Here is a 72,089-nt window from a genome sequence, read left to right as displayed (position 1 = left end):
TCTTCAACAAAATCATAGAAGAAAACTTCCCTGACCTACAGAAAGAGATGCCCATAAACATTACAAGAAGCCTACAGAACTCCAAAAAGATTAAACCAGAGATTTAAATAGAAACTCCTCCCATCACATAATAGTCAAAACACCAAATGCACAAAACAAAGAGAGAGTATTAAAAGCAGTAAGGGAAAAAGGTCAAGTAACATACAAAGGCAGACCTATCAGAATCACACCAAACTTCTCACCAGAGACTATGAAAGCCAGAAAATCCTGGACAGATATCATAAGATGTCGTAAGAGAAGACAAATGCCAGCCCAGGTTACTGTATCCAGAAAAACTCTCAATTAACATAGATGGAGAAACCAAGATATTCTGTGACAGAACCAAATTTACACAATATCTCTCAACAAATCCAGGCCTAAAAAGGATAATAAATGGTAAAGCCCAACACAAGGAGGCAAGCTACACCATAGTAAAAGCAGGAAAATAATGGTTTTGCAGCAAAACAAAGAGAAGACAAGTACAGAAATGTAATGTCAAATCTAAATACAAATATATCAGGAAGCAACTATCACTATTCCTTAATATCTCTCAACATCAATGGACTCAATTCTCCAATAAAAAGACACAGAGTGACGAACTGAATATGCAATGAGGACCCAGCATTTTGCTGCCTACAGGAAACACACCTCAGAGACAAAGACAGCTACTACATCAGAGTGAAAGGCTGGAAAACAATTTTCCAAGCAAATGGTCTGAAGAAGCAAGTGGGAGTAGCCATTCTAATATCGAATAAAATCGACGTTCAACCAAAAGTTATCAAAAATGATAAGGAAGGACACTTCATATTCATCAAAGGAAAAATCCACCAAGATGAACTCTCAATCCTACATAACTATGCTCCAAATATAAGGGCACCTACATACATGAAAGAAACCTTAGTAAAGCTCAAAGCACACATTGCACCTCTCACAATAAGAGTAGGAGATTTCAACACCCCACTCTCATCAATGGATAGATCATAGAAACCGAAATTAAACAGAGCCATAAACAGACTAACAGAAGTCATCAACCAAATGGACTTAACAGATATTTATAGAACATTCTATCCTAAAACAAAAGGATATACCTTCTTCTCACCACCTCATGGTACGCTCTCCAAAATTGACCATAGAATTGGTCATAAAACAGGCCTCGTCAGATACAGAAAGATAGAAAAAATCCGATGCATCCTATCCTACCAGCACCGGCTAAAGCTGGACTTCAATAACAATAAGGAAAGAATGCCTACATGTACATGGAAGTGGAACAATGCTCTACTCAATGATAATCTGGTCAGGGAAGAAATAAAGAAAGTAATTAAGGACTTCTTAGAATTTAATGAAAATGAAGGTACAACATACCAAAACTTATGGGAAACAATGAAAGCTGTGCTAAGAAGACAACCCATAATTCTGAGTGCCTGCAGAAAGAAACAGGAGAGAGCATATGTCAGCAGCTTGACAACACACCTAAAAGCTCTAGAACAAAAAGAAGCAAATACACCCAGGAGGAGTAGAAGGCAGGAAATTATCAAGCTCAGAGCTGAAATCAACCATGTAGAAAGAAAAAGGACTATACAATGAAATAATAGAACCAAAAGTTTGTTTTTTGAGAAAATCAACAAGATAGATAAACCCTTAGCCAGACTAAGCAGAGGACACAGAGAGTGTCCAAATTAATAAAATCGGAAATGAAATGTGAGACATAACTACCAAATCAGAGGAAATTCAAAAAAAACCATCAGATCCTTCCACAAAATCATATATTCAACAAAACTTGAAAATCTGCAGGAAATGGACAATTTCATAGACCAATACCAGGTACCAAAGTTAAATCAGGAACAAATAAACCATTTAAACAATCCAATAACTCCTAAAGAAATAGAAGCAGTCATTAAAGGTCTCCCAACCAAAAAGAGTCCAGGTCCAGATGGGTTCAGTGCAGAATTCTATCAGACCTTCATAGAAGACCAATAGTATCAAAATTATTCCACAGAATTGAAACAGATGCAGTGCTACTGAATTCTTTCTATGAAGCCACAATTACTCTTATACCTAAACCACACAAAGACCTAACAAAGAAAAGAGAACTTCAGACCAATTTCCCTTATGAATATCGATTGAAAAATACTCAATAAAATTCTGGCAAATCGAGTCGAAGAGCACATCAAAATAATCATTCACCATGATCAAGTAAGCTTCATCCCAGACATGCAGGGATGTTTTAATATATGGAAAACCGTCAACGTGATCCATTATATAAACAAACTGAAAGAACAAAACCACATTATCATTTTATTAGATGCTGAGAAAGCATTTGACAAAATTCAACACCCCTTCATGATAAAAGTCCTGGAAAGAATAGGAATTCAAGGCCCATACCTAAACATAGTAAAATCCTTATACAGCAAACCAGTAGGTAACATTAAACTAAATGGAGAGAAACTTGAAGCAATCCCACTAAAATCAGGGACTAGACAAGGCTGTCTACCCTTTACCTACTTATTCAATATAGTTCTTGAAGTTCTAGCCAGAGGAATCAGAGAAGAAAAGGAGATCAAGGGGATACAGATTGGAAAAGAAGAAGTCAAAATATTACTATTTGCAGATGTTATGATAGTATATTTAAGTGATCCCAAAAGTTCCACCAGAGAACTAATAAACCGGATAAGTAACTTCAGCAAAGTGGCTGGGTATAAAATTAACTCAAATAAATCAGTAGCCTTCTTCTACACAAAGGAGAAACAAGCCGAGAAAGAAATTAGGGAAACGACACCTTTCATAATAGTCCCAAATAATATAAAATACCTCGGTGTGACTTTAACCAAGCAATCAAAATATCTGTACAATAAGAACCTCAAGCCTCTGAAGAAAGAAATTGAAGAAGACCTCAGAAGATGGAAAGATCTCCCATGCTCATGGATTGGTGGGATTAATATAGTAAAAATGGCCATTTTACTAAAAGCGCTCTACAGATTCAATGCAATTCCCATCAAAATACCAATCCAATTCTTCAAAGAGTTAGACAGAACAATTTGCAAATTCATCTGGAATAACAAAAAACCCAGGATTTCCTCAACAATAAAAGGACTTCTGGGGAAATCACTATCCCTGAACTCAGCATTATTGCAGAGCAATTGTGATAAAAATCTGCATGGTATTGGTACAGAGACAGACAGATAGACCAATGGAATAGAATTGAAGACCCAGAAATGAACCCACACACCTATGGTCACTTGATTTTTGACAAAGGAGCCAAAACCATTCAAAGATAGCCTTTTCAGCAAATGTTGCTGGTTCAACTGGAGGTCAGCATGTAGAAGAATGCAGATTGATCCATGCTTATCACCCTGTAAAAAGCTCAAGTCCAAGTGGATCAAGGACCTCCATGTCAAACCAGATACACTCAAACTAATAGATGAAAAAGTGGGGAATCATCTCGAACACATGGGCACTGGATAAAATTTCCTGAACAAAACACCAATGGCTTATGCTCTAAGATCAAGAATCTACAAATGGGATCTCATAAAACTGCACAGCTTTTGTAAGGCAAAGGACACTGTGGTTAGGACAAAACGGCAACCAACAGATGGGAAAAGATCTTTACCAATCCTACAAGTGATAGAGGGCTTTTATTTAAAATATACAAAGAACTCAAGAAGTTAGACCTCAGGGAGACAAATAACCCTATTAAAAAAGGGGTTCAGAGGTAAACAAAGAATTCACAACTGAGGAATGAAGAATGGCTGAGAAACACCTAAAGAAATGTTCAACCTCTTTAGTCATAAGGGAAATGCAAATCAAAACAACCCTGAGATTTCACCTCACACCATTGAGATTGGCTAAGATCAAAAACACAGGTGACAGCAGATTCTGGCGAGGATGTGGAGAAAGAGGAACACTCCTCCATTGTTGGTGGGAATTGCAGAATGGTACAACCATTCTGGAAATCAGTCTGGAGGTACCTCAGAATATTGGACATTGAACTACCTGTGGACCCAGCTATACATCTCTTGGGCATATACCCAAAAGGTGCCCCAACATATAACAAAGACACATGCTCCACTATGTTCATAGCAGCCTTTTTTATAATAGCCAGAAGGTGGAAAGAACCCAGATGCCCTTCAACAGAGGAATGGATACAGAAAATGTGGTACATCTACACAATGGAACATTACTCAGCTATCAAAAACAACGACTTTATGAAATTCATAGGCAAATGGTTGGAACTGGAAAATATCATCCCTATTGAGGTAACCCTATCACATAAAAACAAACATGGTATGCACTCATTGATAAGTGGCTATTAGCCCAAATGCTTGAATTACCCTAGAGGCATAGAACACCCGAAAATCAAGAAGGATGACCAAAATGCGAATGCTTCACTCCTTCTTTAAAAGCGGAACAAGAATACCCTTGGTAGGGAATAGGAAGGCAAAGTTTAGAACAGTGGCAGAAGGAACACCCATTCAGAGCCTGCCCCACATGTGGCCCATACATATACAGCCACCAAACTAGATAAGATGGATGAAGCAAAGAAGTGCAGGCCAACAGGAACCAGATGTAGATCTCACCTGAGAGACACAGCCAGAATATTTCAAATACATAGACGAATGCCAGTAGCAAACCACTGAACTGAGAAATGGACCCCCGTTGAAGGAATCAGAGAAAGGACTGAAAGAGCTTGTAGGGGCTTGAGACCCCATATGAACAACAACGCCAACCAACTGGAGCTTCCCGGGACTAAGCCATTACCCAAAGACTGTACATGGACTGACCCTGGGCTCCAACCTCATAGGTAGCAATGAATAGCCTAGTAAGAGCACCAGTGAATGGGGAAGTCCTTGGTCCTGCCAAGACTGAATCCCCACTGAATGTGATTGTTGGGGGGAGCGTTGCAATGGGGTTATGATGAGGAGGGGAAGCCCATGTAGAAGGGGAGTGGGAGGGATTAGGGGGATGTTCGCCGGGAAACCGGGAAGGTTAATAACAATCGAAATGTGAATAAGAAATACTCAAGTTAGAAATATAAAAAATAAAATAAAAAGAGAAATAAAAAATAAAATAAAAAATAAATATGGTCTTCACTAGTTCTGTCCACTCACCTGTGAAGTTCATGATTTCATTTGTCTTTTGTTGGTTCAAGAAATAGCTATAAAAGTCCTGTTTTTGTTTAGTATTAATAACATGCATACCTTTTAGTACTGAGAAGTAGGCCTTCAATAATAACTTAGGAATCTCATGTCTGTGGACGATGTATTCCCCCTCCCAATAGGACTTATTTGCCTTTTTCTATTCATGTAGTGTTGGGGATTGTGAGATTTGTCCTTTTTGCTTTGTGATACCCATTAATGATGTCATTGTGAATGTCATCTTTTAGGCAGCCATATTGTTGAAATTTCATATATCATTTCAACACAGGGAAATAAAGCCTTAGATACTGAGACAGAGAGACAGTTGTCTAGGCATGCCTTTCTCACAGTGAACTTGAGCTCAGGTCCTAGCACAAGTATCAGACACTCAGGAGCCACATCAAACTCCAGGGCCAGGGATGAAATACTTCTGGCCTCTGAATACATGTACATTCATGCAATTTCCCCTTACATACACCCACAAACTGACACACACACATACACAAGCACACACCCTTACTACATGTAATAATATAATAATAAGGCATAGATTCATAATGTGGAAGAAATAAAAAGTCATGGTTTTTAAGCATTCATTGTCCTAAGAAATTTCATGTATTATGTATAACTTCTGCTCAGAAACTTTCATTTTAGAGCAGATAGCTTTCAGGTATTCAGTACAAACACAGGACATGTGGTTACATGATGAACATAAAAAGCATCTGGAAGTAGAGGAGCAACATTTCCAATCATCTCACTCAGATTAATGTGAGGGAAAACACTGTTGTTTGCTTGTGTCCATATGAGCACTCCTTTCCTTCACAGATTCCTGCACATTGACACCTCACATTTTGGGGACATATGGAACACTTAAAGAACAAACATTTGTTTTCCATCTGATGTATGGTATTGTCTAAACAGTGACTGACATAGCATGTTACCTAACTTTGATACTAATAAATTATTTTTAAAAATTCCTCCATGGTTCCTGTATAGTATATAGCAATTTCCTCTGACATTGTCCTCTGAGCTAGGAACCAAATGTTCAAATTTTTCCCACATAACATTTTAATAGATTCTCTTGGAGTTTTCCGTGATCAACTCCTACCATAATCCCTTTTTAGTCCTTCCATTTTTTCTCTTCCCTGTGATTCACCCTCCCCAAAACAAGCAGGTCTACTGATGTTATCGATATCCTCACTGGAGGATGATCAAATACTCAGTGACCTGACTGTCTAAATAGGACTGTGTCCTTCCCTTTCCAGACCTCTACCAGAAGCCATAAATTGAACAGAGCCACTTCTCATTAGTTCCATCACCATCACACTTTTAACAATTATCTTCTGTAGATTCTTGCCTAGTCTACTATATCTTACAGGTTTTATTTAATTTATTTTACTTTAAAAATTCATTTTACATCATCATCACAAGTCCTCTCCTTCCTCTCTTCTCAGTCCCACCCTTACAAAAATGTCCCCCATTGCCCCTTCTCTAGTTCTCAGAGTTCCACCCCATTTTATGCCATATGGTCTCACCAGAAGTAGCCACATTCACTCCCAATGAGCCCAAATTAAGCTGTTCAAGTTAGGGGAAGGATATCCAATGGCAGAGAAGAGAGGCAGAGACAGCCCATGCACTATTTGTTATGGGACCCACATGACTACAAAGCTTCACATTTGCTACTAATGTGTAGTGTGTATAGGTCCAAGTACTGTATGCCCCCCAGTGGGTGGCCAAGGCACTGTGGGTCCCCATGGCCCCAGGCTAGTAGACTATGTGAACACTGTTGGCCTCTCTGACATATTGACTTCTAGCCCCCAATCTTACCAAAGAGTCTCCGGACTCTGTCTGTCCTTTGATTTTGGGTTCCTGTATCTGCCTCCTTGGATATATTGTGGGTGGTGGATTGATGTTCTCCTCCCTCCTCTAAAAATCCTTCCTAACTACAGGAGGTGCCCAGTTCAGTCTCTATATCTCTTTCTGGTAACAATCTTAGATAAAGTCATCCACATAGATTCCCAATATCCTCTCCCATCTGAGGCCTTCATAAAGTCACTAGATATCACCCTAGTTTCTCTTCTTGGACTGAGGCTTTGAGGTGTAGGGATCGTGACTGATGTCTTCCATATTTCTTCCTTTTAACTCATCTGTGTCTCATCAATATCACTTCAAAAGTATCCTCCTTGTTACTCAAAATCAGCAACAGCTCTAACCATGCATCTCCATAGGGATTCTCATGGGAGTAGAGATCATGACCATGACACCTGCTGCAGCAGGGTCCCAGACACAGACAAGACCCAGACCCTAGAAATCAATAAGTTCTTTGAAAGCAGTGAAGTCTGCCCACATCAATATGGCACAATGTAGCAGAACTGATTTTGGTGCAGCTTCAGGAATCATTTTCCACACATACATGGCAATTCCCAGCAGAGTTTGACTGATTGAGTTCTACGCAGGTTCTGGCCTGGCTGTTTGGCCCAACTTTCTTTGCTTTTACCAGGTCTCTCAGCGTTTTCTTGGTAGGAGCAAAGAGACACAGAAAGGCTAACAGATTCAGTGGGAAAACTGCAGATTTTAATGTATGCCCATGTTCCATAGTGTCAAAGAATGATTTTTCTCCTGGAAGGATGGCCCAAAACACAAGTATAAATTCAAGGTTACTTACATTGACCAAAGCATAGGGCAATGATGAAAAAAGAAACAGTAACATTGATTCTATCTGGGCTTGATCTTCGGATATACATCTCTCCCTGCAATCTCAGATTTATGTTCTACTATCCAGGCCATAGCTCAGCCTGCGTCCTGGGAGGCCTGCTGTCAATGAGTTCAACCAGAGGAGATACCAGCTGAAATCCCATGCTACATGGTACCAAGGCAAGGCCAGCAGGCTGTAAGAATGCTCCCTCTGCTCTGTGCTCCATCTTCTTGTCCACACCTCTACTTGCTATTGAGGATCTCCATTTCCTATCCAAGAATGACCTTGAAGTCCTACATATCCCCTTCAGTTCTTTGCATGCCAGGCAAGTGAGCATTCAAGAACAGGAACCACATCTTTAGCATCAGTGATATCCACAAGGATGCTCTACTCCAGATTTTCTTTACTGTCTGCCATCTCTAGGTAAATGTCATCTGCTTGTTAACCGACCCAAGAAGGAGCTGGGACTGACAATATTTTCATTGTCAGATGCTGGATCTAAGCATTTTTACACAATAGGCTCTGGTGAATTCTCCAGGATCCTACCTGCCCCTTGTGGCCTTTCACACTTCTGCTACCTGCTGGCTAATTAATCCCAAGTCATGGTCTCTGTCATAGTGCCTGGACTCAGTAGAATCTTCTTGGGACCCTGCTCTTGGGTATGTTTCTGTCCAGTGTGGTTTAATCAGTCTCCTGGACTGCCATCCTGTTTTTCCAATAGCAGTGACTCTGCCATGTACCCATGTTGCTTTCTCAGGGGCAGGGCACTTTCTGTGGAAGCACAGCCTGTGGTTTTGCATGCACACAGGGAGCTTTTGTGAACCATGTGACCATGGGGTATGTCCAACTGGACAGTGGGAACCCAGAGTCCAGTGGCACATGTGTGTCCTGCCATGCACAGAATAAATATTAAATGAAAGGTAAACAATTAAACATATAGTGGTCTAGGAATGTTATTGCATGCCCTCAATAGTCATATATGGGAGACAGAGACAAAGGAAAATAGATCCTTGTAAGTTTGATGATAGCCTTGTCTGCAAGGGCTATACAGTGAGATCTTTTTCCCAAAAACCAAAATAAAATCAAAAATCAAAACAAGTAAACAGAAAAACCCAACCAAACAACAAAACCTACGAACAAAAAACCCAAGATGTCTATTCATGTTGGATGGTGTCCTCAGTAGTAATGCCTGAGGTTGCCCTCTGTCCTCCATATACATGAACACACTCTTGCACATACATGCATCTTCATGCTGACATGAATCATGCAAGGACCCTTTCACAGCTCTTATGCCACCAAATGTCTACCAGTTTCCATCCTGAGTAACTACGGCCCGTCCCAGCCCAAGGTCGGTGATTGTTCAGACTCCAGTGTCCACAGCATTCAGACTCTCTGATTTTATACCCAACTTGGTTGTACAATAGTAGCAGTGTGATAGAGAAGACTGAACACTTCCTTTTTGTCTGTGACCCTTCCATTCCAGAGACATCCCTCAAATACCACATACTACAGTCTCTGTGTTTCCTGATCCAGCAGATAACCTCATTAAGCACCCCAACTATTCTCTATCCTTGTCATTACCTCCTTACCCACATGATCAATGATCTTCCTTGTTTAGTGACAACACATAGACACAAAGTGGGTCTCCAAACTAAGCCACCCAGACTGGGGCATGGGGAAAGTATTGAAGATGCTAGAGAGGGTGGTGGACGGAGTTGGCAGGTGGTCCAGACAGGAGGCTCAGGCTGAAACTGAAGCTTTACAATTGCATAGTTGCCCTGCTGCCATCTGACCTCATGTTTCTCCCCTAGGATGACATCATCATCTTCATCTTTCTTATCTGCTGCCCACCTCAGGATAAATACCTGCCTGCACCTCCCAAGGTGCAGTTGGCTAGTTCCCAAGAAGGGACTCTATACTGTGTCATAAATTCCCAGCGAGTGCAACTGGGTCCAGCTCAGTCTCTTCTGGAATGAGGTCTCCCAACTTCTGCTGATTGCCAGGACAGAAGCATTTATTTACATGAATCTTTGAGTTAGTGGTCAGAGAAACAAAGAAACTCCCCCTCTCTCCTCAGTGTTATGCATGTAGTTTAAAGAGCCAAACCAAAACCAAAGAAATGAACAAAAACAAAAGAGTATTTTTAAGAGGAATGGCTGTCAGGACTTCATCCCATTCTGTCAGATGCAGCAGCAGGAGATTCTCTGAATTCCAGGGCCACCTTAGAGACCCCATTATTAAAAACAAAATAAAACCAAACAACAAAAGAAAAACTAAGATATTGACAGTCACCAACAATCTTTATGTAAATCTGGAGAGATAACTGGTAAGATCAACAGGGTCTTCACCTCCAACCAAAAGGGAACTAACTGATGACCTTACTCCATAACTTTTTGATGATTTACAGATTTGGTTCACTTTGCTATTGGTTTCATGATGAAGTTTCATGTAATGGAGGCTGGCCTCAAAGAGGTGCTAAGAATAGCCTTCAATTCAGTGATTCTCAGCCTTCCCAATGTAGTGACAACTTTTCCCCATTTGGTTGACTCCAATCATAAAATTAATTCATTGTTATTATATCACTGTTATCCATCTACTGTTGTGATCATAATACAAACATATTATATGCAGGGTATCTGACATGCCACTCCTGTAAAAGGGAAGTTCTACCCTGTAAGAGGTTGTGACCCACAGGTTGAGAAGCAGTGCTTCAATTGGTAATCTCCCATCAATATATGTCAATAATTGGGACGACAAGCATGCTTTATGCCCAATTTCCTACAGTACCTATTTCTACTGACTACCCCAAGCTAGGGAACACATGTTATAAACATTGTTAGCCAGGATATAAGCCAATGGTTTTTCCCAGTTGGACCATAATGTTCACTTGTGGCAGATCAGAGATCCAGTCTCCCCAAGTGCCTTCAACAGGGGATGAGTTATCTATGTGATTGCAGAATGTTGGCTCTGTGTTAAGTCTTCATTGTGAGCATTTCTGTGCTTTTAACTTTGAGCAATGGGAAAGAACCTGGGAATTGATAAGACCATTTCAACAACTTCCTTTAAGCACCTTGTTGGTGTGTGCAGATGCCTGTGACATGAACCTAAAATGTGGACACCTATAGATGTCTTGACAGACCACCATCATGGCATCCTGCCTGTGAACACTTCAAGAATGTTCGGAGGAAACATAACTCCAGGGCCCATATCTCAGTGAAAGAATAATATGGTAGGTTCACTGGACCTCTTCGAGATTGGGTCCTGTGAAGAAATAGGCTTCTCTGAGATGTTTTCAGTGAAACAGCTGTCTTTCACTGGGGGTTAGGAGGCAGTGTTACAGAGCCATATGAACCCTCCTGAGTGATTATTAGTTACAGAGGGGAGTATACAGTATTGGCTGGTGCTGAGGTTCTGGTAAAACTTCATTTGCATAAAGAGAAATTCCAGGTGCTTGCTTGGCATGTCCTATTGGGAAGAAAGGAAGTTAGACCTATAATTTGGCCATTTTGCTATGACTACTTCAAGGCTAGTGGTGGTGGGGTCATACAGTCTCCTTGCTCCTAAGCATGCTGACCAGAACAAAAAAAACATCCCTAACTCTGCTGTTCTCAGAATGTTATTTTCAGGGTTTGGAGACAATTCGATTTTCTCCTTTCCCTGAAATGTCTCCCCGAGTTGCACAACATTCTCTCCCACACTTATTATAAAGTATCATTAACTCCAAGACCAAACAGGGAACAGCACAGTCAGGCTCTCAGGACCAGAGACACACAGGAAGACATGGGTTCTGAGGACTGGACCTCAGAGCCCACATGGCAGAAGAGGGGTTATCTTCCTATCCCTGCCAGAGAACAGGGACATTTCACAGAACAATCCTGCAGCCAGGCATGTTGTGATTCCCAGAATAACAGAAGAAGAATTTGTAAATTGAGATCCTGATGTGTGGTCACCAATCACTACACTGATATAAACTCTCTTTCCTGGTGAGAGAACCAGGCACCTGGTGGTCTGTTAGCTTGGAAGAAACAAAGTCTGTATCACCAGGAGCCTGTGGGTGACCCTGAGAGACAGAGGACAATTGTCCAGAGTCAGTTTTCCCTGTAATCCATTTGGGTTCCCAGGAGTTACACCCAGATCATTGAGCTGAGATATCTCACTGTCACATACTATTGTTTTTCCAATAGTACATTATTTGAAATATTTCCCTTCAAATAAATTGAGACAACGTTATGACCTTGATTTATCACCTTGAAAAATCCCCTTTGTTTTTTTTCATTTTCTTGTTTGTTTGTTTTATGTTATTGGATTCCTTTTATTTATATTTCAAATCTTTCCTGGTTTCCTGTCCATAACCCCCCTAGCCAATGCCCCTACACTTCTTCTATAAGATTGTTGCCCCTCCCCAAACACCTCCCATTCCTGCCTCTCTGTCCTGACATTTTCCTACACTGGGGTCTACACTTGGCAGGAACAAGTGCTTCCCATGCCATTGATGACTCAAAACATCAATGTTACATATGCAGCTGGAGCCATGTGTCTGTTCATGTGTAATCTTTGGGTAGTGGTTGAGTCCCTGGGAGCTCCTGTTGCGTGGTATTACAGTTCCTATGGTGTTACAAGTACTTTCGGCTCTTTCAATCCTTTCTCTAATTTCTACAATGGGAACTGGATTGTCAGTTCAATGCTTTACTGCTAGCATTTGCCTCTGTATTTGTCTTGTTACGGCTGAGCCTCTCAGGAGACAGGTATATCAGGCTCCTGTCAGCACGTATTTCTTGGCTTCATCAATATTGTCTAAATTTGGTATCTGTATATATATGGGCTGGATCCCCCAGGAGGGGAAGGCTCTGATGGCCATTCCTTCTGTGTCTGTTCTAAACTTTGTCTCCATATTCTCTCCTATGAATATTTTTCCCAGTCTGGACATTCCTCAGAAAATTGGATGTTGTACTACCTGAGGACCCAGCTATACATCTCCTGGGCATATACCCAAAATATGCTCCAACATACAACAAAGACACATGCTCCACTATGTTCATAGAAGCCTTATCTATAATAGCCAGAAGCTGGAAAGAACCCAGATGCCCTTCAACAGAGGAATGGATGCAGAAAATGTGGTACATCTACACAGTGGAATACTACTCAGCTATCAAAAACAACGACTTTATGAAATTCATAAACAAATGGATGGAACTAGAAAATATCATCCTGAGTGAGGTAACCCAATCACAGAAAAAGACACATGATATGCACTCATTGATAAGTGGATATTAGCCCAAATGCTCAAATTACGCTAGATGCACAGACCACATGAAACTCAAGAAAGATCATCAATGTGTGGATGATTCACTCCTTCTTTAAAAGGGGAACAAAAATATATCCCATAGCAGGGGATAGGTAAGCAAAGTTTAGGACAGAGACTGAAGGAACAGCCATTCAGAGCCTGACCCACATGTGGCCCATACATATACAGCCACCAAAACTGGATAAGATGGATGAAGCTAAGAAGTCCAGGCTGAATGGAACCAGATGTAGTTCTCTCCTGAGAGACACAGCCAGAATATGTCAAATAAAGAGGTGACCACCAGTAGTTAACTACTGAACCAAGAGCACAACCCTCTTGGAGGAATCAGAGAAAGGACTGAAAGAGCTGAAGGGGCTTGAGACCCCATAATAGAAACAATACCAACTAAGTAGAGCTTCCAGGGACTAAGCAACTGCCCAAAGATGATACATGGACTGACCCTGGTCTCCAAATTCATAGGTATCAATGAATAGCTTTGTAGGGGCACCAGTGAAAGGGGAAGCCCTTGGTCCTTCCAAGGCTGGACCCCCACTCTCTGGGATTGTTGGGAGGGGCAGTAACGGGGAGTGGATTCGAAGGGGAACACCCATATAGTAGGAAGGGGAAGGGATTAGGGGGCTGATGGCCTGGAAACCAGGAAAGGGAATAACATTTGAAATGTAAATAAGAAATACCCAATTTAACAAAAATGGAAGGAAAGAAAAGGTTATTGTTTTTATTAGTTGAGTAGTACTCCATTGTGTAGATGTACTACATTTTCTGTATCCATTCCTCTGTTGAAGGGCATCTGGGTTCTTTCCAGCTTCTGGGTATTATAAATAAGGCTGCTAGAAACACAGTGGAAAATGTGTCTGTTGTATGTTGGAGCATCTCTTAGGTATATGCTCAGGATTGGTATAGCTGGGTCCTCAGGTAGTGTTATATTCAAATTTCTGAAGCATCTTTAGACTGATTTCCAGAATGGTTGTCCCAGCTTGGAATCCCAACAACAATGGAGGAGTGTTTGTCTTTCTCTATATCCTTGCCAGCATTTGTTATCACCGGGGTTTTTATCTTAGCCATTCTGACTAGAGTGAGGTGGAATCTCAGGGTTGTTTAGATTTGCATTTCAAAGATGACTAAGGATTGTGAAAATTTCTTTAGGTATTTCTCAGCCATTTGATATCCATCAGTTGAGAATTCTTTGTTTTGCTCTGTATCCAATTTTTAATAGGGTTATTTCACTCTATGGAGTCTAACTTCTTGAGTTCTTTGTACATATTGGATATTAACCCCTTACCAGATACAGGATTGATAAAGATCTTTTCCCAATCGGTTGGTTGCCATTTTGTCCTAATTATAGTGCTCATTGCCTTACAGAAGCTTGGCAGTTTTATGAGGCCCATTTGTCAATTCTTATTCTTGGAGTATAAGCCATTGGTGTTTTGTTCAAGAAAACGTCTCCAGTGCCCTTGTGTTTGAGGCTGTTCTCCACTTTTCTTCCTATTAGTTTGAGTGTATATGGTTTTATGTGGAGGTCTTTGATCCACTTGGACAGGGGAACAATAATGTGCCAGTTTGCATTCTTCTACATGCTGACCTCCAGTTGAACCAGCACCATTTTTTAAAAAATGCTACCTAGTTTTCACTGGATGGTTTTAACTCCTTTGTTAAAGATAAAGTGATGACACGTGTGTGGGTTCATTTCTGAGTCTTCTATTTTATTCCCTTGATCTACCTGCGTATCTCTCTACTAATACCATACAGGTTTTATCACTTTTGCTATGTAATACTGCTTAAGGTCAGGAATGGTGATTCCCCAAGAAGTTCTTTTGTTATTGAGAATAGGTTTTGCTATCTGGATTTTTTTTATTTGAAATGAATTTGTAAATTTCTCTTTCTAACTCTATGAAGAAGTGAGATGAAATTTTGATGGGGATTGCAATGAGTCTGTAGATTGCTTTTGACAAGATAGCCACTTTTACTATAATACTATTATATTGTTTAACATTAAGCGCATAATTTTATTAGTTGGGTTATTCAAAATCTTGATATAGGGAGCAGTATGTCACAATAGAAAATTCATGTCTCCAAGAATCTGAAGAAGATGGTTAAGTTACAACTAATTTAGAAAAAAGATTCCTGAATATTGGTGCTTAAGTTACTATCTCTTTATAGTCACCACTGAAATCTTGTCCATGGGATATAGTTCCAAGCATTGAGATGGATCCTTCCTACTAGTTTAGTATTCTCTGTCAATACTATCATACATATACCAGAAACATGATTGTATTGTGATGTTATATTCTAGTAAATTTAACATGTCATGTAGTCATGTCTTCTGATGTTGTAATTCATCTGACTGGAAAGGAACATGCTCTTTAGTATTGCAAAGTTGCTGAAGTTACAAATAATCAAACATACAAAAAATTTTCCTCAAATATTGTATGGAAAACTTTATATTTGCAACAAATACCAGTGACCATTGCCTGAGAATACAGGTTACTTCAAATACTGTGTTTAGATATAATGGTACCTTTCTCCTCTCCTTTTATATAATAGAATGCATTAATATACAAATAAAGACTGTTTAAAATTATATGACAGGAACAAGTTTGTGTCAAGTTCCAATAAAACTTGTAAATCTATTTATGGTAAATTGTACAATATTTTCCTTTATTATCTAGGCCTCTGGTTTGGTACATAACTGTACCATGTTGTTAATTTTATGAGAACTTAACATAGAGAGGTTAGTTGTAGCTGTCTGATTAAATGGCTAAAAGAGCTCAAGATAATGTAGTCTTTGACATAAAACACTCTAATGTTACCACAGAATAGCTAATCACTCACTCAATCTTCTGGCGTGTGTCAAAGATATACAAGTTTTTAACCTGATAAACTTTATTTTGAGGACTTCAAACTCTAAAATAATTATGAGTCTTAAAAAACCCTCTTATTTCCACTGAACTCTATTTCGTCTGCATTTCAATGAGTTCATTTCAGGTCTTGCAAGAATAATATAACATTTGGGGATAAAGATACAACCTAGAAGACCTGTGCTGGAGGCCAAGATGGAGAAGACCTCCACAGCCACCATGATCTTTCCTTTAGTACTGTGGTAAACAGGGAGAAATGTGACCCAAACACTGAGGAATACCAGCATGCTGAAGGTCAAGAACTTGGCTTCATTGAAGGCGTCAGGCAGGTTCCTGGCCATAAAAGCTTCTGTGAAGCTCACTAGGGACAGAGCTCCCAGGTATCCCAGCACACAGTAGAAGGCTGTTACTGAGCCCTTGTTGCACATAATAATGATATGACCATGTTCAGAGTGTGCATCTGTGTCCACAAATGGAGGAGATATTCCCAGCCAAACTCCACAGAAGACAGTTTGTATTAGTGTACAGATGGGAATGATGAATTTCGGTGCTCCTGATATAAGCAACCACCTCAACCTTCGTCCTGGAGCTGTGCTCTTGAAGGCCAGGATGACTGTAATGGTTTTTGCCAAGACAGTAGAAACAGCCACTGTGAAAACAACTCCAAATGTGGTCTGCTGCAGGATGCAGGTGACTACGTTGGGCTGACCAATGAATAGAAATGAGCAAAGAAAGCAGAAAGTGAGGGAGATGAGCAAGATGTAGCTGAGAGTACTGTTATTTGCCTTCACCACAGGAGTGTTTTGGTGCTTTACAAAAAACCCCAGGACAAATGAGGTGAGGATAGAATAGCATAGGTCCATGCTGGCGAGTGTCATCCCCAAGGGGTTTTCCAAAGCCAGAAAATGTCACAGCTTTTTGGATGCAGACTGTCCGATCTGTGTTGGCATACTGGTCCTCTGTACATTTCACACACTGATCAATATCTGGCAAGAAATGCAATGTGACATGATACTACAACCTCAACAGCTTTCCTCTTTGTACACTCCCACGCCTGAATGTTGCTCATTCTGAAATGGAAGCCCAGTATTTTTATGCACAGATGGAAAGTCGTAACAACATGTTTCTTCTTTCAAGATTATATCCAATTAATAAGAATCATGTAAATAAGCAAATGCGTTTTCTTTTTCATTTCTAATATGTATTCATGGCACTTTTTTCTTATCTCCAAATTAAAGCACTATATTTATTCTTATAATATATACGTTATGCTATGGTAATTTGTACTGAGGTATCCATGAAGGGAAATGTTATTTACTGTTACATTTAGAACATTTAATCTCATGTTCTCTGCAGCACGAAGACACCTGTTGGACACTATTATTATATTTGTCTCATGTGAGAGAAAGTTAAAGCCCCAAAAACATGCTGAGGTCTTTGGGAATCCCATTTATTGATATGAAGGCATAATGAACTAGCAACCATCCAAATTTATATTTCCAAAATATCATCTGTGGTGCTGGTTATTGTTTTCTTAACTTAGAACAAAATGAAGGTACGTTTGAAATGGGAATATCAAACGAGAAAATGCCTCCATCTGGTTGGCCATAGTCCAGTCTGTGAAGTATTGTCTTAATGATTGTAGTTGGTGGTTCTCCCCATTTGTGGCCTTTGCCAACCTTGGAGATTCATCCTCAGTTATTCTAACAAATACATTAAATGGGCTATGGGGAGCAAGGTAGTAAGCAGCTCCATGGTCTCTCCTTTAGTTTCTGCATCCAGATTCCTGCCTTGACTTTATCCTATAACTTCCCTTCATGATAAAATTCTACATTTTTGAAGTTAATTTGGTGAAAGTCATAATGAAATGTGATATTGAAACAGTACAAAACACATTTTTATTGTACTAAGTTAGATTCCTAAAATCTAGACCCTGTTGGTTTAATTGAGGTACTAGGTAGTCATCTAAGTACCCCTAGGAAGACGATTTGCAGACTACCTCAGAAATGAAAGGAAGATACACTATGTTAAAATGGGGAACATGACTTTCTTTATATAATTTTTAGTTTCTACCACATAATGTTAACTTATTTTTAATTACATAGAAATTGTTGATGGATTGTGTTCATTTTTCCAGCTTTCCCGTTCCCATTTTTCAAGTTGCCAACTTCTCAACAGTATTTTGTGCAATACCATGGCCCATGTGGTGTCTTCTGTCTACTTTAAGATATCTATTTTACATGTAAACTATTTCAGTTTACCTCTGGGCACACATATTGATTAACCTTTATGTACAATTTTGGATATATGTTGTATTAAACTTGCTGGTACTATGGCTGTTAAAATATTTCTTCCTCCTCTTTCACAATGTTTTAGAAACCTCATATGTATGAGTGTGATCATTTCATATTCATAGATAAATCGTTCTTTTATGTGTATTTGTATACAGTTTAATTAACCATTCATTAGTTGATGAATATGGAGGATATTTCATTGTCTTGACTCTTGTAAGTAAAAGAGTATTATCATGAGTGAGCATGTGTTCGTAGCTATAGATTATGTGTATTGGGTTGCTTTTGGAGATTATGCATGTGATTATTGGTTTCTGAGAACGTGACACATATGTATAAACATGTGGGAAAAATAGTCTTACAAATGGAAAAGCATCCATAAGGTTGACCTGTGGACAAGGTTTTGGTGTATTTTCTTTTCTTTTTTTTCATCTTGATTAACTTGGGTATTTCCTATTTACATTTTGATTGTTACTCCCTTTTCCAGTTTCCGGGCCAACGTCCCCCTAAACCCTACCCCTCCCGTTCTTTATAGGTGTTCCCCTCCATATGCTACCCCCATTTATGCTCTCCCCCCAACAATCACGTTCACTGTGGGTTCACCCTTGTTAGGACAAAGGACTTCCCCTTTCACTGGTGCTCTTACTAGCCTATTCATTGCTACCTATGAGGTTGGAGCCCAGGGTTAGTCCATGCATAGACTTGGGTAGTGGCTTAGTCCCTGAAAGCTCTGGTTGGTTGGCATTGTTGTTCATATGGGGTCCCAAGCCCCTTCAAGCTCTTTCAGTCCTTTCTCTGACTCCTTCAACGGGGGTCCCGTTCCCAGAACAGTGGTTTAGTGATGGCATTCGCCTATGTATTTGCTGTATTCTGGGTGTGTCTCTCAGGAGATATCCTCATCCGGTTCCTGTCTGTCTGCACTTCTTTCCTTCATCCATCTTATCTAGTTTGGTGGCTGTATATGTATGGGCCACATGTGGGGCAGGCTCTGAATGGGTGTTCCATCTACCTCTGTTCTAAATTTTGCAACCCTATTTCCTCCCAAGGGTATTATTGTTCCCTTTTTAAAGAAGGAATGAGGCATTCACATTTTGGTCATCCTTCTTGAGTTTCATGTGTTCCGTGCACCTAGGGTAATTCGAACATTTGGGCTAATATCCAAGTATCAATGAGTGGATATCATGTGTCTTTTTCTGTGATTGGGTTACCTCACTCAGGATGATATTTTCCAGGTCCATTCTATGAAGTGCCTATGAATTTCATAAAGTCATTGTTTTTGATAGCTGAGTATTATTCCATTGTGTAGATGTACCACATTTTCTGTATCCATTCCTCTGTTGAAGGGCATCTGGGTTCTTTCCACCTTCTGGCTATTGTAAATAAGGCTTCTATGAATATAGTGGAGCACATGTCTTTGTTATATGTTGGGGAATCTTTTGGGTATATGGCCAAGAGAGGTATAGCTGGGTCCTCAGGTAGTTCAATGTCCAATTTTCTGAGGAACGTCCAAACTGATTTCCAGAATGGTTGTACCAGTCTGCAATCCCACCAACAATGGAAGAGTGTTTCTCTTTCTCCACATCCCTGCCAGCATCTGCTGTCCCCTGAGTTTGGTCTTAGCCATTCTGACTGGTGTGAGGTGAAATGTCAGGGTTGTTTTGATATGTATTTCCCTTATGACTAAAGATGTTGAAAAATTCTTCAGGTGTTTCTCAGCCATTCAACATTCCTCAGCTGTGAGGTTTTTTTTTAGCTCTGAACCCCATTTTCAATAGGGTTATTTGTTTCCCTGTGGTCTAATATCTTGAGTTCTTTGTATATTTTGGATATAAGTCTTCTATCTGGTGTAGGATTGGTAAAGATCTTTTCCCAATCTGTTGGTTGCCGTTTTGACCTAACACCAGTGTCCTTTGCCTTACAGAAGCTTTGCAGTTTTATGAGATCCCATTTGTCGATTCTTGATCTTAGAGCATAAGCCATTGGTGTTGAGGAATTTTTCTGCAGTGCCCATGTGTTCGAGATGCTTTGCCACTTTTTCTTCTATTAGTTTGAGTGTATCTGGTTTGATGTGTAAGTCCTTCATCCACTTGGACTTTTAAACTTTTACAGGGTGATAAGCATGGATTGATCTGCATTCTCCTACATGCTGACCTCCAGTTGAACCAGCAACATTTGCTGAAAAGGCTATCTTTTTTTCCATTGGAAGATTTTGGCTCCTTTGTCAAAAATCAAGTGACCATCGGTGTGTGGGTTCATTTCTGGGTCTTCAGTTCTATTCCACTGGTCTATCTGTCTGTCTATGGACCAATACAATGCAGTTTTCATCACTATTGCTCTGAGTTCAGGGATAGTGATTCCCTCTGAAGTCTTTTTATTGTTGAGGATAGTTTTAGTTATCCTGGGTTTTTTTGTTATTCCAGATGAATTTGCAAATTGTTCTGTCTAACTCTCTGAAGAAGTGGATTGGTATTTTGATGGGAATTGCATTGAATCTGTAGATCGCTTTTGGTAAAATGGCTGTTTTTACTATATTAATCCTGCCAATCCATGAGCATGGGAGATCTTTCCATCTTCTGAGATCTTCATCAATTTCTTTCTTCAGAGGCTTGAATTTCTTATCATACAGATTTTTACTTGCTTGGTTACAGTCACACTGAGGTATTTTACATTATTTGGGACTATTATGAAAGGTGTCATTTCCCTAATTTCTTTCTTGGCTTGTTTCTCTTTTGTGTAGAGGAAGGCTACTGATTTATTTGAGTTAAATTTATACCCAGTCACTTTGGTGAAGGTGTTTATGAGGTTTATTAGTTCTCTGGTGGAACTCTCGGGATCACCTAAATATACTATAATATCATCTGCAAATAGTGATATTTTGACTTTTTTCCCATCTGTATCCCTTTCATCTCGTTTTGTTGTCCGATTGCTCTGTCTGGAATTTCAAGAACTATATTGAATAAGTAGGGAGAGAGTGGGCAGCCTTGTCTAGTCCATGATTTTAGTGGGATTGTTTCAAGTTTCTCTCTATATAGTTCAATGTTAAGTACTGGTTTGCTGTATAAGGCTTTTACTGTGTTTTTGTATGGGCCTTGAATTCCTATTTTTTCCAGGACTTTTATCATGAAGGGGTGTTGAATACTGTCAAATGCTTTCTCAGAATCTAATGAAATTATCATGTGGTTTTCATCTTTCAGTTTGTTTATATAGTGGATTATGGTGATGGTTTTCCATATATTAAATGATCCCTGCATGCCTGGAATGAAGCCTACTTGATCATGATGGATGATTGTTTTGATGTGCTCTTTGATTCGGTTTGCCAGAATTTTATTGCGTATCTTTGCGTCGATATTCGTAAGGGAAATTGGTCTGAAGTTCTCTTTCTTTGTGGGGTCTTTGTGTGGTTTAGGTATAAGAGTAATTGTGGCTTCAAAGAAGGAAATCGGTAGTTCTCCATCTGTTTCAATTATGTGGAAGAATTTCGATAGTATTGGTATGAGGTCTCCTATGAAGGTATGATAGAATTCTGCACTGAACCCATCTGGACCGGGGCTCTTTTTGGTTGGGAGACCTTTTATGACTGCTTCTATTTCTTTAGGAGTTATGGGGTTGTTTAAATGGTTTATCTGTTGCTGATTTAACTTTGGTCCCTGGTATCTGTCCAGGAAATTGTCCATTTCTTCCAGATTTTCAGGGTTTGTTGAATATATGCTTTTGTAGCAGGATCTGGTGATTTTTTGAATTTCCTCTGATTCTTAGGTATGTGTCCCTTTTCATTTCTGATTTTGGTAATTTGGACACACTCTCTGTGTCCTCTGGTTACTCTGGTGAAGGGTTTATCTATCTTGTTGATTTTCTCAAGGAACCTGCTTTTGTATTTGTTGATTCTTTGTATAGTTCTTTTTGTTTCTACTTGTTTGATTTCAGCTCTGAGTTTGATTAATTCCTGCCTTCTACTCCTCCTAGCTGCATTTGCTTCTTTTTGTTCTAGAGCTTTTAGGTGTGCTGTCAAGCTGCTGATCTATCCTCTCTCCTGTTTCTTTCTGCAGGCACTCAGAGCTATATGTTTTCCCCTTAGCACAGCTTTCATTGTGTCCCATAAGTTTGGGCATGATATATGTTCATTTTCACGAAGTTCTAAGAAGTTTTTAATTTCCTTCTTTATTTCTTCCTTGACAAGGTTATCATTGAGTAGAGGACTGTTCAACTTCTATGTATATGGGGGCATTCTTCCCTTATTGTTATAGAAGACCAGCTTTAGCTGGTGGTGGTATGATAGGACTCATGGGATAATTTCTATCTTTCTGTATCTGTTGAGGCCTGCTTTATGACTGATTATATGGTCAATTTTGGAGAAAGTACCATGAGGTGGTGACAAGAAGGTATATCCTTTTGTTTTAGGATAGTATATTCTATAAATATCTGTTAAGTCCATTTGATTCATGACTTCTCTTAGTCTGTCTATGTCTCTGTTTAATTTCTGTTTCCATTATCTGTCCATTGATGAGAGGGGGTTTTGAGATCTCCTACTATTATTGTGTGAGGTGCAATGTGTGTTTTGAGCTTTAGTAAGGTTTCTTTTATGTATGTAGGTGCCCTTGTATTTGGAGCATGGATATTTAGGATTGAGAGTTCATCTTGGTGGATTTTTCCTTTGATGAATATGAAGTGTCCTTCCTTATCTTTTTGATTTGTTTTAGTTGAAAATCGATTTTATTTGATATTAGAATGGAAACTCCATCTTGCTTCTTCAGACCATTTGCTTGGAAAGGTGTTTCCAGCCTTTCACTCTGAGGTAGTTTCTGTCTTTGTCTTTGAGGTGTGTTTCCTTTAGGCAGCAGAATGAAGGGCCCTCACTGAGTTTCCAGTTTGTTAATCTATGTCTTTTTATTGGGTAGTTGAGTCCATTGATATTGGGAGATAGTATGGAATATTGATTGTTGCTTACTGTTATATTCGTATTTGGATGTGAGATTATGTTTGTGTGCTTTGTTTTGTTGCAATGCCATTAGTTTCTAGCTTTTTCTAGGATGTAACTTGCCTCCTTGTGTTGAGCTTTACGATTTATTATCCTTTGTAGGGCTGGATTTGTAGAAAGATATTGTGCAAATTTGGTTTTGTCAGTGAATATCTTGGTTTCTCCATCTATGTTAATTGAGACTTTTGCTGGATAGTGTAACCCGTGGTGGCATTTTTGTTCTCTTAGGGTCTGTATGACATCTTTCCAGGATCTTCTGGTTTTCATAGTCTCTGGTGAAAAGTCTGGTGTGATTCTGATAGGTCTGCCTTTATATGTTACTTGACCTTTTCCCCTTACTGCTTTTAATATTCTTTCTTAGTTTTGTGCATTTGGTGTTTTGACTATTATGTGGTGGGAGGAGTTTCTTTTATTGTCCAATCTATTTGGAGTTCTGTAGGGTTCTTTTATGTTTCTGGGCATCTCTTTCTTTAGCTTAGGAAGTTTTCTTCTCTGAATTTGTTGAAGATATTTACTGATCCTTTGAGCTGGGAGTCTTCACTCTCTTCTATACCTATTATCCTTAGGTTTGATCTTCTCATTGAGTCCTGGATTTCCTGTATGTTTTGGACCAGTAGCTTTTTCCATTTTCCATTATCTTTGACAGTTATTCGATGATTTCTATGGAATCTTCTGCTCCTGAGATTCTTCTATCTCTTGTATTCTGTTGGTGATGCTTGTATCTACGGCTCCTTGTTTTTTCCTTTGGTTTTCTATATCTTGTCTCCCTTTGTGCTTTCTTTGTTGCTTCTATTTCCATTTTTAATTCCTTACCTGTTTGACTGTGTTTTTCCGGAATTCTTTCAGGGTTTTTTTGTGATTCCTCTCTATAGGCTTCTACTTTTTTTTATGTTGTCCTGTGTTTCTCTAACTAAGTTCTTAATGTCTTTCTTGAAGTCCTCCAGCATCATGATCAAATGTGATTTAAAATCAAGATCTTGCTTTTCTGGTATGTTTGGATATTCAGTGTTTGCTTGTAGTCTTGGTTTCTATTGCTTGGGTTACTGTGCTTGCCTCTTGCCATCAGGTTTTCTCTGGTGTTACCTTGTTCTGCTATTTCTGTCAGTTGCTAGACTGTCCTATAGTCCTGTGTGTTAGAGTTGCTGTAGACCCTGTAGACCTGTTTTTCTGTTTTCTTTCTGCCAGTTATGGCAACAGAGTGTTTTGCTTTCAGGCGTGTAGTCTTTCATGTCTACTGGTCTTCAGCTGTTCCTGTGGGCCTGTGTCCTGAATCCACCAGGCAGGTCACTTGGAGCAGATAAGTTGGTCTTACCTTTGGTCCCGTGCCTGAAGTCCCTCCTGGAGGACTGCTTTTGAGCTCTCCATGAGGGCGGCAACCAGAGAGTCCTGCCCTGCCTTTTCCTGGGGCACTGTGCACAGAGGTCCCTGATGGTGTTAGGTGTTTTATTCTGGAGTCAGAAATGTGGGCAGAGTGTAGTCTCCTCTGGCTTCCCAGGGGTGTCTGCCCCTCTAAAAGTTTAGCTCTCCTTCCCACGGGATTTGTGTGCAGGGAGCTCTTGACCGGGTCCCTTCAGTGCTGTGCATTGTCTCTGGTGTATTTTTTTGATTGATGATTGATGTGGGATGGGACAGCTCAGTGTGGGTGTGGTTACTACTGGACAATTGATACTACACTGCTTCAGGAAGCAATTTGCCAAACATTGAAGCAATCATGTAAGTTCCATTATTCCATGTATTCTTTGTAATTTTCTGCCCCCAAATTTCTGCTTTCTGTTTTTAGCCTGATTTCCTTACGTAGTGGTAAGCTCAGGGCTAAAACATGAAAGAAAGGATTTCTTCCCTTAACTACAATTTTAACGTTTTATCAGAGCAATACAGTCCCAACAAAGACACTATTCATTTACACAAAGTGGAAGGGAGTTATTTTTACCTTCCGGTAGGTTTTTCAATTTCTTTTCAGTGTTTAAATCTTTCAGTGTACTGATGTTTCCACCCCATTGTTTTAATTATTATCAGGTATATTTAGTTCCCATTATTTACTTCCTGATTGGTTTGTTTTTATTTAAGAAGCCATTTTCTGAGTTAATATTGTGTCTTGTTACTTTGCTGAATGTGTGCATCAACTGTAGGATATTTCTTGTAAAGTGTTTAGGGCCTATTAGGCATATATCCTGTTTGTTAAAGTACAGCTTTTTGAGTTTCTCTTTTGTATTCTGCACTTCCTTTGTCTATTTCATTACCCTACTTCTCAAGATAAGATATAAAAAATTTATATAAAATGTATGTATTAGTTAATATTTTCTTGTCCCTGATTTAATAGAACTAGTTAAAGTGAATTTTATATTAGCAGTAGGATATATTTGCCTTTATCATGTCTATAAATACATACATCTAAAGGATGGAACCAAGATTGCATGATTTTCATCACATGTCCATTGCATATAATGCACCATTATATTATGTGCACCATTGCATGCATGTATTGCATGTGTGATTTATAATATATATATATATATAATTATCATATATACATGGTTGAATTAGTCATGGTTTCTATTCTTGCACAAACATCAGCAAAAAGAATCAAGTGTGGGGTGGGGGAGGGTTTGTTCAGCTTACACTTCCACGCTGATCATCACCAAAGGATGTCAGGTCTAAAACTCTAAAAGGTCAGGAAGTAGGAGTTGATGCAGAGGCCATGGAGGGATGTTTCTTTTTTTTCATATTTAAAATAATTTTTATTAGTGGCATTTTCCCTTTAAGATAAAAACTTTCCTTAGTGACTTTACATATTTATCTTGGTAAGTAACAGTGATAATGCATAAAGAAGTAAAAAGTATATGGTAATCCACATTGTGGCTTATTGACATGGTTTTAAAGGGGATTTCTCATTATTTTAGCTATAGGTAGGTGCACAATGATATTATCCATGCTTGGCATTTGGGTTTTTTCTCTTTTTCCCCCATCTTTATTAAGTTGAGTATTTCTTATTTACATTTCAATTTTTATTACCCTTCCCGGTTTCCAGGCCAACATCCGCTTAATCCCTCCCTTTGTCCTTCTATATGGATGTTCCCCTCCCCATCCTCTCCCCATTACCACTGGAGGGATGTATCTTACTGGCTTGCTTAACCTGGATTCCTCAGTTTACTTTCTTGTAGAACCCAAGACTTCCAGCCCAGGGATGCTACCACCCACAAGGGGCCCTCCCTCCTTGATTACTAATTAAGAAAATACCTTACAGCTGGATCTGTGGAGGAATTTCTCCAACTGAGACTCCTTTTTCTGTGACAACTCCAGCTTGTGTCAAGTTGATACACAAAACTGGCCAGTACAATGATATTCAGGAAGATTGACCTATTAATTTTTGAGGTGTGTATTTTACTCACCTAATTCAATATTTACTGATTATTACATGATGTATTTTTTCCATGCTCAGCCATACCTGACAATACTAAGAAACATTTATGATGTCCTTTAGTCATTTTATGTCTTGGTTCAAACATTTTTAAAAAGCCATGATGAACTCTCACATGTGTAGCATCGCTTTCTTCATTCGGCAGGAATTCGCAAATAACCCTAATTGTGCATCTACACAGATTTTATTACCTACTTATTTGAGCTACAGATAATTGGAAACAGGATATTACATTGGAAGAATATTATGCCATATATTGTTATGTATGCGGCCTATGAATCTTTTACTACCCATGCTATTTGGATTGAGTATTTTTACTATATGTTGATCTGTGCCAGAAATGAGTATGCTATCAAGGTTGGTCATAATGTGGTGTCAGATCCTTGGGCCTTGAATTATAAATAGTTTCAAGCCATCATAGTACTAGTGGAGGTCACACCCATTTCCACTAAAAGGAAAGCCGCTTCTATTAACTACTAAGCCATCTCTTGAATGCCTGTATTAATTAAGAAGAAATCTACTGTCTATTAAGATCGTATCTATTTTAGGATTTGTTCTGGGAATTTTTAAGATGACCTTGTGACAGATTAAAAGTTTTAATATGGTACAAATATAGGTAAAAAGTCTGGACAGTATCAGACATAATTATTTGTATCTAGAAGGCACTTGTTACATTCTCTAGAAAAACTATTGTTAGCATCCTTTCACATTCTCAACAAGTATTAACCAAATTAAATATAGCTTGTAATCATATAAAGCTCTAAATGTAGACTAGAATAAGGAGCTATGTTGTTGAATATTACTATTAATTATGAGGACAAAATCTTAAGCATGATTAAAAACAGTGGTGAGAACCTCATCTTTAATGCATGCACTTGCCTGTTCCATTGGAAATTTCATTTTCTGGACATAGGGCACAATCAAAACAGCAAGCGGCTTTCCCTTCCTGAAGAGATTTTCTGAATCCAGGACCACAACTTTCACTGCATACAGAGACAGGAATCTGAGGATATTAAAGAAATGAGGATATAAAGAATTAGCCTGGTAACTAAAGTATATTACAGGATTGGGTAATAATGAATTTAATATTATGCATGCTCATTCTATTTATTTATGATAATATATATTGCTAAAATACACATTATCTATAATATATCTATATCTATCTATCTACTTATCACAGAATGAAGAGATTCAAATTGTGTACACACAAAAAATTATACATTATCAAATAGGTATATATATATACACACATATATGTATTTAATAAAATTAGAATTATGCATAACATTGGTAAGAATTTGCTAATCTTTGCAAAGGTAAACACATTAAGAAACACTTGAACATGGAAAGTAAGTTTGGCACTTTATCATTAGATTCATCTTTTGATTTATGTGGAGGCATCAGTCTCACCAAGGCATTTTACATGGTTTTTACCTGTGTTCTCTACAGAATAGTGTAAGATTCCACCCACCTGTTGCTCCACTCCTATATTCCACTCTATCCTGTCCTCAGAAATCGACAATTGTTGAACAGGTGGAAATATGGAGAAAATGTTCCTACTTTCACTTTATATGTAAGACCTTGTGGAAAGTCCCAGAAGTTCAGAATGTCATAATCTATGTGAAAGCCCTCTGAAGGATTCAAAGATATTCAATCTCCACCAGGATTCATGAATTTAATGTTCTTCAGCGGGGAGTTCAGCTAAGGAAGATTTATGATTCATAATGGTAATTTTATGAGTCTGAATTATGTCATATTCACATATTCATTGATCCAATTAAAAATGAAATAACATTATGCATATATGATTGGGAAATGTGTACACATACATTGAAGTGGCATCATAAGTACCATAATAGTATTTTAACAGGATAGTGAGATAAATCTACTGTTTCTTTTGCACCCTAATGATTTTCAGCACTGGTGAGCAAAGTTTATGTTACATGGACATTTTGCATATGAGACTGATAGTCTACAGGCATCTGGTTTTGTGTTATCAGTGTAAAATTGTCTAGGATATTTTGCACTTTGATTATGTCTATGTGAGTTTTTGTCATTTGGGTTAATTGAGGTGTGAATACCCATCCTTAACTGAAGCAGGTTCATTTAATAATCTGTGCCTGAACTGAATATACTGAATGGAGCCAGTTGAACAATAGCATACTCATAGCTAATTGCTCTTGATTATGGAAATGTATGTGGCAAGCTTTGTTAAAATACTGTCAAATTGAGTTCATACTGATGCTGGTCTATAATGTCTTATTGGCGTAAAAATCCATTTCGAATATATGGCATTTGTCCACATATTTTATGAGATCAAATAAAATGAATTTAAGAAAGTATCTATAATGTCATAGAGACCCTCAGAAACACAAATGCCAGCCCAGGTTACAATATCCTGCAAAACTCTCAATTAACATAGATGGAGAAACCAAGATATTCCATGACAAAACCAAATTTACACAATATCTTTCTACAAATCCAGCACTACAAAGGATAATAAATGGTAAAGTCCAACATAAGGAGGCAAGCTATACCCTAGAAGAAGCAAGAAACTAATCGTCTTGGAAACAAAACAAAGAGAAGAAAAGCACACAAAGATAACTTCATATCCAAATATGAATATAACAGGAAGCAATAATCACTATACCTTAATATCTCTCAACATCAATGGCCTCAACTCCCCAATAAAAAGACATAGATTAACAAACTGAAGATGCAACGAGGACCCTGCATTCTGCTGCCTACAGGAAACACACTTCAGAGACAAAGACAGACACTACCTCAGAGTGAAAGGCTGGAAAACAACTTTCCAAGCAAATGGTCAGATGAAGCAAGCTGGAGTAGCCATTCTATTATCAAATAAAATCAATTTTCAACTAAAATTCATCAAAAAAGATAAGGAAGGACACTTCATATTCATCAAAGGAAAAATCCACCAAGATGAACTCTCAATCCTAAATATCTATGCCCCAAATACAAGGGCACCTATGTATGTAAAAGAAACCTTACTAAAGCTCAAAACACACATTGCACCTCACACAATAATAGTAGGAGATTTCAACACCCCACTCTCATCAATGGACAGATCATGGAAACAGAAATTAAACAGAGATGTAGACAGACTAAGAGAAGTCATGAATCAAATGGACTTAACAGATATTTATAGAACATTCTATCCTAAAGCAAAAGGATACACCTTCTTCTCAGCTCCTCATGGTACTTTCTCCAAAATTGACCATATAATTGGTCAAAAAACGGGCCTCAACAGGTACAGAAAGATAGAAATAATTCCATGCATGTTATCAGAGCACCATGGCCTAAAACTGGTCTTCAATAACAATAAGGGAAGAATGTCCACATATACGTGGAAATTGAACAATGCTCAACTCAATGCTTACCTGGTCAAGGAAGAAATAAAGAAAGAAATTAAAGACTTTTTAGAATTTAATGAAAATGAAGGTACAACATACCCAAACTTATGGGACACAATGAAAGCTGTGCTAAGAGAAAAACTCATAGCGCTGAGTGCCTGCAGAAAGAAACAGGAGAGAGCATATGTAGGCAGCTTGACCGCACACCCAAAAGCTCTAGAACAAAAAGAAGCAAATACACCCAGGAGGAGTAGAAGGCAGGAAATAATCAAACTCAGAGCTGAAATCAACCAAGTAGAAACAAAAAGGACCATAGAAAGAATCAACAGAACCAAAAGTTGGTTCTTTGAGAAAATCAACAAGATAGATAAACCCTTAGCCAGACTAACGAGAGGACACAAAGAGTGTGTCCAAATTAACAAAATCAGAAATGAAAAGGGAGCCATAACAACAGATTCAGAGGAAATTCAAAAAATCATCAGATCTTACTATAAAAGCCTATATTCAACAAAACTTGAAAATCTGCAGGAAATGTACAAATTCCTAGACAGATACCAGGTACCGAAGTTAAATCAGGAACAGATAAACCAGTTAAACAACCCCATAACTCATAAGGAAATAGAAGCAGTCATTAAAGGTCTCCCAACCAAAAAGAGCCCAGGTCCAGATGGGTTAAGTGCAGAATACTATCAGACCTTCATAGAAGACGTCATACCAATACTATCCTAACTATTCCACAAAATTGAAACAGATGGAGCACTACCGAATTCCTTCTATGAAGCCACAATTACTCTTATACCTAAACCACACAAAGACCCAACAAAGAAAGAGAACTTCAGACCAATTTCCCTTATGAATATCGACGCAAAAATACTCGATAAAATTCTGGCAAACCGAATCCAAGAGCACATCAAAACAATCATCCACCATGATCAAGTAGGCTTCATCCCAGGCATGCAGGGATGGTTTTATGTACGGAAAACCATCAACGTGATCCATTATATAAAGAAACTGAAAGATCAAAACCACACGATCATTTCATTAGATGCTGAGAAAGCATTTGACAAGATTCAACACCCCTTCATGATAAAAGTCCTGGAAAGATCAGGAATTCAAGGCCCATACCTAAACATAGTAAAAGCCATATACAGCAAACCAGTAGGTAACATTAAACTAAATGGAGAGAAACTTGAAGCATTCCCACTAAAATCAGGGACTAGACAAGGCTGCCCACTCTCTCCCTACTTATTTAATATAGTTCTTGAAGTTCTAGCCAGAGCAATCAGACAACAAAAGGAGGTCAAGGGGATGCAGATTGGAAAAGAAGAAGTCAAAATATCACTGTTTGCAGATGATATGATAGTATATTTAAGTGATCCCAAAAGTTCCACCAGAGAACTACTAAAGGTGATAAACAACTTCAGCAAAGTGGCTGGGTATAAAAATAACTCAAATAAATCAGTAGCCTTCCTCTACACAAAAGAAAAACAAGCCGAGAAAGAAATTAGGGAAATGACACCCTTCATAATAGACCCAAATAATATAAAGTACCTCAGTGTGACTTTAACCAAGCAAGTAAACGATCTGTGCAATAAGGACTTCAAGACTCTGAAGAAAGAAATTGAAGAAGACCTCAGAAAATGGAAATATCTCCCATGCTCATGGATTTGCAGGATTAATATAGTAAAAATGGCCATTTTACCAAAAGCGATCTACAGATTCAATGCAATCCCCATCAAAATACCAATCCAATCTTTCAAAGAGTTAGACGGAACAATTTGGAAATTCATCTGGAATAAGAAAAATCCCAGGATAGCTAAAATTATCCTCAACAGTAAAAGGACTTCAAGTGGAATCACTATCCCTGAACTCAAGCAATATTACAGAGCAATAGTGATAAAAACTGCATGGTACTGGTACAGAGACAGACAGGTAGACCAATGGAACAGAATTGAAGACCCAGAAATGAACCCACACACCTATGGTCACTTGATTTTGACAAAGGAGCCAAAACCATCCAATGGAAAAAAGATAGCATTTTCAGCAAATGGTGGTGGTCCAACTGGAGGTCAACATGTAGAAGAATGCAGATTGATCCATGCTTATCACCCTGTACAATGCTTAAGTTCAAGTGGATCAAGGACCTCCACATCAAACCAGATACACTCAAACTAATAGAAGAAAAACTAGGGAAGCATCTGGAATACATGGGCACTGGAAAAAATTTCCTGAACAAAACACCAATGGCTTATGCTCTAAGATCAAGAATCGACAAATGGGATCTCATAAAACTGTAAAGCTTCTGTAAGGCAAAGGACACTGTGGTTAGGACAAAACAGCAACCAACAGACTGGGAAAAGATCTTTACCAATCCTACAACAGATAGAGGCCTTATACCCAAAATATACAAAGAACTCAAGAAGTTAGACCGCAGGGAGACAAAGAACCCTATTAAAAATGGGGTTCAAAGGGGAGGAGGGAGGGGGATGTTTGCCCGGAAACCGGGAAAGGGAATAACACTCGAAATGTATATAAGAAATACTCAAGTTAATAAAAAAATGGGGTTCAGAGCTAAACAAAGAATTCACAGTTGAGGAATGCCGAATGGCTGAGAAACACCCGAAGAAATTTTCAGCATCTTTAGTCATAAGGGAAATACATATCAAAACAACCGTGAGATTTCACCTCACACCAGTGAGAATGGCTAAGATCAAAAACTCAGGTGACAGCAGATGCTGGCAAGGATGCGGAGAAAGAGGAACACTCCTCCATTGTTGGTGGGATTGCAGACTGGTACAACCATTCTGGAAATCAGTCTGGAGGTTCCTCAGAAAAGTGCACATTGAACTGCCTGAGGATCCAGCTATACCTCTCTTGGCCATATAGCCAAAAGATGCCCCAACTTATAAAAAAGACGCGTGCTCCACTATGTTCATCATAGCCTTCTTTATAATAGCCAGAACATGGAAAGAACCCAGATGCCCTTCAACAGAGGAATGGATACAGAAAACGTGGTACATCTACACAATGGAATATTACTCAGCTATCAAAAACAATGACTTTATGAAATTAGTAGGCAAATTGTCGGAACTGGAAAATATCATCCTGAGTGAGGTAACCCAATCACAGAAAAACACACATTGTATGCACTCATTGATAAGTGGCTATTAGCCCAAATGCTTGAATTACCCTAGATGCCTAGAACAAATGAAACTCAAGACGGATGATCAAAATGTGAAAGCTTCACTCCTTCTTTAAAAGGGGAACAAGAATACCCTTGGCAGGGACTAGAGAGGCAAAGATTAAAACAGACACAGAAGGAACACCCATTCAGAGCCTGCCCCACATGTGGCCCATGCATATACAGCCACCCAATTAGGCAAGATGGATGAAGCAAAGAAGTGCAGGCCGACAGGAGCCGGATGTAGATCTCTCCTGAGAGACACAGCCAGAATACAGCAAACACAGAGGCGAATGCCAGCAGCAAACCACTCACTGAGAATAGGACCCCCTTTGAAGGAATCAGAAAAAGAACTGGAAGAGCTTGAAGGGGCTCGAGACCCCATATGTACAACAGTGCCAAGCAACGAGAGGTTTCAGGGCCTAAGCCCCTACCTAAAGACTATACATGGACTGACCCTGGACTCTGACCTCATAGGTAGCAGTGAATATCCTAGTAAGAGAACCAGTGGAAGGGGAAGCCCTGGGTCCTGCTAAGACTGAACCCCCAGTGAACTAGATTGTTGGGGGGAGGTCGGCAATGGGGGGAGGGTGGGGAGGGGAACACCCATATAGAAGGGGAGGGGGGAGGAGATGTTTCCCTGGAAACCGGGAAAGGGAATAACACTCAAAATGTAGATAAGAAATACTCAAGATAATAAAAAGAAAGAAAGTATCTATAGTTGATACAGTTTCAGGAGATATTTTAAGAATATATATCTTGCTGGTACTCTACAATTTTTAGGATCATAAACCTGTTGTCACTCCTTTTCATATATAAGAACAAGGTGGGGGAAAGATTGAGTTTTTACTGTTAAGAAACTTAGAAGGTAATGAGATTGCCAGTGCCTTTAGCAGAAACATTTTGTTCCTTGGTTTTCATTTCTATATGATTGGGAAGTTGACTGTCAATTCCACTCAGGGATAGATTTTTCTTCCAGTCAGTAAACTAGTCTAGAAAACTTTTTTTCTAAAAGAATCCCCATTGAATTTGTTTAGAGTACATATGGGCCAATTTTAAAAAGTTACATTGGTGACACTGGCTAGAATCCAAAGAAAAACCATTACCTTCAAGGGGGGAAAATCCATGCTGCCTCCATTTTTCATTCCTTCTATGTCTATTTCTTGAATAAGCATCTTGTGCATGGTGTGGGCCACAGCATATACAGCATTGTATACATGGTAACTGCCAGTACTTACAGCTATGTCAAAGAGGTACCAAGGTAACAACCCCAAGTTACCTCTAGATGAACAATTTTTTAATGATTTACAGGTAGCATTAGATATTGCACAACCAAAGTAAATCTCCCACAGTCTTGCAAGAAAAATGTCATCTGGTCATTTGGAAGGTCTCACTGACTTTACAAACTCTCTAAAAGTAGAAATATCACCCTGGCGTTGTGAAAAGATGAGAGTCCCATGGAATGAGTCAAGAATTAAATGTCTCATAGAAGTGACGACTTCCCATTGTGAAGTGGTAACCCAGATTCTCCATAGAAATATATATTCCCATCTTCTAAACAGCACACCTAAGGAAGAGTCAGTGTTAGCATAAATGATAACAACTTTGGCTGGGTTTCTCATAATCCGAATAGGGTATTCATAAGTGTTTTCCAGGTCCATCATGTGAGTAACTGGGATAAATTCCATGAAGGCTACACAGACTGTGTTTCTTTCCATTTGTGGAATCAAGTCTGTGACAAAGTTAACACCATTCTCATCCTCTGAGATGACCAGGCCACCCAATTCCATTTGAAATGGACAAACAATGAGACCATGCCTAAGGCCAAAGAAGATTCTTTGGCAGCCATCTGATACAAAAAAGGAAACTCCTCAGAGTTATTCATACTTTGTTCAAAAGGTCCAATGCTCAGCTGTAAAAATGAAAGCAGGGATAGACATTAATGAGGAGGTTCTGGAAATCACAGAAACATTGCATATGAAACAGTCACTTAAAGTTTAGAGATCCAAATTTTTACTTAAAGTCAAGTCTAGTACTGAGGTATGATTCTGGAAAATGAGTTGAAATACTCTCTTTTATTGTAGACCTGTGTGTATATCTTAAGGCATGTATGTACATTTCAGAAGAAATGTGAACATAGTAATATCTCAAAGTATGTAGCTTTAAAGCTATGTATTTTAAAGGAATATTTGGACAGCTGGTTCATTGACTCTCTCTCTCTCTCTCTCTCTCTCTCTCTCTCTCTCTGTGTGTGTGTGTGTGTGTGTAAAAGTGTGTGTACCAGCCTTCTACAGTGCATACAGAGTATGTATTAACGTGAAGGCTAAAGGAGGGCAGCAGGTGTTTTCTACTTTTTTCCACATATTCTTCTGAGGTAGGGTCTCTCTTCATCCCTGGGTTCCATGTCTTTTGCCCTGGAGAGAAGATAAGGTGGACACAGGGATCATCTTGAATCTGGGTTGCTGTAATGAGGGTAAGTGTGAAGCTAGCATCTGAACTTTTATTTTCCTGGTTGCACTGAAACCATTCTTGAATTTTTTGCTGTATTCCAGCCTAACATTGTCATTTTGAATCATATAAAAATGAATCATTCCCTTATGATTTTTCATGGTACACAAATTATGGAACCAAATGAGAATAGTTTCCTTTCTTCTCATGCATCTAATCTCACCTGTGGATATTTATAAAGACTCAAAAATATGCCAATTAAGGAAGAAATTTCCCATGTTGTTCCTGTGATTGCAGCCACAGATTTTTCCTTGGTTTTGCATGTATAGTTAGGAATGAGTCTGTCCTGCCCTGTGAGCCACTTGAGGAAACTTACTACAGTCCCACTTCCAATGGCCCCAGCACTGTGAATATTATATCCAAGTGTCATGTTAGGTAAAAGTATGGGGTTTCTGTTGATCTCCTCTATGGCAAAAATTAAGGCCATCACAAATTGGTAGTTTTGTGGGGCAATCCTGTGTAGAAAACATAGGAATCATTAGAGCATAATCTCAAATCACCATTGAGTCATTCAAGTGAGTACATTCACTATTATATATTGAATGAACACACCCCCTCAGAGCTTCAATGTTCAAACTGCATCTTCTTTCCCAAGATTGCTCATGTGTCATTGTCACAGGTTTTTGTCATGTTTAGCAGCTCCTATGGGGACTAATGCCTTTGTAAATATTTGAGCATAGATGAAGAAGCCTATATTTCATTCAGGAAACAACCAGAAACTACATGTTTTTCTTTAACATGGATGTCTACCTGTTATAAAACTGAAAAATATATTTAATGTGATTTGAGGGATTGGCAGTGTGTAGGTTGTGAAAGGCCAGACTGAACCAATACATACTAAGAGTTCCTGATGAAAGATGAAATGAAAAAAGTTCTATGCCCTTGTCCAAGGTTACACTTGTCAAAGCCTGTATAGAGCTGGAGACAGGAATTATGAGTGAAATTTGAGGTGTTTGATGATATTTTCTACCTCTTATACTTCTTGTCTACCTTAATGCTTCTGTTTTCAGATTATGTAATTTAATATACTTTAAGATCTAAATAGTTTTTTGCTCTCTTTTTTAAGCAAGTTGGTCATTTGGTTCATAAGTATGAAATTTTATATATTCCAAATTCTACATACTCTTTCATCTACATGCATTCCTTTGGTAGCTACTAAGTGTTCTCATTCATCTTTTTATATCTCTCTATGTATACATACACTTATATGCATAAATGTAAAAAATTTAATCTGCATTGTTGTATAATGTTTCTTGTATGTATTATTCAGAACATGATAAGAAATAGACATGCTAACATGTACAGGTGAAAAGCTGTGACACCTTAGCAAGATAAAATACATCAAAGGTGAATGAGAAATGCTGAGTGCAGGAGGCATAGTCTTCCCCAGGAAGTGGAATATCGGTTGTGCTTCCAATATTAAATGCTTGGATCTTAAAATGCTAATATGTAAGAGCCTATAAAGTTTTTAATGTTTTTCTACCTCAACAGTCCTTATACAGTTTTGTGACTCCATGAGAAAATGTTTTGTTTGTTCATTCTGTATCTTGTGTATTGTCCATTACACAAGTGGGGGCTTAGAAGTTAATGCTGTCCTTTTATATAAAGTGTGTTTTCCTTTGTTGCAGTGAACAGCACTGTATTTCCTTGTGAGTCTGAAGAGTTGTTTTGTCACCCAGAGCTGATCGTAGAAAGCTAGTATTTTACAATTTTACATACATTTATAAATTTGAATAAAGAAAATTCTGTAAGACATAAACAAATGAATGAAATTAAGGTAAAACCAGGATGGTAATCAGTATAAAGTTCCAAAAGTGTTCCAAGAACTAGTTATTTGTAACTTGGTTATGAAGAAATTTGAACACTTTGGGGTTCATGTATTTACTGAGAAAGAAAGAAATAAAAACATTGAACCTAGCATCATCAAATTGGAAAGGGATTCACAAGGCAATGCAGTTAGTCTGTAGAGGAAATAAGGATAAACCAAAACTTTAAGTTTCATATTGAGTAAATCTAATAGGGAAAACATTGAAGTAAATATAATCAAGAACATATTGTTCACTGCAAAGAAGGAAAACACACTACATAGGATAATAGAAAGGTCCAAAAGAAGGAGGATAACTACACTCTAGAAAGTTATCTTCTTGCAACAAACGAAGAAGAATATAGCCACACAAATATAAATCCTCCTCTAACAAGAAATATAACATGTAACACTATTCATTGGACATAACTGGCCAATAAAAACACATGGACTAACAGACTGACTACATAAATAGGACCCAGTATTTTGCCGCAAAAGAAAAAAATCTACTAAGACGAACTCTCAATTCTGAACATCAATGTTCCAAAAGCAAGGGCACCAACATTTATAAAAAATTTTCTAAAGCACAAACACAGTGCACCACAGAAAGGGAGATTTCAACACACCACTCTCATCAATGGACAAATCATGGAAACAGAAATTAAATGGAGAGAAAATGAAGCTAACAGAAATTATGAAACAAATGGATTTAACAGACATCTATAGAACATTTCATCCTAAAACAAAAGAATATACCATCTTCTCAGCACAGCATGGTACTTCATCATAAATTGACCAAATAATTGGTCACAAACAGGCCTCAATATATAGAAGGAGATTGAAATAATCCTATGCATTCTGTCAGAACACTATGGACTAAGACTGCTCTTCAATAACAAGAAAAACATCAGAAATCCAACATACACATGGAAACTGAGGAATCCTCAACTCAATGACAAGTTGGTCAAAGAAGAAAGAAATAAATTAAAGACTTTTTAGAATTTATTGAAAATGCAGGCACAATATAGCCGAACTTATGGGATACAATGAAAGCAATGTTAAGCTCTGAGTGCTTCAAAAATGGAAAAAGCATAGACTAACAGTTTGACAGCACACTTGAAAACTCCAGAAGAAAAAGAGGCTAATTCACCCAAGAGAGTAGACAGCAGGAGGATACTCAAAGCTGAGATCAAGCAAGTTGAGACAAAAAGAGCTATTCACTGGGTCAACAAATCCAGGAGATGGTTCTTTGAGAAAAACTCTTAGCAAACCACACCAGAAAGCAGAGAGACAGTATCCAAATCACAAAGTCATGAATGAAAAGGGAGACAAAATTCAAGAAAGTGAGAGAGTTCAGAAAATTAACAGATCCTACTTCAAAAGCCTATACTCAACAAAACTGGAAAATCTGGAAGAAATGGACAACTTTCTGGACAGATACCAGATAACAAAGTAATAAGAGGCTCAGATAAACCATCTAAAGAGTCCCAAAACCCTTAAAGAAATAAAAGCAGCCATTAAAAGTCTTCCAAACAAAAAAGTCCAGGGTCAGATGGGCTTAGTGCATAATTCTATCAGACATTCATAGAAGACCTAATATCAATAGTGTCCAAACAGTTCCACAAAATAGAAACAGAAAAAACACTACCCAATTCATTCTTTGAAGCCATAATTATGCTTATGCCTAAACCGCACAAAAACCCAACAAAGAAAGAGAAGTTCAGACAAATTCCCCTTATGAATATTGATGCAAAAGTACAATCATATACTTGCAAACCAAGTCCAAGAACACATCAAATCTTTCCTTCATCATGACAAGTCTGCTTCATCCCAGGGAGGCAAATATATTTCAACATACAGAAATTCATCAATATACTCCTCTACTTAAAAAACTCAAAGAACAAAACCACCTAATCATCTCATTGGAATTTGAGAAAGCATTTGACAAAATTCAACACCACTTCATGTTAGAAGTCTTGGAAAGATCAAGAATTCAAGACCCACACAAACAGTAAAATCAATATACAGCAAACCAGAAGCCAACATCAAACAAAATAGACCAAAGCTTGAAGCAATCCACTTAAAACAGGTGCTGGACAAGGCTGCCTACTGTCTGTTCACCTATTAAATATAGTACTTGAAATTCTATCGAGAGCAATCAGACAACAAAAGCAGATCAAAGGGATAAATTTGAAAGGAAGAAGTCAAAATATCACTATTTGCAGATAATATGATAGTACACTTAAGGGACCTCAAAAATTCCATGATAGAACTACTACAGCTGATAAACAACATTAATAAAGTGGCTGGTTATAAAATTAGCTCAAACAAATCGGTATCCATCTTCTATTCAATGGATAAACAAGCTAAGAGAAATTAGGGAAATGACACATTTCACAATATCCACAAATGGTATAACTATTTGACTCTAACAAAGCAAGTGAAAATCTGTATGAAAAGAACTTCAAGTCTCTGAAAAAAGAAATCAAAGGTCTCAGGAGATGGAACAATCTCCTATGCTCATGGATTGGCAGGTTAATACAGTAAAAATGCCCATTTTGCCAAAAGTTAACTACAAATTCAATGAAATCCCCATCAAAATTCCAATGCAATTCTTCATAGAATTAGGAAGAGAAATTTGCAGATTCATTTGGAAAAGATAACACACCAGGATAATGAAAACTCTTCTCAACAATAAAAGAAGTTATGGGGGAATCACCATCCCTGACCTCAAGCTGTATTCCACAGCAATAGTGATAAAAACTGCTTGGTATGGGTACAGAGACAGGCAGGTAGATCAATGGAATTGAATTGAAGACCCAGAAATAAACCCACACAACTATGGTCACTTGATCTTTGGCAAAGAAATTAAAAATACCCAGTGGAAAAAGACAACCTTTTCAACAAATAGTGCTGGTTGAATTGAAGGTCAGCATGTAGAAGAATGCAAATTGACCAATTCTTTTCACCTTGTATAAAGCTCAAGTCCAAGTGGATCAAAGACCCCATATCAAGCCAGATACACTGAAACTAATAGAAGAGAAGGTGAGGAAGAGCTTCAAACAAAAAGGCACAGGGGAAAATTTCCTGAACAGAACACCAACGATGCATGTTCTAATATCAATAATTGACAAATGGGTCCTCATAAAATTGCAAAGCTTCTGTAAGTCAAAGGACACTTTCAATAGGACAAAATGGCAACCAACAGACTTGGAAAATTCTTTACCAATTCTATATCTGATAGAGAGCTAATATTCAATATATACAAACAACTCAAGACAGACACCAAAGAATCAAATAATCCTATGAAAAATGAGGTACAGACCTAAACAAACAGTTCTCAACTGAGGAATATTGAGTGGCTGAGAACTGTCTAAATAAATGTTCAACATCCTTAGTCATGAGGTAATTGCAAATCAAAACAATCCTGAGATTCTGCTTCACACCTGTCAGAATGGCCAAGATCAACAACTCAGGTGAAAACAGATGTTGGCAAGGATGTAGAGAAAGAGGAACACTCCTCCATTTTTGATGGGATTTCAAGCTGGTACAACCACTCTGGAAATCAGTCTGGAAATTCCTCAGAATATTGGACATAGTACTCACTGAGGACCCAAATATACCACTGAAGAGCATACACCCAAAACATGCTCCAACATATAACAAGGACACATGTCCAACTATGTTCAGAGCAGCCTTATTTAAAATACCCAGAAGTTGCATGCCCTTCAACAGGAGAATGGATACAGAAAGTGTGGTACACTTACACAATGGAGTACTACTCAGCTATCAAAAACAATGACTCCATGGATTTCATAGGCAAGTGGATGAAACTAGAAAATAACATCCTGAGTTAGGTAACTCATTCACAAAAGATCATACATGGCATACACTCACTGCTAGGTGGTAATTAGCTCAAAAGTCTGGAATACCTGAGAAAAAATTCACAGATCATATGAAGTTCAAGAAGAAGGAAGGCCAAAAAGCAGATGATTCATTCCTTTTCATAACGGAGCACAAAATACTTTCAGGAAGAAATACAGGGACAAAGAGAGGATCAGGGGATGAAGCAAAGGTCATCCAGAGACTCCATACTTTGGGATTTATCCCATATGCTGCCAGCAAACTCAGTCACTATTGCTGATGCCAAGAACTGTTTTTTGACAGGAGGCAGATGTGCCTGTCTACTGAAATGCTCTGCCAGAGTCCTACTGCTACAGATGAATATGGTTGCAGCTAACAATTGAACTTTACATGGGGACCCCACTGGAGGAGTTAGAGGAAATGCTTAAGGAGTTGAAGGGGTTTGCAACAACACAGGAAGCAACAATATCAACCAACCAAACCCTACTAGACCTCACAGGGATTAAACCACCAAACAATGAATACACATGGAGGGCCCATAACTCCAGCCACATATGTGGCAGAGGATGACATTTTCCAATATCATGGGAGGTAAAGCCCTTGATCCTGTGAAGGCTTGTTTCCCCAATGTATGGTAATGCCAGTGCACTAAGGATGGAGTGGGTGTGTGGAAATGGAAGCATCCTCATAGAAGCAGGGGGAGGGGGAAGGGGATATGGGAGAGGGCAGACAGGGGATAACATTTGAAATGTAAATACATAAGTGCTTGCCTAGAAAGCACAAGGCCCTGGGTTCGGTCCCCAGTTCCAAAAAAAAAAAAAAAAAAAAAAAAAAAGTAAAAGGAAAGTAAATACATCAAATATCCAAGAAAAATAAAATAAAAAAATATGATCTTGGGGAAAGCTGTATAATAAAGGTAAGAAGATCCCTAGAAGAAGAAAAATGAAAAATGTATCTAAATAATAATCAACACTGAAGCCATTGAAGATTTTACATCATGCAGTATTAAGTATTCAACTTACTTTTCATATTTTGTACATGAAACTAAGCACTCCATCTTCAATAGTATTTATAACTTATTTTATTAGAATTTTAAATTTTATGTATACTAAAAATTTCTTTAAATATATTCATGATTTGTTACTAGTACCTGTTTTTTTACATCATTAATATTTTGTATGAGTATACATTCAAGTTTATATAAAAATTTCTTACTAAGATAAGAGCCATAAAAGGAAAATGTTGAATTCCTGGTACAATATACATCAGCTGAATATATATATATATATATATATATATATATATATATATATATATATATAATATTACATCATTCCATGCATTGGATTATAGGACTTTCATGATAAGGTCAACTCTTCAAGTATAAGTAAGATGATAACTGTGATTCTTTGTGTTATGTATTATCCAAAGTTTTGCAATGGAATGATGTTCTCATTGTATTTGAAGAATAAATTCCTCAGCTGGACTAAATTCCATAATTAGGAAAAAATTTTGATTTACCATTTCCTCCACAGACCAACTGTATTGCCTTGTGAATCCCTTTCCAATTTGATGATTCCAGGTTCAATATTTTCATTTCTTTCTTTCTCAGTGAATTTATGAACCCCCAAGAGTTTGAAACTCTTGATAATCAAGTTACAAATCACTGGTTGTTAGAACACTGTTGGACCTTTATACTGATTTATGTCCTGGTTTCCACTTGAATTCATTCATTTGTTTATGTCTTGAGGCATTAACTTTATTAAATTTAATCAATTAATTTAAAATTATAAAATACCAGATTTCTAAGGATCCATGAGCACTTATTTTAACAAATGAGAGATGTAAAATTTCTGGAATGTGGCTACGGCATATGGGTTCATTCAATCCTTCGAAATTGAAGTTCATCAAGTATACTGTGTATGTATATTCTGAGGATTAAACAGATTTCTCTGGACAAATAATTACCACTGCCAATAAAGTGTGGGAGAAAAGAAATCATCCTTTTCTTTTAACGATTAACTTGATTAATTTCTTTAATATGACAAATAGATAGATACCAGTGATGGTAGGAGACAGGCTCTACTGAATCAGATATTCTGAGTGTGGGATTCCCAATGATCCTGGTCTTTTCCAAGAGGTCTGTTTCTATAGCACACTTCACAGTTCCTGAGGTCCACATATTGGAGCAATGAAATAAATATGAACATCGTAAACCTCTAGCGATGGAGTGCATACTCTTTTCCTCTATCATATCTTTTTAATGGTAATGAACCCCTTTATTTTTTTAAGACTTATTTTATATATACAAGTACACTGTAGCTGTCCTCAGACACACCAGAAGAGGGCATCAGATCTCATTACAGATGATTGTGAGCCACCATGTGGTTGCTGGGAATTGAACTCAGGACCTCTGGAAGAGCAGTCAGTGCTCTTAACCACTGAGCCATCTCTCCAGCCCCTCCTCTATCATATCTTACAGGGGAAACAAACATTTGAAATGCTAGAAAATAAAAAGTTCATATTGTGGTTGCAGAAATGTTGTGGCAGCAGACCACACGAAACTCAAGAAGAAGGATGACCAAAGTGTGGTTGCTTCAGTCCTTCTTAAAAGGGGGGACAAAAATATTCATAGGAGGGGATATTGAGACAACGTTTGGAGCAGAGACTGAAGGAATGGCCATTCAAAGCCTGTCCCACCTGGGGATCCAGCCCATATATATATATATATATATATATATATATATATATATATATATATATATATATATATATACACCCAACAAAACTAGACAATATTGATGAAGCCAAGAAGTGCATGCTGACAGGAGCCTGAAGTAGCTGTGTCCTGAGAGGCTCAGCTAGAGCATGACAAACACAGAGGCGAATGCTAGCAGCAAACCATTGTACTGAGAACTGTGTTCCTGTTGGAGGAGTTAGAGAAAGTATTGAAGGAAATGAAGGTGCTTGCAACCCCATAAGAATAACAATACCAACCAACCAGAGCTTCTGGGGACTAAGTCACAACCCCAAGACTAAACATGGTCATACCCGACTCCAGCTGCATATGTAACAGAAGACAGCCTTCTTTGGTATCAATGGGAGGAGAAGCCCTTGGTCATGCCAAGACCTGATCATCCAGTGTAGGGAAATGTTAGAGCAGGGAGGTGGGAAGGGGGTCTGGTTGGGGAGGGAGAACACCCTTATAGTAGAAGGGAAGGTGGACGGGATAGGGGGTTTATTGATGGGAATCCTGGAAAGGGAGAAACTTTTGAAATATAAATTAAAAATATCAAACTCAAGAAAAGGAAGGAAGGAAAGGAGGGAGAGAGAGAGAGAGAGAGAGAGAGAGAGAGAGAGAGAGAGAGAGAATATTAAACAAGCTCACTTAAGTCTAAAATGAGTGACTTAATCACTCTTCTAGTCAAATAAGAGAATAGCACAATGACAATAGCAAGCATATGCCACCGGCAGAATTACAGATAGTAAAATGGAAACAGACATGACAGAAAGTAAAGGAGAAGGCAAATATATTAGGAAAAATTAGGAGTTGTGGGGGAAGATCAGAGATCCTAAGCATGTAGGTTGAATTTCTGTCTAGATATCTAGAAAGGCAACATTTGACACATCTGTGTCTGACAGGAGGAACAATTACTGCTCTCTGTAGCACCTTCTCTACTCACAGCACCAGAAGTCACCTGTTCAAATTCTGTGCAAGTCTGTTTCATTCTTTTAGTAAAGAGTTCTCTGATTGCTGTGGTGACATTCCTTAGCGTCAAATGAATATTCCTGTACAGGTATACTTCAGATACTAGAGAAAATTTAAAGATAACTGCTGTCTGCTCACAGTGCCTAGACTATCTATCCTGTAATACCAAAGTGTGGGAAGACAGCTGCAAGGAAACAATTGTCTTCAAAGAGTTTGAAATAACCAAATAGAATAGGTAGTCTCCTGAGAAATATGGCACAATCAGCAAGTCCCACCCAACTGTACCAACATTAGGAAGTGCACCGAAGGAATATTCAGTGGAAAGTCTTTGTAGAATGGACATTGTTCTGTCACCCTAAGTACTGAACTGTACCTATCCCACAAGACAAGCTTCTAAGTTGCATCATTCGTCCTGTGTGACAGGAGTGTTGGACCTGGCTGGAGATTGATTTTCTTCTCAGACTTCTACACCCATAAAAATAGAAGATAATGGATGGAAAGAGAAACTTATTTGATGGAAGAAGTGCTGTTGGGAATAAATAATGAGATGGTTAAAGGTGCACACTGGAGAATGTGGTTAGGTAGATCAGGTAGCAGACACTTACCGTGCACTGACGTCTTTGTTCTCTGCCCCTTCAGTGAGTTGGGAGGTTTGATAGGTATAAAGTGGTAAGAATGCACTGATCACCATATCCCCATCCTGGTATACATTGTCTATGAAAGAAACAAAACACTCATGGGTGAACAATTTGCACAGAAGCATAGGAAGCTTCAGGATAAAAAAGAAAAAAATCCAAGTGGGCATTTTCAGGGTTCCTTTGAGCACAAACGTAATCTGCCGTTAAGCCAGGTGCTCACATTCAGTAGCTGAATGTGTGGGCCCTTCTGTGGGTTTATAAGAGTTACAGACATAGGAGTCCTTTGAACTAGTCATTGCAAGGCAGCTTTTTCCAGTCCCCTGGAGAAAATTCCAACACTTTGTACCTTGAGACTTCACAGTTGATGTCTTCTCTAAAAGTGACAAACACTTGTTGAAAAAACATGGTTGAGATTCAGATCATGCCCTCATAGCATTTTGTAGTATTATTATGCCATTCAAATCCAAGAATGAAAAAGAAGTCACCACAAGAATAAAATAAGAATCCAATACAAATGGGGAAGATTGGTTCTTCTACAGGTGTCCATACGCTATTGGCACAAACACCATTTGATAAGAAGAAATTAGTATATACTTGAAGATTCAATGTTAGATTGGTGAAAAAAGGATCTATCCTGAAAGGGTCCCTCTACATAAATAGGGAACAGTGCCCCCCTCTCTGTTACAGAGAAAGAGGGTCTTGTATAAAATGTTTAGTGGAGATATTCTGCTTTCACCAGGATTCCCAGAATCTACACAGATATCACAGCAGAAGATACTCATTTCCTGATTGATATGCATATGTACATCATATACATATATGCTATATATACATTGACATCTGTATGTACATCTACATAGTGTCACCATTTTCCACTTCATATTAAGGCAAGCTGGAACCAGGGTAGTTGGTTATTACTTTGAGATACCTGCGAATGTTGTTTTGATTAGGATTTGTTGTTGTGTAAGGACTTTGCAAGTTTGACCTAGAAGTGCCATTGAGAGTTGAAACGCATTATTTTTTTTCTGGAGGAGGTTAAAAGATAAAAATTGAAAGGCGTTCAGAGAGCAAAGGATTGACTTGTGGATTTTAGAGGGAAACAAAAACTGAATGTTTTTATGTGAAAAATCTAATGTTCTCTTTATTTGGGGCCAAAAAGTCAGCTTTAATTAACAAGCTACTCAAAATACTGAAGTAAATCATTTGCTTTGCTGGGAGACTGATTAGTTTGAGCTGAGAAACCAGTGTTGAGGAAGAAGAGACCTACATTTTGAGGGAAAATCTAATGGTAAGTATTTTCTGAGTGTGAGTACACAGAAGTTACGTTTTATACATGACCAATGTTGGGCCTTATACTGGAAGCCAAACTTGAAAATTTAAGAGTTCAAGTGTTGGTTTTGAATTTATGAAGGGGTCAAGGAGAGAGGCTGAGGTTTGACAATCTGTGGCAGGGCTAGAGTCCTTAAAAAGCACCCTGGAGAGACTATTGTATAAATTATAGTCCAGTTGCAGTAAGGGAGTCCAGCAGTTTTAGAGATTCTGTTGCCATGGCTTGAACAACAGGAACAACAACAGTAGAACACAGTCAGCCAGAGCCGAAGACAATTAGTGTGTTCTGCAGAGTAGAGCTGGAGCATTGGTCCATGTTCCTTGGAGGAACCTAGAAAACATGACTGACTCCCAGACAAATGTATATTGATGTATTCCCCATAATTTCTCTCTTATTGTCTCCTCTCTTTCCATCACATTACATTCCCACAACTTTTCTAGCCTCTAGTGACCACTGTTCTTCACACTATTTCTCTAGAAACAGAAAGATAATCACTTACATACAAATGAAATGCGTATTTTTGTGTCTGTTCTAGAAAACAACACTGTTTCCTTTTCTTCCTAACACAATTTGCTGTACACCCTTATGCTTTTTTGTTTATATATGATTAATATTTCATTATGGAAACATATATTTAAAGAGAACAGAAATTCAGTCTTGATTTTAGTACTTTCATTTTCCGTTTTAATTTTGTGTTTTTAACCCATTTTTATAATTGAGTTTGGTCAGTTCAGATATTTGAATTCATATTCAACTTCTAACAAAATTGTACATGTTTTCTTTATAATGTAATATATTAAACAAAGTTTACCCTCTTATCATCAAAAGGCATGAAACTCTATGAAAAATCACACATATAATCTTAAGATAAGAGTACTATGTGTATATCTGGCACCATAGAACACTTAATACATATATTTCTTCCAAACTATATGTAAATAAGACTTTGATCTCTATATCTATAATGTGCTACATGAGCATATGAGAACCATGGTGGAGAATAAATTTTCAGTTCCTTCTCTGAAATTCATTTAAAATACTTTTGATGGTGGAAACAATCCTCAAATGCCCACATATTATGTTCTATGAGTATGACAATGCAAAAATACTGGAATCAAATGTTGGTTAAAATGTTTCTAAGAAGTATGCCAACAAGTTTCCCATACCTCTTTCCCTCTTTTCCCCAGTAATTTATCCATTCTTGATTTTTGTAAAATGTTTGAAGAAAATTGTCTTGATTTAACTTTATATCCAAGACCTTATGGAAAATCCAAGATGTTTACAATGTAATATTCTCCATCTAGGTTTCTTTTCTAGTTCAGGTTTCCATAGTCTCCAGAAGAATTGTTAAAAATGTATCTTAAATTTGAAGTGTAGACTAAAAAGCTGCAAATTTGAAAAACAAAGACTAAAGTTACCCCTTTTATCTTTAGTAATTTTCTTAAATTAAATGTTAAAGCTGCAGAAATAAAAATGTAAATATTATAGGGAAATAATTCCTGAATCATGGGAAAATGTTAATAATTCTCAGGAGCACATGCTCAAATACAATGATAAAATTCAGTAAACATGGGAGACACAGACACTGAGAGAGTTTGGTTGAAGCAAAAGTCAAGCTCCAACAATTTATGTTTTCTCATAAACACTTAATACTACATAAGACAAAGTTTTTCTATTAGAAAAAATTACTTCATAGCCACAAACTACACATGTTCTAGGAACAGCACAAAAAAATCATTCTTCAAAGCACATTGAAGTCATTGCACAACATGAATTCCCCAGTCATTTTGCATATCTACTGGCACTGTCCTTGTTCAGCTCATGTTTGGAAGCCATGTTGGTAAAAATTAATGTATTTTAATTCTGACATTAATAGAAGACATAATAACACAGCACCTCCCTGATCCTCGGGCATTTACAGATTTATCCTATTTCATAGTCAATGTTTCCTCAGGTTTAGGTGCCAGAATGTTTTACACACGTATGCATTGTGACTTAGTGCCACAACATTGTGTTTAGATTGTTTCTCTGTTTTCTAGAATCATCTCTATCTGTTGCAAAGAGAAATGTTCTTGTTGATATATGAGGAAAATACCATGTGTCAAGGATTGGGAGCTAGGAGTCTTCCAGGAAATGTGATTTCTTTGTCTTTGTGGGTGTTTAAGATACATCAATAAATATGGTCTTCACTAGTTCTGTCCACTCACCTGTAAAGTTTATGATTTCATTTGTCTTTAGTTGGTTCAAGAAATAGCTATAAAACTTGCTGTTTTTGTTTAGTATTAATATCATGCATAACTTTTAGTACTGAGAAGTAGGCCTTGGATAATAACTTGGGAATCTTACATCTGTGGACGATGTATTCCCCCTCCCAGTAGTACTTATTTGCCTGTATCTATTTATGTAAGGCTGGGGATTGTGAGATTTGTCCTTTTTGCTTTGTGCTACCAATTAATGTTGTTGTTGTGAATGTCTTCTTTTAGGCAGCCATATTGTTGAAATTTCATACATAATTTCAACAAAGGGAAATAAAGCCTTAGATACTGAGACAGACAGACAGTTGTCTAGGCAGGACTTTCTCACAGTGAACTTGAGCTCAGGTCCTAGCACAAGTATCAGACACTCAGGAGCCACATCAAACTCCAGGGCCAGGGATGAAATACCTCTGGCCTCTGAATATATGTACATTCATTTAATCTCCCCTTACACCACACACACACACACACACACACACACACACACACACACACACACACACACACACACAAAGACCCTTATTACATATAATAATATAATTATCAGGCATAGATTCATAATGTGGAACAAATAAAAGTCATGATTGGTTAAGCATTCATTGCCATAAAACATTTCATATATCAACTATAACTTCTACTCAGAAACTTTCATTTTAATACAGATATATTTCAGGTATTCAGTACTAACACAGGACGTGTGGTTACATCATGAACATGAAAAGCATCCGGAAGTAGAGCAGCAACATTTCCAATCAACTCACTCAGATTAGTGTGACGGAAAACACTGTTGTTTGCTTGTGTCCATATGAGCATTCCCTTCCTTCACAGATTCCTGCACATTGGAACCTCACATTTTGGGGACATATGGAACACTTAAAGAACAAACATTTGTTTTCCATCTGAAGTATGGTATTGTCTAAACAGTGACTGACATAGTATGTTACCTAACTTTGATACTAATAAATTATTTTTAAAAATTCATCTATGGATCCTGTATAGCATATAGCAATTTCCTCTGAAAGTGTCTTCTGAGCTAGGAACCAAATGTTCAATCTTTTCTCACATAACATTTTAACAGATTCTCTTGGAGTTTTCCGTGATCAACTCCTATCATAATCCCTTTTCAGTCCTTCCATTTTTTTCTCTTCCTTGTGATTCTCCCTCCCCAAAACAAGCAGGTCCACTGATGTTATCCATACCGTCACTGGTGCATGATCAAATACTCAGTGACCTGACTGTCTAAATATGACTGTGTCCTTCCCCTTCCAGACCTCTACCAGAAGCCATCAATTGAGAGCCACTTCTCATGAGTACCATCACCGTCACTCTTTTAACAATTATCTTCTGTAGATTCTTGCCTAGTCTACTATATCTTACAGGTTTTATTTAATTTATTTTACTTTAAAAATTCATTTTACATCATCATCACAACTCCTCTCCTTCCTCTCTTCTCAGTCCCACCCTTACAAAATTGTCCCCCGTTGCCCCTTCTCTAGTTCTCAGAGTATCACCCCATTTTATGCCATATGGTCTCACCAGAAGTAGGCACACTCACTCCCAATGAGCCCCAATTAAGTTGTTCAATTTAGGGGAAGGAGATCCAATGGCAGAGAAGAGAGACAGAGACAGCCCATGCACTATTTGTTATGGGACCCACATGACTACCAAGCTTCACATTTCCTACAAATGTGTATAGGGTATAGGTCTAAGTACTGTATGCCCCCCAGTGGGTGGCCAAGGCACTCTGGACCCCATGGCCCCAGGCTAGTAGACTATGTGAACACTGTTGGCCTCTCTGACATATTGACTTCTAGCCTCCAATCTTACCAAAGAGTCTCTGGACTCTGTCTGTCCTTTGATTTTGGGTTCCTGTATCTGCCTCCTTGGATATATTGTGGGTGATGGATTGATGTTCTCCTCCCTCCTCTAAAAATCCTTCCTAACTACAGGAGGTTCCCAGTTCAGTCTCTGTATCTCTTTCTGGTAACAATCTAAGATAAAGTCATCCAAATAGATTCCCAATAACCTGTCCCAACTGAGGCCTTCATAAAGTCACTAGATATCACCCCAGTTTCTCTTCTTGGATTGAGGCTTTGAGGTATAGGGATCGTGACATATGTCTTCCATATTTCTTCCTTTTAACTCATCTGTGTCTCATCAATATCACTTCAAAAGTATCCTCCTTGTTACTCAAAATCAGCAACAGCTCTAACCATGCATCTCCATAGGGATTCTCATGGGAGTAGAGATCATGAACATGACACCTGCTGCAGCAGGATCCCAGACACAGACAAGACCCAGACCCTAGAAATCAATAATTTCTTAGAAAGCAGTGAAGTCTGCCCACATCAATATGGCACAATGTAGCAGAACTGATTTTGGTGCAGCTTCAGGAATCATTTTCCACACATACATGCCAATTCCCAGCAGAGTTTGACTAATTGAGTTCTAGGCAGGGTCTGGCCTGGCTGTTTGGCCCAACTGTCCTTGCTTATACCAGGTCTCTCAGCGTTTTCTTGGTAGGAGCAAAGAGACACAGAAAGACTAACAGATTCAGTGGGAAAACTGCAGATTTTAATGTATGCCCATGTTACATAGTATCAAAGAATGATTTTTCTCCTGGAAGGATGAACCAAAACAGAAACATAAATTCAAGGTTACTCACATTGACCAAAGCATAGGGCAATGATGAAAAAAGAAACAGTAACATTGATTCTATCTGGGCTTGATCTTCGAATATACATCTCTACCTGCAATCTCAGATCTATGTTCTACTCTCCAGGCCATAGCTCAGCCTGCGTCCTGGGAGGCCTGCTGTCAACGAGTTCAACCAGAGGAGATACCAGCTGCAATCCCATGCTACATGGTACCAAGGCAAGCCCAGCAGGCTGTAAGAATGCTCCCTCTGCTCTGTGCTCCATCTTCTTGTCCACACCTCTACTTGCTATTGAGGTTCTCCATTTCCTATCCAAGAATGACCTTGAAGTCCTACATATACCCTTCAGTTCTTTGCATGCCAGGCAAGTGAGCATTCAAGAACAGGAACCAAATCTTTAGCGTCAGTGATATCCACAAGGATGCTCTACTCCAGATTTTCTTTATTCTCTGCCGTCTCTAGGTAAAGGTAATTTGCTTGTTAACCTACCCAAGGAGGAGCTGGGACTGACAATATTGTCATTGTCAGATGCTGGATCTGAGGCTCTGGTGAATTCTCCAGGATCCTACCTGCCCCTGTGGTCTTCCACACTGCTGCTAACTGCTGGATCCTTAATCCCAAGTCATGGTCTCTGTCCTAGCGTCTACACTCAGTAGAATCTGCTTGGGACCCTGCTCTTGGGTATGATTCTGTCCAGTGTGGTTTAATCAGTCTCCTGGACTGCCATCCTGTTTTACCAATAGCAGTGACTCTGCCATGTAGCCATGCTGCTTTCTCAGGGGCAGGACACTTTCTGTGGAAGCACAGACTGTGGTTTTGCATGCACAGAGGGAGCTTTTGTGAACCATGTGACCATGGGGTATGTTCAACTGGACAGTGGGAACCCAGAGTCCAGTGGCACATGTGTGCCCTGCCATGCACAGAATAAATATTAAAAAAGGAAAACAATTAAACCCATATTGGTCTAGCCATGTTCACGCATGCCCTCAATGGTCATATATGGGAGAGAGACACAAAGGATAGTAGATCCTTATAAGTTTGATGATAGCCTGGTCTGTAAGGGCTATACAGTGAGATCTTTTTCTCAAAAGCCAAAACAAAATCAAAGACCAAAACAAGGAGACAGAAAAACCCAACCAAACAACAAAACCTACAAACAAAAAAACACAAGATGTCTCTTCATGTTGGATGGTGTCATGAGTAGTAATGCCTGAGGTTGCCATCTGGCCTCCATATACATGAACACACTCTTGCACATACAGGCATCTTCATGCTGACAAGAATCATGCAAGGACCATTTCACAGCTCTTATGCCACCAAATATCTACCAGATTCCATCCTGAATAACTACGGCCCCACCCAGCCCATGATCAGTGATTGTTCAGACTTCAGTGTCCACAGCATTCAGATTTTCTGATTTTATACCCAATTTGGTTGTACAATGGTAGCAGTGGGATAGACGAGGCTGTACATTTCCTTTTTGTCTGTGACACTTCCATTCCAGAGACATCCCTCAAATACCACATACTGCAGTCTCTGTGGTCTCTGACCCAACAGATAACCTCATTAAGCACACCAACTATTCTCTATTCTTGTCATTACCTCCTTACTCACATGATCAATGATCTTCCTTGTATAGTGACAACACACAGACACAAATGGGTCTCCAAATTAAGCCACCCAGACTGGGGCATGGGGAAAGTAGTGGAGATGCTAGAGAGGGTGGTAGAAGGAGGTGGCTGGTGGTGTAGAAGGAGGCTCTGGCTGAAACTAAAGCTTTACAATTGCATAGTTGCTCTGCTGCCATCTGACTTCATGTTTCTCCCCTAGGATGACATCATCATCTTCATCTTCCTTATCAGCTGCCCACCTCAGCATTAGTACCTGTCTGTACCTCTCCCCAGAGTATCCCCAGGAAGGAACTCTATATTGTGTCCTAAAATCCCAGTGAGTGCAACTGGTTCCAGCTCAGCTCCTCTGGAATGAGGTCTCCCAACTTCTGCTGATTGCCAAGGACATTTACATGAATCAGTGAGTTTTTGTTCACAGAAACAAAGAAACTCCCCCTCCCTCCTCAGTGTTATGTATGTATTTTAAAGAGCCAAACTAACACCAAAGAAATGAACAAAAACAAGAGAGTATTAATAACCAGGCATGGCTGTCAGGACTTCATCCCATTCTGTCAGATGCAGCAGCAGGGGATTCTCTGAATTTCAGGGCAACCTTAGAGACCTCATTCTCAAAAACAAAACAAAACAAAACAACAAAAAACCAACCAAACAAAGAAAAACTAAGGTATTGACAGTCACCAACATTCTTTATGTAGATCTGGAGAGATAACTTGTAGGATCCTCAGGGTCTCCACCTCAAACCAAAAGGGAACTAACAGATGCCCATACTCCATGACCTTTTTTGATGATTTAGAGATTTGGTTCACTTTGCTGTTGGTTTCATGATGAAGTTTCATGTAATGCAGGCTGGCCTCAGGTGCTAAGAATAGCCTTCCATTCAGTGATTCTCAGCCTTCCCCAATGTAGTGAAAGCTTTTCCCCTTTTGGCTGACTCCAATCACAGAATTAATTCATTTTTATTACATAACTGTTATCCATCTATTATTGTGATCATAGTAGAAACATCTTGCATGCAGGATATCTGATATGCCACTCCTGTTAAAGGATAGTTCTACCATGTAAGAGGTTGTGACACACAAGTTGAGAAGCAGTGCTCAACTGATAATCTTCCCATCACTATCTGTCAATAGTTGGGATGATGGGCATGTTATGATGCCCAATTTCCTCTGGTATCTTTTTCTATTGACTAACTTAGGTCAGGGAACACACATTAAAAACAGAGTTACTAGTGCAGAAGCCAATGATTTTTCCCATTTGGACCATAATATTCACTCGTGGCAGATCAGAGATCCAGTCTCCTTAAGTGTCTTCAAGACGGTATTAAGTATCTATGTGATTTAAGAATGTTGACTTTGTGTAAGTCTTCACTGTGAGCATTTCTGTGTTTTTCCATTTGAACAATGGGAAAGAACCTGGGAATCAATAAGACCATTTGAACAACTTCTTTAAGGCACCTTTTTGGTGTGTGCAGATGCCTGTGGCATGGACCTAAAAAATAGACTCCTGTAGATGACTGGACAGACCACAATCATAACATCTTGCATGTGAACACTTAAAGAATGTTCAGAGGAGACACAGCTCCAGGGCCCATGGCTCAGGGAAGGAAAAATGTGAGTTCACAGGATCTCTTCTAGATTGAGTCCTGTGGAGAAATAGGCTTCTCTGAGATGTTTTCAGTGAAACAGCTGCCTTTCACTGGAGGTTAGGAGGCAGTGTTACAGGGCTGTATGAACCCTCCCGAGTGATTATTCATTGCAGAGGGGACTATACAGTATTGGCTGGTGCTGGGTTTCTGGTAAAAGTTCATTTGCATAAAGAGAAATTCCAGGTGCTTGCTTGTCATGTCCTATTGGGAAGAAAGGAAGTTAGACCTATAATTTGGCCATTTTGTTGTGACTACTTCAAGGAAAGTGGTGGTGGGGTCGTACAGTCTCCTTGCTCCTGAGCATGCTGACCAGAGCAAAGAAAAAACATTCCTAACTCTGCTGGTCTCAGAATGTTATTTTCAGGGTTTGAACACAATTCAATTCTCTCCTTTCCCTGAAATGTCTCCCCGAGTTGCACAACATTCTCTCCCACATTTATTAAAAAATATCATTACCTCCAAGACCAAACAGGGAACAGCACAGTCAGGCTCTCAGAACCAGAGACACACAGGAAGACATGGGTTCTGAAGACTGGACATCAGAGCCCACATGGCAGAAGAGGGGTTATCTTCCTATCTGTGCCAGAGAACAGGGATGTTTCACAAAACAATCCTGCAGCCATTCATGTTGTGATTCCCAGAATAACAGAAGAAGAATTTGTAAATTGAGATCCTGATGTGTGGTCAGCAATCACTACACTGATGTTAACTCTCTTTCCTTGTGAAAGAACCAGGCATTTCTTGGTCTGTTAGCTGGAAACAAACAAAACCTGTCTCACCAGGAACCTTTGAGCGACCCTGAGAGGCAGAGGACAATTGTCCAGAGTTAGTTTTCCCTGTAATCCATTTGGGTCCACAGGAGTTACACCCAGGTCATTGGGCTAGGCAGCAGGCTGCATTTCCCACTGAGATATCTCACAGGCACATACTATTGTTTTTACAATAATATATAATTCGAAATACTTCCCTTCAAATAAATTTAAAAAATATTATGACCATGATTTATTACCTTGAGTAATCCCCCTTGGTTTTTTTTCTTTGGTTTTTGGTTTTTGTTTTATTGGATACTTTTGATTTGCATTTCAAATGTTATCCCCTTTCCTTGTTTCCTTTCCATGTGCCCCCTAGCCCATCCCCCTACCCTTCTATAAGATTGTTCCCCCTCCCCAAATACCTCCCATTCCTGCCTCTCTGCCATGACATTTTTCTACACTGTGGTCTAACCTTGGCAGGAACAAGGGCTTCCCTTCCCATTGGTGCCCCAAAGGGCCATCCTCTGCTACAAATGAAGCTGAAGCCATGTGTCTGATCATGTGTAAGCTTTGGGTAGTGGTTGAATCCCTGGGAGCTCCTGTTGGGTGGCATTACAGTACTTATGGGTTTGCAAGTTCTTTCAACTTTTTTAATCCTTTCTCTAATTTCTCCAATGGGGACCCCATTCTCAGTTCAATGATTTGCTCCTAGCATTTGCCTCTGTATTTATCATGTTCTAGCTGAGCAGCTCAAGAGACAGGAATATCAGGCTCCTGTCAGCACGTACTTCATGGCTTCATCAATATTGTATAATTTTAGTAGCTACACACACACACACACACACACACACATATACATATATATATATACATATATATACATATATATATACATATATATATACCTATTATATATATATACCTATTATATATATATATATGTATATATATATATATATATATATATATATATATATATATATATATATATATATATATATATATATATATAGGCTGGATGCCCATGGTGGCCGGCTGTGAATGGCCATTCATTCAGTCTCTGCTCCAAATTTTGTCTCCATATCCTCTCGTATCAATATTTTTCTTCCCAGTCTGGATGTTCCCCAGAAAATTGGATGTTGTACGGCCTGAGAACCCAGCTATACCACTCCTTGGCATTTACCCAAAAGATGCTTCAACATACAGCAAAAACACATGCACCACTATGTTCATGGCAGCCTTATTTATAATAGCCAGAAGCTGGGAAAAACCCAGATACCCTTCAACAGAGGAATGGATACACAAAATGTGGGACATCTATACAACAGAATACTACTCAGCTATCAAAAACAATGACTTCATGAAATTCATAGGTAAATGGATGGAACTAGAAAATATCATTCTTAGTGAGGTAACCCAATCACAAAAAAAAAACCACACACACACAAGGTATGCACTCATTGATAAGTGGATATTAGCCCCAATGCTCAAATAACCCAAGATGCACAGAACACATGAAACTCTAGAAGGATGACCAAAATGTGGATGCACCACGCCTTCCTTAAAAGGGGAGCAAAAATACAAATAGGAGGGGATATGTGTAGGGAGCGGCTAAAGATGGCGCTGACATCCGGTGGTCCTTTGTGGTAAACACCTACAGCGCATGTGTTGGCATACCCCCAGCACCTACAAGGCCAGGGTGATATTCATGCTAAATAGGTATTTCATACTCCATCAATCCCCAGTGGACAAATTTACAGCCACAGTCTGTTTTATATACAAGGCAAGTGCCTTTGTTCCTTGGGGTCCCCGTATTGACAATTAGGTGTTCCTGCAATAAAGGCTCTTAAGAAGAGTCCGACAGTGTTGTGTCTTCCTTGCTGGTCAGGGTGGGTGCTTCAGATATGCAGGCAAAGTTTAGAACAGAGACCAAAGGAATGGCCATTCAGAGCCTGGGTCACATGTGGCCCAAACATATACAGCCACCAAAGCTAAATAAAATGGATGAAGCTAAGAAGTGCAGGCTGACAGGAAACTGATTCAGATCTCTCCTGAGAGACACAGCCAGAATATGTCAAATTCAGAGGTGAATGCTAGCAGCAAACTACTGAGCCAAGAACAGGAGCCGTTGGACGAATCAGAGAAAGGATTGAAAGAGCTGAAGGGGCTTGAGCTCCCATAAGAACAACAATGCCAACCAACTAGAGCTTCCAGGGACTAAGCCACTACCCAATACTATACATGGACTCACCCTGGGCTCCAAATTATAATATCAATGAATAGCCTTGTAGGGGCACCAGTGGAAGGGGAAGCCCTTGGTCTCTCAAAGGCTGGACCCCCAGTGTATGCGATTGTTTGGAGAGACCAGTAATGGGGGGTGGATTGGGAGGGGAACACCCATATAGAAGGGGAGGAGGAGGGCTTAGGGAGCTGATGGCCTGGAAATTCAGAAAGGTAATAACATTTGAAATGTAAATAAGAAATATCTAATTTAATGAAAACGGAAGCAAAAAGAAGTCATTGATTTTATTAGATGAGCAGCACTCCATTGTGTAGATGTACTACATTTTCTGTATCCATTCCTCTGTTGAAGGGCATTTAGGTTCTTTCCACTATGAACATAGTGGAGCATGTGTCTTTGTTGTATGTTGGAGCATCACTTAGGTATATGCCCAGGATTGGTATAGCTGGGTCCTCAAGTAGTTCTATATTCAAACATCTGAAGAATCTCTAGACTGATTTCCAGAGTGGTTGTACCAACTTGCAATCCCACCAACCATGGAGGGATTTTCCTCTTTCTCCATATCCTTGACAACATCTGCTGTCACCTGAGTTTTTATCTTAGCCATTCTGAGTGGTGTGAGGTGGAATCTCAGGGTTGGTTTGATTTGCATTTCCAAGATGACTAATGATTTTGAACATTTCTTTAGGGACTTCTCAGCCATTTGATATCCATCACTTGAAAATTCTTTCTTTAGCTCTGTACCCCATTTTTTCTTCATCTTTATTATATTGGGTATTTCTTATTTACAGTTCAATTATTATTACCTTTCCCAGTTTCCAGGCCAACATCCCCTTAATCCCCCCCTCTACCCCCATTACTCCCCTCCTCCCAACAATCCTGTTCACTGAGGGTTCAGTATTGGCAGGACCAAGAGCTTCCACTTCCACTGGTGCCCTTACTAGGTTATTCATTGCCACCTATGCAGTTGGAACCCAAGGTCAATCCATGTACAGTCTTTGGGTAGTGGCTTGGTCCCTGGAAGCTCTGGTTGGTTGGCGTTGTTCATATGTGGTCTCAAGCCCCTTCAAGCTCTTTTAGTCATTTCTCTGATTCCTTCAACGGGGATCCTGTTCTCAGTTCAGTGGCTTGCTGCAGGCATTAGCCTACATGTTTACCATATTCTGGCTGTGTCTCTCACGAGAGATCTACATCCAGTTCCGGTCGGCCGGCACTTCGTTGCTTCATCCATCTTATCTAGTTTGGTGGCTGTATATGTATGGGCCACATGTGGGGCAGGCTCTGAATGGGTGTTCTTTCAGCCTTTGTTGTAAACTTGCCTCCCTATTCCCATACAAGTGTATTATTGTTCCCCTTTTAAAAAAGGAGTGAAGAATTCACATTTTGGTCATCTTTCTTGAGTGTTCAGTGCATCTAGAGTAATTAGAGCATTTGGGCTAATATTCACTTATCAATGAATGCATACCATGTGTGTTTTTCTGTGATTGGGTTACCTCCCTCAGGATGATATTTTCCAGTTCCATCCATTTGCCTATGAATTTCATTGTTTTCGATAGCAGAGTAATATTCCAATGTATAGCTGTACCACATTTTCTGTATCCATTCCTCTGTTGAAGGGCATCTGGGTTCATTTCAGCTTATGAATATTCTCTCATTACTTATTCAATATAGTTCTTGAAGTTGTAGCCAGAGCAATCACACAACAAAAGGAGATCAAGGGGATACAGATTGGAAAAGAAGAAGTCAAGATATCACTATTTGCAGATGATATGATAGTATATTTAAGTGATCCCAAAAGTTCCACCAGAGAACTACTAAATCTGATAAACAACTTCAGCAAAGTTGCTGGGTATAAAATTTACTCAAATAAATCAGTAGCCTTCCTCTACACAAAAGAAAAACAAGCCGAGAAAGAAATTAGGGAAACGACACCCTTCATAATACTCCCAAATAACATAAAGTACCTTGGTGTGACTTTAACCAAGAAAGTAAAAGATCTGTACAATAAGAACTTCAAGACTCTGAAGAAAGAAATTGAAGAAGACCTCAGAAGATGGAAAGATCTCCCATGATCATGGATCGGCAGGATTAATATAGTAAAAATGGCCCTTTTACCAAAAGCGATCTACAGATTCAATGCAAACCCCATCAAAATACCAATCCAATCCTTCAAAGAGTTAGACAGAACAATTTGCAAATTCATCTGGTAACAAAAAACACAGGATAGCTAAAACTATCCTCAACAGTAAAAGGACTACAGGGGGAATCACTATTCCTGAACTCAAGCAGTATTAGAGAGCAATAGTGATAAAAACTGCATGGTATTGGTACAGAGATAGACCAATGGAATAGAATTGAGAAATGAACCCACACACCTATGGTCACTTGATTTTTGACAAAGGAGCCAAAACCATCGAATGGAAAAAAGCATTTTCAGCAAATGGTACTGGTTCAACTGGAGGACAACATGTAGAAGAATGCAGATCAATCCATGCTTATCACCCTGTACAAAGATTAAGTGCAAGTGAATCAAGGACCTCCACATCAAACCAGATACACTCAAACTAATAGAAGAAAAAGTGGGGAAGCATCTCGAACACATGGGCACTGGAAAAAATTTCCTGAACAAAACACCAATGGCTTATGGTCTAAGATCAGGAATCGACAAATGGGATCTCATAAAACTGCAAATTTTCGGTAAGACAAAGGACACTGTTGTTAGGACAAAATGGCAATCAACAGATTGGGAAAAGATCTTTACCAATCCTGCAACAGAAACAGGGCTTATATCAAAATATTCAAAGATCTCAAGAAATTAGACCACAGGGAGACAAATAACCCTATTAAAATATGGGGTTCAGAGCTAAAGAATGAATTCACAGCTGAGGAATGCTGAATGGCTGAGAAACACCTGAAGAAATGTTCAAACTCTTTAGTCATAAGGGAAATGCAAATCAAAACAACCCTGAGATTTCACCTCACACCAGTCAGAATAGCTAAGATGAAAAACTCAGGTGACAGCAGATGCTGGCGAGGATGTGGAGAAAGAGGAACACTCCTCCATTGCTGGTGGGATTGCAGACTGGTACAACCATTCTGGAAATCAATCTGGAGGTTCCTCAGAAAATTGGGCTTTGTACTACCCGAGGACCCCGCTATACTTCTCTTGGGCATATGCCCAAAAGATGCCCCATCATATAAAAAAGACATGTGCTCCACTATGTTCATAGCAGCCATATTTATATTAGCCAGAAGCTGAGAACTACCCAGATGCCCTTCAACAGAGGAATGGATACAGAAAATATGGTACATCTACACAATGGAATATTACTCAGCTATCAAAAACAACGACTTTATGAAATTCATAGGCAAATGGTTGGAACTGGAAAATATCATCCTGAGTGAGGTAACCCAATCACATAAAAACAAACATGGTATGCACTCATTGATAAATGGCTATTAGCCCAAATGCTTGAATTACCCTAGAGGCATAGAACACATGAAACTCAAGACAGATGATCAAAATGTGAATGCTTCACTCCTTCTTTAAAAGGGGAACAAGAATACCCTTGGCAGGGAATAGAGAGGAAAATATTAAAACAGAGACAGAAGGGACACCCATTCAAAGCCTGCCCCACATGTGGCCCATACGTATACAACCACCCAATTAGACAAGATGGATGAAGCAAAGAAGTGCAGGCTGACAGGAGCCGGATGTAGATCTGTCCTGAGAGACACAGCCAGCATACAGCAAATACAGAGGTTAATGCCAGCAGCAAACCACTGAACTGAGAACAGGACTCCCGTTGAAGGAATCAGAGAAAGAACTTGAAGAGCTTGAAGGGGCTCAAGACCCCATATGAACAACAATGCCAACCAACCAGAGCTTCCAGGGACTAAGCCACTACCTAAAGACTATACATGTACTGACCCTAGACTCTGACCTCATAGGTAGCAATGAATATCCTAGAAAGATCACCAGCGGAAGGGGAAGCCCTTGGACCTACTAAGAATGAACCACAAGTGAACGTGACTGTTGGGGGGGAGGGCAGCAATGGGGGGATGGTGGGGGGGGAACACCCATAAAGAAGGGGAGGGGGAGGGGCTAGAGGGATGTTGGCCCAGAAATCGGGAAAGGGAATAACACTCGAAATGTTAATAAGAAATACTCAAGTTAATAAAAAATTGATAAAAAAATAAATAAGGCAGTTATGAACATAGTGGAGCATGTGTCTTTTTTATCTGTTGGAGCATCTTTTGGGTACATGCCCAAGAGAGGTATAGCTGGGTTCTCAAGTAGTGCAATGTCTAATTTTCTGAGGAACCCCCAGACTGATTTCCAGAATGGTTGTATCAGTCAGCAAGCCCACCAACAATGGAGGAGTGTTCCTCTTTCTCCACATCCTTGCCAGCATCTGCTGTCACTGGAGTTTTTGACCTTAACCATTCTGACTGGTGTGAGGTGGAATCTCAGGGTTGTTTTGATTTGCATTTCCCTTATGACTAACGATGTTGAACATTTCTTTAGGTGCTTCTCAGTCATTCGGCAATCTTCAGCTCTGTATTCTTTGTTTCGCTCTCAACTCCATTTTTAATAGGGTTATTTCACTCTCTGGAATCTAAGTTCTTGAGTTCTTTGTACATATTTGATATTAACCTTCTTCTGATATAAGATTGATAAAGATCTTTTCCCAATCTGTTAGTTGCCATTTTGTCCTAATTACAGTGTTCTTTGCGTTACAGAAGCTTGGCAGTGTTATAAAGCCCATTTGTCAATTCTTGATCTTGGAGTATAAGCCATTGGTGCTTTGTTCAAGAAAATTTCTCCAGTGCCCTTGTGTTTGAGGCTGTTCCCCACTTTTCTTCCTAGTAGTATGAGTGTATCTGGTTTTATGTGGAGGTCCTTGATCCCCTTGGGCAGCGTGACAATAATGTGCAAGTTTGCATTCTTCTACATGCTGACCTCCAGTTGAAGCAGCACCATTTTTTTAAAAAAAATCCTACCTAGTTTTCACTGGATGGTTTTAACTCCTTTGTTAAAGATGAAGTGATGACAAGTGTGCGGGTTCATTTCTGGGTCTTCAGTTTTATTCCTGTGATCTACCTGCCTGTCTCTGTACCAGTATCATGCAGATTTTATCACTTTGCTATGTAATACTGCTTCAGGTCAAGAATGGTGATTACCCCAGAAGTTCTTTTGTTATTGAAGATAGTTTTTGTTATAATGTTTTTTTGTTTATCGAAATGAATTTGCAAATTGTTCTTTCTAACACCATGAAGAAGAGAGTTGAAATATTTGATAGGGATTGCAATGAATCTGTAGATTGCTTTTGACAAAATGGCCATTTATACTATAAAACTATTGTAGTATACTGTTTAACATTACACACATAATTTTATTATTCTGTTTATTCCAAATCTCAATATAGGGCACAGTATGTCACAATGGAAAATTCATGACTCCAAGAGACTGAAGAAGATGGTTAAGTTACATATAATTTAGAAAACAGATCGAATTACCAAGATGCAATCCACAGACCACAGGAAGGTCAAGACGAAGGATGACCAAAATGCATATGCTCCCACTCCTTCATAAAAGGGGAAAAATATCCACAGGAGGGGATATGGAAGCAAAGTTTAGAGCAGCAACTCAAGGAACGACCATTCAGAGCCTGCCCAACATGTGGCGCATATATATATATATATATATATATATATATATATATATATATATATATATATATATATATATATCCACCAAAACTAGATAAAATTGATGAAGTTAAAAAAAATGCATGCTGAAAGTGACCGGCTTTAGATCTCTCCTGAGAGACACATCCAGAGCATGTCCAATACAGAGGTCAATGCTAGCAGCAATCACTGGACTTTGAACAGGACCCCCTTGGGGGGAATTAGAGAAAGTATTAAAGGAGTTGAAGGAGCTTGCAACCCCATAAAAACAAGAATGCCAACTAACCAGAGCTTCCAGGGACTAAACCACTACTGAAAGACTATAAATGGACTGACCCAGGGCTCCGACTGCATATATAGCAGAGAATAGCCTTGTTGGGGCACCAGTGCAAGGGGAAGCCCTTCGTTCTGCAAAGGTTGGACCCCAAGTGCAGGGAAATATGGGTGGGAAGTAAGGGGGAGGTACGCGGGGAACACCCAGATGGGGAAGTGGGAGGGGAGGGGCTGGGGGCTTATGGACAGGAAACCAGGAAGAGGAATAACATTTGAAATGTAAGTAAAGAAATACATCTAATAAAAAATTTAAAAAATGAAAAGAGATTCCTGAATATTGGTTCTTAAGTTACTTTCTCTTTATAGTCACCACTGAAATCCTGTCCTTGGGATGTAGTTCCAAGTGTTGAGATGGATCCTTCCTATTAGGTTAGTATTCTCTCTCAATACTATCATACACATACCAGAAATGTGATTTTATTGTGATGTTATGTTCTAGTAAATTTAACAATGTGATATAGTCATGACTACTGATGTTTTAATTTATATGACTGGAATGGAAAATGTACTTAGCATTCCAAATTTGCTGAAGTTATAAATAATCAAACATAGAAAGATATTTTACCTCAAATATTGTAAAGAAAACTTTATACTAGCAACAATTACCAGTGACATAGCCTGAGAATATGTTACCTCAAATACTCTCCTCAGATATAATGGTACTGTTCTCCTGTCCTTTTATAGTAACAGAATGCATTAATAAACAAATAAAGATGGTTTAAAATTATATGACAAGAACAAGAATGTGGACCAGTTACGATTAACCTCATACATAAATCTATGGTCAATTGTAGGATATTTTTCTGTATTATCTTGACCTTTGGTTTGATAGATGCTGCAATAACATTTGGACATTGTGAATGTATTCATCTGGAAGTCATAATTGCACCATATTGTTAATTTTACTACAACTTAACAAAAAGAGATGAGTTAGAACTGTCTGAATAAATGGCTAAAACAGCTGAAGATAATGTAGTCCTTGACATAAAACACTCTAATGTTACAAACCACAGAAGAGCTAACCACTCACTCATCTTCTGGTATGTGTCAAAGATGTACAAGCCTTTAACCTGACAAACTTTGTTTAGAGTACTCAAAACTCTAGAAGTAAACTGAGGTATTCTAAAACCAGCTTATTTCCACTGAGCTCTATTTCGTCTGCATTTCAATGAGTTCATGTCAGGTCTTGCAAGAATAATATAACATTTGGGGATAAAGATACAACCTAGAAGACCTGTGCTGGAGGCCAAGATGGAGAAGACTTCCACAGCCACCATGATCTTTCCTTTAGTACTGTGGTAGACAGGGAGAAATGTAATCCAAACACTGAGGAATACCAGCATGCTGAAGGTCAAGAATGTGGCTTCATTGAAGATGTCAGGTAGGTTCCTGGCCATAAAAGCTACTGTGAAGCTCACTAGGGACAGAGCTCCAAGGTATCCCAGCACACAGTAGAAGGCTGTTACTGAGCCCTTGTTGCACATAATAATGATATGACCAAGTTCAGAGTGTGCATCTGTGTCCACAAATGGAGGAGATATTCCCAGCCTGATTCCACAGAGGACAATTTGTATTAGTGCACAGATGGGAATGATGAATTTCGATGCTCCTGATATAAGCAACCCCCTCACCCTTCTTCCTGGAGCTGTGCTCTTGAAGGCCAGGATGACTGTAGTGGTTTTTGCCAAGACAGTAGAAACAGCCACTGTGAAAACAACTTCAAATGTGGTCTGCTGCAGGATGGAGGTGACTGCGTTGGGCTGACCAATGAATAGAAATGAGCAAAGAAAGCAGAAGGTGAGGGAGATGAGCAAGATGTAGCTGAGAGTACTGTTATTTGCCTTCACCACAGGAGTGTTTTGATGCTTTACTAAAATCCCCAGGACAAATGAGGTGAGGATAGAAAAGCATAGGGCCATGCTGGCGAGTGTCATCCCCAAGGGGTTTTCAAAAGCAAGAAATGTTACAGCTTTTTGGATGCAGACAGTCCGATCTGTGTTGTCATACTGGTCCTCTGTACATTTAACACACTGATCAATATCTGACAAGAAATGGAATATGACATGATTCTACCTTGACGTCTTTCCTCTTTGTACACTACCATGCCTGAATCTTGCTGATTCTGAAATGTAAGCCCAGTACTTTTTTGCGCATAGATGGAAAGTGGTAATGGGTTTCTCTTTCAAGATTATATCCAATTAATAAAAATCCTGTAAATAAGTGAATGTGTTTTCTTTTTCCTTTCTAATGTGTATTCCTGGCATTTTTCTCTTGTCTCCAAATTAAAGCACTATATTTATTCTTATAATATATATGGTATGCTATGGTAATTTGTGCTACGGAATCCATGAAGGGAAAAGTTTTTTATTATTACATCTAGAACATTAAACCTTATGTTCTCTGCAGCATGAAGACACCTGTTCGACACTATTACTCTTGGTCTCATGTCAGAGAAAAGTTAAAGTCCCAAAAACATGCTGAGGTCTTTCCGTATCCCATTAATTAGTATGAATGCATCATCAGCTAGCAACCATTCAAGATTATGTTTCCAAATCATCATCTCTGGTGCTGGTTATAGTTTTCTTAACGTAGAACAAAATGAAGGCACATTTGAAATGGGAATATCAAATGAGAAAGTGTCTCCATCTGGTTGGCCATTGGCAAGTCTCTGAGGTATTGTCATTTTAATTGTAGTTGGTGGTTCTCCCCATTTGTGGCCTTTGCCAACCTTGGAGATTCATCCTCAGTTATTTTAACAAATACATTAAATGGGCTATGGGGAGGAAGGTAGGAAGCAGCTCCATGGTCTCTGCTTTAGTTTCTGCATACAGATTCCTGCCTTGACTTTATTCTATAACTTCCCTTCATGATAAACTGTGAGCTGGAAGGTGAAGTAAATTCTTTACTTTGACGTTCATTTGGTGAAAGACATAACCAGACATAACTATTGGAACAGTACAAAACACATTTTTGTTGCACTAAGTTAGGTTTCTAAAACCTAAACCCTGTTGGTTTAACTGAGGTACTAGGTAGTCATCTAAGTATGCCAAGGAAGACGATTCGCAAACTACCTAGGAAAGTTTTAACTTATAAATTATAACTTATAAATTAACACAATGTTAATTTATTTTTAATTACATAGAAATTGTTGATGGAGTGTGTTCATTATTCCAGCTTCCCCGTTCCCATTTTATAAGTTGGCAGGTTATCAACAGTATTTTGTGTAGTACTGAGGCCCATGTGGTGTCTTTTGTCCACTTTAAAATACCTATTTTACATGATAACTGTTTCACTTTACCTTTGGTTACACATATTGATTAGCCTTTATGTACAGATTTTGATACATGTTGTACTAAACTTGTTGGTACAATGGCTGTTAAAATATTTCTTCCTCCTCTTTCACAACATTTTAGAAACCTTAGGTGTATGATTTCGTGTGTATTTTGTAGATATCTCTACTATTGGGACTGTGTCTACAGCTCTATATTCTGAGCGGTTGGGGTATTCTGTAGTGAACTCTATGGGTTGGAAAGTGATGTTCTTGATAATAGGTGGAGACTAAACTTAGCTGTGGGTATGACTATAACTCAATTTCAAATAAAGATATACTTTACTATCTATCTTCACAAGCCCATGTTATGTCCAGATATGGAAATGATGAGCTCTATCAAGGTATGTGTAATGACACAGAACTGATAGTCATCATCATTGCATGCTAGTTGTTACAATGGTTCAGAGATATCATAGGTGGGTAGGTGTGGTTGTTGCTTCTCTTCTTCAGAAGCTTGCATGATGCCTTCTGTTTCCATGAAAGCTACTAGTTAGGAGAGGTAATTTATGTCAGTCCTAGCTCAGGAGTCTCTGGATCAGTTTATGAAGTGCTGAATATGTTTGGCAATAGGCACTTACACCTCTTGGCCAGAACCCGGGTCAACAGAAGAGGCTATAAACTTTGGTAGATTCTTGGATATCCCTGAGCAACAAGTCTAAAGAAGGCTTTTGTGACCTATCATTGGGGTATTGATTAGGTGGTCTTTGACTCAATCATGGACCATGGAGCAATATGTGAAATGCTACATACACTACAGGTCATTCCATTAAAAATTGACTTTGCTTTATTAGTTGCTTGGAAAGATTAATAGCTTCTCAGATAATGGGGGCTGTATATGTTAACCATAGCATTGACTTCATTTCTGCTCTTGGTGTCCTGCTATTTGTCTCTGTGTGCCTCTGTTTGTACCGTTCTCCTCTCTCGCTCTTCCTTTTTCTTCATCTTTCCTGTGATGCCTCTGGATCAGAAGTAAGTTTTGAATGATAGCCAGAACATTGTACTTTCCAATTGACTTCCTTGCTCACCATGATTTTTTGAAGGGAATCTACTATGCTATGAAACCATGAGCCCCAAATTGATTTTTTTCTTTTGTATGTTGCCTTAGAAACCATCTTTTTGTCACACTGCTACACAAGTGATTGAGACATGATTCAAAACCCTCCAATATCACAAGTTCACCTCAAAAGAGGTGATAGAAAAAAACTAGAAACTTGGAGTTCATAGCACAGCTTCCCGACAATGTCACAGGGTGCATAGTGTCTCCAGAAACCTCAAATGTTTCTTGCTATCTCAGGGATCTGGGCTTATTTCTTTTTGCTTCAGTAAGCTTTTATTTTAAAAATGTTCTAACTTTAATCCATCCTGCTTCTATACATATTGGGAGCGAGTGTTCTAATGTATCTGGACATTTTCACAGAGTCTCTGAAGGCGTTAAAAATGTTACATACTGAGATTAAGGATATTCTCTGTGACATTTGTTACTTAAGCTGCTTTAGAGCTTCCTGTGTCTTAATGAGATTCCCTCCATATTAGATATTTTCTCTCTGAAATGCTCTCTATATCACAGTAAGATTTTTGATATGTTTTATCCAAAGTCTTGTGCTTAGAGACTGTCTAATCCTCTGTCCATTAATCAGCAGTTAGAAAGTCTATAGGTCAGTTTTCCATGCTTTCTCCTTGTTTATGTCTCAGATATGTGGTTTCTATAACAGCAATAGGAACTTCAGATTAAGTTGTGAAGAATTACCAAGTATTTGGGGTTGTCTCTATTACTCCATTGACTAACCCATTGACAGATTGTAGCACATATGTGGCATGTGACTCTTTACTTGATAGCCAGTGGTGATTCTGCAATGCATTGTTTCTCTATATAGGATTGCTCCAGTGAAATTCTGTGTCTATAAAGTACAGGTTCTGAAGCTTCAGCAGGTGTGGGTTTATTTATGACATTGTGAAAAGGTTTTAATATTAGTTATGTTCCCCCATTCTTCCTCTTCTACTCTTCTAATCAATTACGGACCACACTTCCCAAGCTATTTCATTATTATATTGTTTTAAATCATATGTTCTCAGCATTATGATCCATTTCTAGTTTTCTGACTTACATAATACTCATTTTAAAACCATATCTAAAATTTTAAAAGATATATACATTTGTAGATATAGATATATAAAAATATATATATATATAAACACACACATATATGATTGTATGATTGTTGATGGCAGTATTACTTCTTTGTCTGCATTACCTCACTGAATTTTATTTGCATTAACATTCATTTTCCTGGGAGTGTGATAATGTCATATTCATAAAGAAATTATTCTCTTATGTGTATTTGTATATAGTTTAATTATCCATTCATTAGTTGATGAATATGGAGGATATTTCATTGTCTTAACTCTTGTAAGTAAAAGAGCTATTATCAAGGATGAGCATGTGTACATAGAATAGGTTATAGATTATGTGTATTGGGTTGCTTTTGGAGATGATGCATTTGCTTGTTGGTTTCTGACAACCTGACACAAATGTATAAGCATCTGGAAAAAATAGTCTTACAAAAGTAAAGGCATCCATAAGGTTGACCTGTGGACAAGGTTTTGGTGTATTTTCTTGATTGATGATTGATGTGGGATGGGACAGCTCAGTGTGGGTGTGGCTACTACTGGATAATTGATACTACATTGCTTCAGAAAGCATCCTGGCTGAACATGTGAAGCAAGCTTGTAAGTTCCATTATCCCATGGGTTCTTTGTAATTTTCTGCCCCCAACTTTCTGCTTTCTATTTTTAGCCTGATTTCCTTAAGTAGTGGAATTTAAGCTCAGGGCTAAAACATGAAAGAAAGGATTTCTTTCCTTAACTACAATTTTAACCTTTTATCAGAGCAATACAGCCCCAACCAAGACACTATTCATTTACACAAAGTGGAAAGGAGTTATTTTTACCTTCCAGTAGGTTTTTCAATTACTTACTTCAGTGTTGAAATCTTGCAGTGTACTGATGTTTCCACTCCATAGTTTTAATTATTGTAAGGTGTATTTAGTTCACATTATTTACTTCCTGAGGGGTTTGTTTTTATTTAAGAAGCATTTTTTCTGAGTTAATATTGTGTCTTGTTACTTTGCTGAATGTGTGCATCAGCTGTAGGATATTTCTGGTAAAGTCTTTGGGGTCTATTAGTCATATATCCTGTCTGTTTAAGTACAGATACTTTGAGCTTCTCTTTTCTATTCTGCACCTCCTTTGCATATTTCATTGCCCTACTTGTCAAGATAAGATTTCAAAAAATTTAGATCAAAAGTAGATATTGGATAAAATTTTCCTGTGCCTGATTTAATAGAATTAGTTAGTCTCTTTTCTGTGAATATTATATTAGCGCTTGAATACATTTTCCTTTATCATGTCTATAAATAGCTACATTTCAAGAATGGAGCCAGCATTACATTATTGTCATCACATGTCCATTGCACATAATGCACCATTATATCATGTGCATCATTGCATGCATGTATTGCATGTGTGTTTTATAATGTATATGTAATAATTATATATACATGATTGAATTAGATATGGTTTCTATTCCTGCACAAACATCAGCAAAAAGAATCAAGTTGGGGAGGAAAGGGTTTATTCGGCTTACACTTCCACGTTGTTCATCACCAAAGGAAATCAGGACTAAAATTCAAGTAGGTCAGGAAGTAGGAGTTGATGCAGAGGCCATGGAGGGATGTTTCTTACTGACTTGCTTAACCTGGATTCCTCAGGTTGCTTTCTTGTAGAATCCAAGATTTCCAGCCCAGGGATGCTATCACCCACAAGGGGCCCTCCCTCCTTGATCACTAATTAAGAAAATACCTTACAGCTGGATCTATGGAGGCAACTTTCTCTGTGATAACTCCAGCTTGTGTCAAGTTGACACACAAAACCAGTCACTACAATGATATTGAAGAAGATTGACCTATTAATTTTTGCGGTATGGGTTTTATTCAACTAATTCAATATTTACTGATTATTACATGATGCATTTTTTCCATACTCAGCCATACCTGACAATACTAAGAAACATTTATGGCATCCTTTAGTCATCTTATGTCCTGGTTCAAACACTTTTAAAAAACCATGATGAACTCTCACATGTGTGTAGCATCACTTACTTCATTCTGCAGGAATTTGCACATAACCCTAAGTGTGCATCTCTACAGATTTTATTACCTACTTATTTGAGCTACAGATATCAGGAAACAGGACTTTACATTGGAAGAATTTTATGCCATATATTGTTATATATGAGACATATGAATCTATTAGTATCCATGCTGTTTGTATTGAGTATTTTTAATATATGTTGGTCTGTGCCAGAAATGAGTATGCTATCAAGGTTGGTCATAATGTGCTGTCAGATCCTTGGACCTGGAATTACAAAGAGTTT

At 38.6% G+C, this 72,089-nt stretch overlaps 1 protein-coding gene and 1 pseudogene across 2 annotated transcripts; both read right to left on the bottom strand.

Annotated features, from left to right (window-relative positions):
• Positions 1-16,103: 16,103 nt before the first annotated feature.
• Vom2r64 (vomeronasal 2 receptor, 64) lies at positions 16,104-45,958 on the bottom strand. 2 transcript variants are annotated; one of them, NM_001099513.3, is given in 9 exon segments: positions 16,104-16,928; positions 16,930-17,001; positions 27,582-27,713; positions 28,185-28,250; positions 28,253-28,414; positions 34,375-35,043; positions 35,046-35,180; positions 35,940-36,231; positions 45,759-45,958. In NM_001099513.3, coding segments are annotated over 9 exon segments (2,553 nt in total).
• Vom2r-ps101 (vomeronasal 2 receptor, pseudogene 101) overlaps positions 65,490-72,089 on the bottom strand; it is a 10,937-nt pseudogene continuing 4,337 nt past the window's right edge.

This window comes from Rattus norvegicus, chromosome 12, assembly GCF_021556685.1.
Source record: "Rattus norvegicus strain SHRSP/BbbUtx chromosome 12, alternate assembly SHRSP_T2T, whole genome shotgun sequence".
Lineage (NCBI taxonomy): Eukaryota > Metazoa > Chordata > Mammalia > Rodentia > Muridae > Rattus > Rattus norvegicus.
The sequence above is the reverse complement of the archived record's forward strand: the minus strand, read 5'-3'. Positions and strand labels throughout refer to the sequence as shown.